We start from the raw sequence: 72,089 nt of genomic DNA, 5'->3' as shown, positions 1-72,089 counted from the left end.
GTATCCAAACATGCATGTCCTGTCCTTTTTTTCTGTAGCGAGTTGAATGGAGTTAGATTAAAAATCTCAGGCATTTCACAGGCAGTTTGCTATGAATGGGAAATTACAGTTCAGAATGAGTTTTCATTTTACTTAATTGAATGTTTGCAGCTAGAAATACTGAGATGGGTAGTTATGATATCTGTGAAATAATACAATCTCTCCTCTCTTCTCTTCTCCTCTGGTTAGTGTTCCTTGAATAAATGTTTATTTGAAATGATGAATCATTTTTAACCAAGAACATTGCAAATGTTCCAGACACTGAAGAAGAAAAAGACAAATAAAACCTGTAAGTTAAAAGTTAATAGATGCTTTATGTTGCTAATGGAATGCTGAATTACTTTGGATATTTTAAAATATTTCCTATTCATTACTTGTCATAACTACCACTAAAACAAAATAAAAGATAATTACAAATAAAGACGAGAAAAACACAGTAAAATTTTACTTTAGTGTTTATTAATGTTAAAATAATTACTTATATATCCCAAATATCCAAGTGTAAGAATAAATTATAAAATAAAAATCATGTTTTGATGAAATATCTACTTTAATTTTGATGCGTAAACTCACCCAAACTTTTATGTGTGTTTCCAAATGTTTTCTCTCTTTATTATGATTTCTCTGCTTGGTATCCATTTTCATTTGTCTTATTTTAATTTACTTAAATGATTTTCAAATTACACTCTTAGACTGAAGTACTTACTTTCTACCCAGAAATTATTTGAATCCCATGGTTGACATATTTTTCCATCTGTATATTCTCATATTAAACAATAAGGCTAATTATTTACGTGAGATATCCAAGTAAACAATAAAGTTTTACATAAAATTATATTTTCAAGTGCACAAACAGTAATTTGGTTATAAATCCATTCACATTTCCATTTGTGAGCTTTGTACTTATAGAAAAATAATAATTTCAAATTGATAATGTGTTTTGGAAATTTCATCCCCAACCCTTTTATGGACATTCTTATGTATCTCTCTCCTCATCCATAAGTCATACCTTGAAAATGGAAGCCAACAAATACATATTGGTTATTTGATTTAGTAACATAAAGTATTCGGATTAAATCTCATTAAAGCAAGACTGTGATAAACCTTATCTCACTCAAAGAAAGACTATAGAAGTAAAAGAAAAATGAGATGTTGTCTTAGTGAGGGTTTTGATGGCTTTAATGAAATACCATGACAATAAAGGAAGTTTGGGAGGAAAACATTTACTTGTCTTAGATTTTCTGATCAAAGTCCATCACTGGAGGAAGTCAGAATAAGTATTCAAGCAGGGCTAGACCCCACAGGCAGCAGCTGATGCAGAGGCCATAAAAAGGTGCTACTTACTGGCTTGCCCATCAGGGCTTGCTTAGCCTGCTTTCTTTTAGAACCTATGACCACCAGCCCAGAGATGGCACCACCTACAATGGGCTGAGGTCATGCCCACTGTTGACTAATTGAGAAAATGCCTTACATCTGGATCGTGTGGAAGCATTTCCTCAACTGAGGCACCTTTTTCTCTGATGACCTTATCTTATGTCAGTTTCACACACAGAACCAGCAGTACAGATGCTTTTTCAAGCTAAAAGTTGTTATTGTAAGCAGAATGGTAGTCCATGGCTTCTCTTATTACTTTCAATATTTTTTTTTTACATTTTATACACTTACAGGAAAATTTGAAACATTTTTGCCCTCCATTTCCCTTCTCATACCTTTCTCTCTCCCACTGGAACTTGTCTTCTCAACGAGTCTTCCTTATTCTTTCATGTTTGCTTTTGGACAACTGACAGTTACCTGCTTCTGAGAAAGGGAGTATCATTTTCTTCAGTGGTATAGCCACTGATAGGTTGCCTTTACTACATTAAATAACCTCTAACTATCTTTCAGGCAAGAATCTCTAATTCAACTCAGTAACACACAAAAAAGTTATGCTTATGCAGTATTATTTTAAAAACCCAAGATTTTTATAGAATTTAGGCAGTTTATTTACTTGGAAGAAAGCAACACTCTGTAATACATGGTTTATTTTGCAAGGTTTCTCTATTCACTATTCATTACACAGGAATGCATTATTGCTTATTTATTATATATCGTATATACACTATATAATATTAGTATTACTTTATTTCCTATATTACATTGGTCATTCAGACTTAATCAGTTTGAAACCTAGAAAGAACCATGAGAATGTAAACCAAATATGTAATCATGCAGGTGATTTATTTTACACAGATGATGGGGTAGATGAAATGCCAAATAGGAGCACTAAGCCAAACATGGTATTGACAGTAGCAATAAGCAACTGCCAATTCAGCAGTCTAGAAAGGTAGCATTTCATTGGAAGGAAAGGTAAAGTGCAGCAGGTCTATCTGTCAGCACCTGGAGCTACATTTGAGAATGTTTTGTTACACTTCCAGTCTCCATTCACAATTACTTATTGGTTGAGCTTCAGAAAGACAGCCTGCAGCGATCAAGAATTCTTTGGTACAAAACAGATTAAAATGTCCTTATGAATATAAATAAAGGCTATAGACAAGCATGACTGAATTTGGAAGACACAGGATAGGTTATTCCTTATGAAGAACCAAGATTTATGGTAAACCGTGTTGCAAATGCATAAAAACTGGTGGATTGACTACATATGAAACACATGCCACAGTAAAGGGTCAGGGAAGCCAAATTTCTGAGAATGAGCATGAAGACAGTATTCTATAAAGGAAGAGTTCTAATTTATCTTTAAATTTGTGTATTATATACTAACAACAACATAGATTGAAAACATATCACATACCTCTAGACTTAAGTGCAAGAAGGTTATCTCATAACAAAATTGCAGTGACAAATTCATAAATCATGTTTGATAGTTTGTGTTTCCTGACTTTGAAACCTGCTTTGCAAATTTGTTGGTAACAAGTGTCATATACTCTTTTATTCTCAGTCTCATACTTTCTATGGCTGTGCTGAAAGTAAGGCTTCTCATATAAACATCAAATGTATTCATAATGCATACATCTATATAACTAAAACAAGCATATTAAATGAATATAAATTTTAAAGAATAAAATTTGTAGACAGTATCATTCCAAAATAAGTACCATTTTTGATTTCAGAAAATTATTGAAATTAATGATATATTTAATTTTTGTTAGTGTGGTAGTTCATGTAGGAATGTGAAAATTTTAGTGCCAGTGTTAGAAAGCAATAATAATTACTCTTTTAATCTAACATATCAGAGTATTCAAGTGGTCTTTTGGATAATGCTTCCTTTTTACTCTTTCAAGAGACTTTTTGTCAGATAGAATAAGTATGGTTTTGTTGCTTGTTTAGTTTTTTACTCTTCCTATAATTGTATTGCATAGCACATTACTCTTCAAATAGTAAATCCTATGATCATTTTCAATATTCACAGTAGAGAAATAAGAAAGGATGTTTGCATAATATGTCAAGAATCCCATGCAAATTTTCTAGGAAAACTGACTAGTCTTTTTCTCTGTGTTTGAAGCTAACTGAAAAGAATGTAATGAAAAAATATAAGTGACATCAATTGCAAATCTTCACCTCTGCATCTGCTCTTCCAAATCCAATGTTCCAGTCTCACACCAGCTCTGTAGCAGGCCACCTATTGGGTCCTTCCTTCCTATCTTGCTCCTAACTCCAGTGGATTCTACAGATCACTTGCTACAGAACTGGGGATGAGACTGAGGGGTTGAATTTGGAGGAGAGGCAGAAGATGGGAAGATCTGCAGTTTGCCTATGTGCTTAGCTGACTGGTGTGGTCTGAGGCTTCTCAAGGATTGCCTGCTAAGTTTGGGGGCTTGAATAAAGCAATGAGTGTGTGAGCAGGGGAAGTTAGGAAGAGTAGATCCACTGGACATAGGCACAAAGCAAGTGGGAGAGGCCTCAACAGGTATTCTGCTGCAGAGCTAGGGATTAGACTCGGGAATTTGATTTGGAGGAGAGGAGCAATAGATGACAATCTGCAGTTAGCTCACTTGCTTCCCTAGTCAGAGTGGCCTGCATGCTCCCTGGGAGTTCCTGTTGGAGTTGGGGTTCTTGGGGCAAAACAATGAGTTAGGGGATGGGAGTGAGGAAGGGATAATCTGTAGAAATTCAATGTGTTTAAAAGTCCAGTCTCTTATTAGACTCCGGACAATCTCTTAACTATAATATCATATAAAATCAAAATGAAAGAGCAGATCAAATACTTGCAACATAAAATGTCACAGGATATACATTACAGTTTCAAAAGAGAGGAAAGGGAGCATAGTGAGGAAATACTGGACTAAAATAATACCAAAATCCCAGCTAGATGAACTCTGCACCAACTCCTTTCAGCTTTTTTTGACTGTAGCACACTTCTTTCTTTTGGGCTATGTAGTGGTTTTAAGTAAAATAGTCCCTATAGGCTCACAGGAAGTGGCACTATTAGGAGGTGTGGCCTCGTTGGAGTAGGTATAGCTTTGTGGAAGGAGGTATGTGTTACAGGAGATGGGCTTTGAGGTTTCAGACGCTCAACCTATGCCTAGTGACTCACTATTCCTTCTGGAGGTCTCAGAATCCAGGTCTAGTACTCACAGCACCCCTCTAACACCATGGCAGTCTGTACTGTGCTGTGCTTCCTGCCATGACAATAATGGACTAAACTTCTGAACTATAAGCCATCCCTAATTAAATGTCATCCTTTATAAGAGTTGCCATGGTAATAATGTCTCTTCACAGGAATAGAAACACTAACAAGGACAGTAGTTGGTACCAGGGACTGGGGTATTGCTGTGGTAGATCTGACCATTGCTTTTGTTTGGAGGAACATGGACTTTGGGACTTGGGATTAGAAAGGCAGCTTTAAATGAAGCCTAATGAGGCATACAAGTAGGAACTTGGAAGACAGTGGTGCTGAGGGTTATTTGAACTGCAGGGGCCTGGCTCAAAATGTGTCAGAGAAGAAAATTTGTATGTGGTCCAGAGACCATTCTTGTAATATTGTGGCTAAGAATATGTCTGCTTTTTGCTATTGTCCAAGGAGATCTGCCCAGGGATATATTGAAGATTTTTGTATTAATAGCTTAGGTAAATGTTGGGAGCCAAATCTCAGGGCTTGGCATGAGATCCTAGGCCATGTTTGGCAGGCCACATACTTAACCTTTACATAAACAACCTGACCCAGTCCTCCACTCACAGATTCAGTCACCTAAGCAACCCTTCCTGGACCTCTTACTCATAAACTCTTTACCCTGCCAAACATCCTCTTTGTGGCTTCCTAATATCCTGCCTACACTAACAGCTGGCTCACAAACAACCTATTCTACCCCTCCCTATATCCTTCTCTGACTACTATACAAGCTAGCCTAAGAAAAGCAAAGTTTGCCACTTGATCAGAATCCTGTCTTGTGGTCGTTCTTTCTGTGTCTCTTGTCCCCATTCCCTAACCCTGACTCTCTTGCCCCAGGTTGATGTCCTGCAGGTCAGGACAACTGGTGCCCAACATGGGTCTGGATGGAGTTGGGGATCTGGGAACTTCAGTGCTCATTAGAGGGACGGGCCGTCCATGCAGTGAGGAATCCATGACAAGGTCAATTATGATCCTCAGTTGGAGGAAGACCCAGCAGCCTGCCCAATGCTTGGGACTTCCGGTTCATGAGCACCACCTACGTGGAAATGTTGAGTAATGGGACAAGCATTTAGCAAGGAAGATTTATTTCTTTCTGGGGTCAAAGAATCCCTCAAGACACAGGGAACTTGGGTTAAGAAAAAAAAAACAATTAAGAAAATTCTTCCTTTTCATTTGGTATCTCTGTCCCTGGTTTCTCCAAGAAGGGACCATAAGTGAGAAAAAATGGGCTCGAGTTGGAAACTGCCTCCAAGATTATTATAAGACTTTTGGGCTTAAAAAAATCCCTGTACATGTGTTTAGTTACTGGAATCTCATCAACGATATCCTGCCTGATCTTCAAGAGTTGGTTAAGGAGGGTAAAAAGATCCTTAAGCGCCTGTCTCGAGCTAACTCTGAGGCAAAAAATAAACCCTCTACTCCCCAGCTGTCTCATGATACCTCCCCTCCCCCACTTGTCTGAGTCATAGATTCCAAAGGTATCCGGCTTCATGCCCTGAAATCAAAATCCAGATGACTCCCGAGGAGACTTCTGCCCCACCACAGACACATGTGATCTTTCCCCTCCTTTCTTTCAATGAAGGCCCACTGGACCCCCTGACGCCACCACCCTAGAAGAAGAGGCTGCTTGCTACCATAATCCTGACTGGCTGCCTCTAACCGCTAATGAACCCCCACTGAGTCAAAAAAAACCCATCCCATAAATACCCACCCCCTTTCTCTCCCCCAACCTATGATCCCACACTTCGTGACCTAATATTTCACAGTAATATTGCTGCCCAATGCTCCCAAACCATATATAATCCAGACCATTTAAAGGCTCCCATTTCAAGCAGACAGCAACAAATCCAACTCCTTACTAAACTAAGAGACTTAGGCCCTCAACTTTTCAACCTTACTTCCTTCTCCCTGGATTCCCACAAACCCATTAATAAAACAAAACAAAAGACAAAGCCCTCAAAATCACTCTTAGCGCTTCCACTTTCAGTTCATAGGGGTAATCAAATCCTTCGTCCATCAACAGATGCCTCCTCTCAGGAGGAGGACTCAGGAGATGATACTGTTACTATAAATCTTTCTGCCAAAAGCTGCCTGAGTCCCACCCCCAGTGTGAGCTTTATGTCAGCTGCCTGCCAGAATTAGGCCCAAATGAATACACAGAAACTTGTATTAGGTACAAAGCTGCTTGGCCAATGACTAGGATTCCTCATCTGTTAGCTCAGTCTTAATTACCATAAATCTATATATTTTATAAGACTTATCGGATGCCTTATTGGTGTCCCTCCTGTTCGGTGGATCACATCTAGCCTCTGGAGCAGGAGCAGAGGGGAAAAGAGGGCCCTCTATGTCACTTCCTGCCTAGATCAGCACTTCTCTACTACATTTCCCAGAATCCTCTTTGATTCCTAGTCCTGTCTAACTTCCTGTCTCATTGGCCAAACAGTATTTTATTTAGCAATCAATAAGATAAACATACACAGTACATTCCCCATCATGATACCCCTGACACTCCTGCCCCCTCAGGAGGAGAAACCCCTCCTACACAACCCTCTGATAACCTCCCTGTGTGATATACCCCTTTAGACTTAAAAATTCTTGAAAAACTTAAATCAGCAGTCTCCAATTATGGTCCCACAGCCCCTTTCACTCTCGCCCTTCTTCAAAATATTACAGAGGCATTGCTCACTCCTAATAGATGGCATCAACTAGCCACACTAAACGGAGGCGACTTTGTTTTATGGAAATCTGAGTTCGGTGAGCTGGCTAAAGACATGGCTAGAAAAATGCTAGGTGCTGAGTCCCATACTTGGACAGCTAACAAGATCCTTGGCAACCCACCTTTTGACACCCTTGAAGCACAGATCACCTTCTCCACAGGCCTCCTCGAGCAAATCAGACAGGGATGTTTAGAAACCTGGCACAAACTCCCCCGGAAGGGCATCACCACAGGATTCCTTACAAAGATCATCCAAGATGCTGATGAGCCCTATAGCTCTTTCATCAGCCATCTCACGGAGACCACTGAACGCCTCTGTGGTCCTGAGCCAGATAACCCTTTTATTAAACAAGTCCCATTGAAAAATGCCAATCCTGCTTGTCAAGATATTCTTAAACATCACCGCAAGGAATCCCTTTCCACATATGTGCGCCTTTGCGCAGGAGCGAGCACCAGTCATTTGATCGGCTTGACAATTGGCACAGCTTTACAAAAGGCTGCAATAGGCGGCCTACAAAAAAACCTGCTTCAATTGCAAACAGCCTGGACATTTCTCTAGAGAACGCCCCTACCCCAGGCCTAGTGCTACTCCTCAGCCCCCAAGTCTCTCCACTCCTTCACCCCAGCAACTTCTGCCTCCGCGCCCTCTCCCAAATACCCTCTGTCCCACTGTATGCATGGCTGCCATTGGAATAATGAATCCGTTCCAAGACGGATGTTCAGGGATGCCCATTACCACCTCTGGGTCCGGGAAAATTTTTTCGGGGACAGCCTCGGATCCCCTATCCGGCCACCCCCCAGTGCCCAGGGGCCAACGCCACCCTCCAACCCCAATCCTTTTCTCACCCCATAAAACCTTCCCACGTCTCAGACCTATGGAGGGGATCAAAAACCAGCCCAAGAGTGGACCTCGGTCCCTCCTCTGACACAATATTGACTTCTGAGTCAAAAATCCATATTATGCCCACTGGCATTTTCGGACCCCTACCACTCAATACTTTTGGGCTAATTCTAGGGACAGTTTCCACCACACAAAAGGGCCTCCAAATCTTCCCTGGTGTTGTTGACCTGGATTCCCACACTGAAATTAAAATCCTTATGCAGGCCTCCCAAGGAGTCCAAACTATATTTAAGGGACACAAAATTGTTCAATTAGTTCTTTTTCCCCTGACTCACCTAAGCTCCAACAACAAACAGCTAGCTAGGTCCTACTCAGATTTTGGGAAAACAGACGTCTTCTGGGTCCCAGAGATCACAGCATCACACCCTACACTCACCATACGCCTGGACGGCAAGCCCTTTACCAGGCTCCTCGATTCAGGGGCTGATGCTTCAGTTATCGCCTCCCAACACTGACCTATGGCCTGGCCCCTCACTGACTCCCTTACTCATCTTCAGAGTATAGCACAAATCTCCAATCCTAAACAAAGCTCCAAGATCCTTACTTGGCAGGATGATGAGGGCAATACTGGACAGGTACAGCCCTTTATAGTCAAAGGCCTGCCCCTTAACCTATGGGGACGTGACATCCTCTCTCAAATAAAGGTCTTTATAGGTTCACCTAATAAAGTCATAGCCAAATAAATGTTATCTCAAGGATTCCTACCTGGCCAAGGGCTGGGTAAAGCCTCCCAGGGTCGCCTCGACCCCATCCAGACCCAAATTAAAAACAACAGACATGGTCTCGGACACCATTTTACATGATGGCCACTGTTCCCCCTGTACCCCAAGACCTGGTCCCTCTCCTCCATGCAAAAAAAAAATCTCTTAGAGCTCATCAGGACCTGTCTTGGTCGACCAGTGGCCTCTCACCCAAGAGAAACTTGCCGCAGCCACCCAGCTAGTACAGAAGCTATTAACCTCTGGCAAGATTACCGCCTCCACCTCCCTCTGGAACAAGCCCATCTTTGTAATTAAAAGGAAATCAGGAAAATGGAGGCTCCTCCAAGACCTTCATGCTGTCAACAAAGCCATGTTACCCATGGGTGCCCTTCAACCCGGCCTGCCCTCCCCTGCTGCCATTCCACAAATTACCATAAAGTCATCATTGACATAAAAGATTGCTTCTTTACCATCCCACTCCACCCTGATGACTGTGCATATTTTGCTTTTAGCCTCCCACAAATTAATTTCCAAGGGCCTATGACACGGTTTCGATGCCATGTCCTCCCACAAGGGATGGCAAACAGCCCTACCCTAGCTCAAAATTACGTTCCACAGGCCATCCAGCCTATACGCTCAAAATGGCCACAAGCCTACATCCTCCACTATATGGATGATGTCCTCTTGGCTTGCCCCTCTAGAGAAGAAAGCCTCCTGTGTCTCAAGGACCTAAAAACCTCCCTCACTAAGTTCAACCTTGTCCTTGCCCCTAAAAAAATTCAAGCACAAGACCCTTACCTATTCTTGGGATATGAATTTAGAAACCAACAGATCTTCACCCCCAAGATACAAATACACCTCTCCTCCCTTAAGACACTTCATGGCCTTCAACAATTTTTGGGCAACCTCCAATTCCTCCGCCCCTACCTCCAGCTCCCTCGAGATAGTCTAAAACACCTCACAGACCTGTTAAATGGTGACCTTCATCCCCTCTCCCCACGTACCTTAACCCCCTTAGCTCTACAAGCAGTCACAGCCATTGACAAAGCCATCTCCTATCAAGAAACCTTTTAGATTGACACTGCCTTGACTTGCCATTTCATTGTCTGTGCCACCCCCATCAATCCTATAGGAATATTTTGGCAAAAAGACCCCACCAATGTCTTAAAAGGGCACCTCCTACTTTGGGTGACACTGCCCCTCTCCTCAGGCAAGGTAATTTTGCCTTATCCAGAGCGTGTTGCCCTGCTCATCACCAAGGGCCACAAACAGTCCAAACAATATTTTGCCAAACACTCCGAGCTCCTCATTGTGCCTTACATCATGGAACAGGTAAACTCCCTCTTATACACTTCCGATGACTGGGCCATATCCTGCCTCTCCTTCACTGGACAGATTGATAATCATTACCCTGATGATCCCCTCATTCAATTTGTTCGCATTCACCCTGTTGTTTTCCCAAGACAAACCTCCCTCACACCCCTCCCTACACCACATACCATCTTTTCTGATCCTCCGGGATGGCAGGCCTGGTGATCGATGATCACACTCATTCCTTCTACACACCCTCCACCACTTAAATGCTCACACTCTTCGACTCACTTTTAAGATTACCTGAGAACAAGCTCGAGAAATTGTTAAAGCCTATTCTGGCTGCACTACCCTTCTGCCTGTACCTCATGTGGGGGTAAACCCCTGAGGGCTCTCCCCTAATGCCCTCTGGCAGATGGATGTAACTCATTTACCCACCTTCTCTAAACTAAAATATGCACATGTCTCTATTGACACCTTTAATGGCTTTGTCTTTGCAACTCCTCAGACAGGAGAAACTGCCAAGAATGTTATAGCCCTTCTCCTTGCCACTATATCCACCTTAGGCAAGCCCACTAAAATAAAAACTGACAATGGGCCTGGATACACCAGCTCCAAGTTTAAACAATTTTGCCTTACCTTTGACATAATACATGTAACAGGTATCCCTTATAATCCTCAGGGACAGCGTATAATCAAAAGAGCACATCAAACACTGAAAAATACACTCCTCAAATTAAAAAACTCCTCTCTACCTCACAAACCCAACACTTATACTCAACCACGCTCTTTTTGTCCTTAATTTCCTGACACTTGATCATGATGGCCATTCGGCCTCAGAGCACTTTTGGCACCCCACCAGATCTTCCTCTCATGCCATGGCGAGATGGAAGGATCTCCTTACAGGTACCTGAAACGGACCAGGTCCTGCCCTCATTTGGGGATGTGGTTCAGCTTGCATTTATGGCCAACAAAATGAATCCTCTAGATGGCTTCCAGCAAGACTTGTAAAACAAGTCTCTTCTCCTCCCCCAAATAATCCAACGTTCAGACAGGAGACCATCCTCCATCTGAGACCTCTCCTTCTTGCCTTCCAAGTCCTGATAACCCATTCTACACTCTCCTGAAAATGACCGTGATGACACCGACTCAACGAGTGGCTTGGCTGGCTTTGCTCGTATGGGAAAATAACCTCCTGTTACTTCTTTTTGCTTTCTTCTACCCATTCCTACTACTTCCCCATGGTTAACCACCCTCGTCCCCTCCTTGGACCCCTGATAGGGCTCCAATTATTATTTTCCTTCAGCCCTTGAGTTTTTAATTGACTTGTGGCCTTTGTCAAGCAACAAGTGGACTCTGCCACTAAGCCTGTCCTGGTCAATACTAACCCACTTCCCCACGGCCAGCTTTGGATGTACAGACCTGGATGGTACTACAAGGAGACCTTGTCTTCTGAGGAATATGCCTTCGCATAATGGGGTCGATGTCCTAAAACTTCCCCACCCCCAAAAAAGGCATCCCGATGGTCCTGCCTTTCAGATGGCTCCGAGAAGCTATCCCCGAGGTCAGAGAAAAATTTCCTTTATAAAATCACCATAGATTTTCCAACTGGGGGCCAGGCCTCAACCCACCTCTGCTGAAAAATTAGGCCACTTCTTTTTATACAAGGAAGGGGGAATATGTTGGGAGCCAAATCTCAGGGCTGGGCATGAGATCCTAGGCCATGTTTGGCAGGCCACATACTTAACCTTTACATAAACAACCTGATCCAGTCCTCCACCCACAGGCTCAGTCAACCTAGGCAACCCTTCCTGGACCTCTTACTCATAAACTCTTTACCCTGCCAAACATCCTCTTTGTGGCTTCCTAATATCCTGCCTACACTAACACCTGGCTCACAAACAACCTATTCTACCCTTCCCCATATTCTGCTCTGATAACTATATAAGCTAGCCTGAGAAAAGTAAAGTTTGCCACTTGATCAGAAACCTGTCTTGTGGTTGTTCTTTCTGTGTCTTTTCTCCCCATTCCCTTACCCTGACTCTCTTGCCCCAGGTTGACATCCTGCAGGTCGGGACAGGTAAAGTACATTTTTAAACTATTTAGCATTCACTTTGTTGGGTGGCTATTAGTGGCCAGTCTTTTGAGGATCTATCATGAACAAAAGCAAGCTGAGAAAGGAAGAATACAAAACATACAGTTGGTGGAGAAAAGAAGTGCCAATAAAGTTTAAACAGATTTTTAAAAGCCTGATGCAAACTGGAATAAAGGGAGTGGTGACCTCCAAACAAGACTGCACCCAGCTAAGTTCTATCTAGGGGAAAGGTATTAAAGAAAAGCTTAGGGCCAGGTGCAGTACTATATACCATTAATTCCAGCATTCAGAAGACAGAGGGTGGCAGATCTCTGAGTTCAAGGCCAGCTTAGCCCAGTGTTGGAAGGCCTTGATGGTCAGAGGCTGCAGTCTATCATGGGCTGGCAGATCTCTCCAAAGTTTAGCAACATGAGGTACCCCCTGCCCAGTGATACTTCCTGCTATCTACATGTCCATGCCTGGAGAATGTCTCTAGGCACATAGGACTTATCTTATCTGAAAGCAGTCTCTAAGACTGGATGCCTGGTTTATTTCCAACATGACCCTTTGTACAGTTTTCTGATAGAATTCTTCTTTCTGCCTAACATTTGGTAACTAGGACTTGTACTAGGAAGATTGTTATAGGACCTTACTGCCATATATGAAGCTTTATGCTAGGAGCATGTCACTTAATGCATATTAGGATTTGTCCCCAGACTCCCAATACTATATATTTAATATACTCTGAAATAAAATTGAGCTGATTCACTGACGTCATCTCCTGGAGGGCTGCCTCCACTATATCCATAGCCAGCCATGGGAATCCTATTCTCTGCTTTGTCAGCCTCCTCATGCACACACCAGGGGCTGATCTCAAGGAGAAAGGAGAACCAAAACAAAGCTAGGTGCAGGACAGCCAAGCCTAGGCAGTGAAGGGAACCACTGAAAGCAGAAAGCTGGTAAAATGTAATTGATCCAGTCCCAGCATGCAGGAGAACTTGGCAGCTTCTCTCACATGGATCTAGATTTATAGTCAAGGATAGAAGAATGTAGTTTTGGAAGTTCCATCTATGGCTAAGGAAAGCTGCCTAGGCCAGGCATATGCCTGGGGTGTCACTGAATGGAGCCTAGAGAGGCCTTTCTATTAAGCTGTGAAGGTGAACCATGGATTGCCCTAGAGACCCTAAGATGTTGGACAAACGCCAGAATCATAGGATATTTGATGAAGAAAGCTATTAACAGGGAATGGAACCACCCTGGAATAAAAAAAAAATGTGTGCTGCAGTCAACAAAGTTGAAAGGGTTTGGAGATCTGAAGAGCATCTGACAACAGATGTGGAGATGCAGAGTTTGGAGTTTGCCAAGCCAGATTTTTATCTTGTTTCAACCTAATATTTCCTCACTCTCCTCTCTTTCCTCCCTGTTGAAATCTCCAGTTTCTTGGGGTCCCTAAGACAATCCAGATTTCACCTTCACAGCTTCACACAATGTCCTCTCTAAGCCTCCACCCAGTGACACCCTTGAAATATGTCTGGCTTCAGTGTTTTCCCTTAGTCATGGAGGGAGATTCCATAACTCCTTTCTTTTTGTGTGTGTTGAGATGAATACACATTGCAGACTTACTTATTGCATTAAGAAGTACGTTAGGCACATTTAGTATTTCTTTTTCTTTGTTTAAATTCATCTATTTATTTTATACCCCACCAATGGCCTACCCTACATCCTTCATTCCCAGTCCCTCTTCTCCATATACCCTCCCAACCCCCAATCCCCTCCTCTTCTGTCTCCCATCCAGGAAAAGGAAGGTATACCCATGAGTATCAATAAACCATGCCTTATCAAGTGGCAGTAAGACTAAGCACCTCTCCATGTATTAAGACCAGGCAAGGTGACCCAGTATGAGAAGTAGGGTCCGAAAGCAAATAAAAGAGTCAGAGACAGCCCCTGCTTCCACTGTTAGGAGTCCCATAACATGACCAAGTCACACAACTGTAACATATATGCAGAGTGTCTAGGTCATTCTCACTCAGCCTCCCTGGTTGTCGGTTCAGTCTCTGTGAGCCCATATGAGTCCAGGTGCTATAACCCCTTTCTTATATTCTCATATAATTATAATATAATTATAATTATAATCAAAAGAAGGTATATTTATCATCATTAAAACCCTAAAAGTAACTCAATAAATCCAATTTCTTGGGAAAGTCTGTTATCTTCATGTGTATACTGACTTGACAAATGTATATCAAATTATCAGAGCAAATTTCAAGGGTTATGGCAACTTTTAAGTAATAGTTATAGAATATCTGAAATTGTCTATGTAAAATTCTGATTTATTATCAAGTAATATTTATTACCCATGCAATGAGCTGGACAATATCAGATGTTTTATCCATTAACTTCTGGTGATAATCCTGGAGGGAAGTCATAGTGTACATAAATTGTAACTAAAACATTGATGCTTTAAAAAACAGACTAACTTAATTAAACATTTTTCACATAAAGACAATATTAATCCTAGAATATTTAATTCAATCTTTGTATTTTTATAAACAATTATTTTTTTAAAGAATTACTGAACATATACCATTGTTAGTCATTTACTTTAACAGCAATTCTCTTGGAACATATGACCTCTGGTGTTAGGATTAATATTTTCTTTGTTTCTAATGAATCAAATAGTTTAAAGTTACATTAGACTAAGATACATAATTTAATAATATGATATTTTAGTTTTATGTTCTTTAACACATACTATTAAAGTCACAGAATAATGGGTACACACAGTATTATTACCACAGTTGATAGATTAGTCCTTCACATGCTTAAAGAAGATAAATTGCATAACTGTATTTCCTTAGTCATGAAAAATGTCTTTCTTCATGCAAGTATTTGGTTTAATTGAAGATAAATATTTACACATATATTTTGCTATATGCATGTTGTGTTTTATTCATAAATTCACTTTATATATGTTCATGGTTACTGCAAAAATGAAAAAACAAATTGAATATTACATTGAAGTGGTAAATATGCATATTGGTCTTGTTCATAAAATTAAATTTAGGATTTAGTACTAACGTCATTTTTGCTCTGTCTCAGCAAACATAGTTTTGTTTCTATAACAATAAAGTATTTCCCTTCAATAATCTAAACTTATAGGGCAAAGTATTCACAGATAAATTTATCACTACTTCATATTAATATTAGAGTTCCTATGAAGGTCAGGGACTAATAGAATAAGATGACCAAGTTGGATAAATGATTACCTATATTATTTGGATGAAACTTTGGTTACTAGGTTGATGGTAGACAATGTATTCAAAATCCTGTATACTATCAATAGCTACATACCAAGGGACAAAATTCTCTTAGAAGGATTTGCTAGTCTACTTTATATTGTGAAATGTCTAGGTTCTCAGCATAATTCCTTAAGGATTGGTTTAAGTTTCCATGAATAATGTATGGATTTCCTTATAGATTTCTGTATATAAGAATTAAGAATGAAAGCAAACAGAAGGAAAAATTCCCAATTTTTATACTTTAGAAAGAAAATATTTAGTGTTTTACAAACCAAAGAAACATACTGTGTGTTGCAAATATTGCATTTTACTTCCTTAGCCTCAAAGTGCTCAAACACATAATTCTGTCTGTTTTTTAATAAAACATTATCTCCGTCCCTCCTCTGTTCCTAAATCTGTACTTGCTTAGTTTTGTCACGAAAGTCATTTGCGAACTCATGCATTAAAGTTGGGAAAATCTTTACAGAGATTATTTAGGTCAAACTGTATAAAACTTTTGTGCATATTAAAACTGTTTAGCTATGCTGTATAAGTCACTTAAATCAAGCAGATATAAATATTCATTTAGTGTTCTCAGAGTAGTTTCCATTTAGTTAGCCACACCATATTGAGCAAAAGATTTTACTTGTAGTATTTTCCTTCTTTGTGTTTTTTAATTCTGGTGCAATCCCTCTGTCCTGAGAGCTCAACCATAGCTATGGGGCCAGATACATAATTCCCCACTGAGTTCTCTGTTGTGTAAATTTCACAGATGGAAATGGGAAATGCACACCTGTCATAATGCCATACGTGTGGTAGTTTCAGATCTGTTTTTTAAAAATCCTTTCCTGCAATGAAAAAGTCATAAGGGAAATTGAAAAGACAAGGAATGAAGCTTCTACCCACTAATTTACACAGAAAAATGTTAAGTACATTAGCATGAAAGTTTATAACACACTGTAGGAAGTTTTATTATACAATTCATATTTACAAGTGCTGCCTTAATTGACATTAAAACGATCACCATCACAGGTTCAAAACACCTTTTGTTATCTACAAAACATTAACTTTACTTTCATCTTTAATGTCTTTTACGTGAAATTCAGCAGACCAGAGATCCTTTCAGACCTTGCTTATTTTATATATTTCCAATATTCACGTCTTTTTTTTTCTGAGACAGGGTTTCTCTGTGTAGCCTTGGAGCCTATCCTGGCAATCACTCTGTAGACCAGGTTGGCCTTGAGCTCACAGAGATCTACCTGCCTCTGCCTTCTGACTGCTGGGATAAAGGCGTACGCCACCAATGCCCGGCCACATCCATTTTGAAGAAGCAAAATTTTCAGAAAAAAGCTATTGAATACACATTGCTTAATATCAGAACACTATAAAAATCATCTGGAGACATGTTCCTTGATCAAATCAATATGCCTTCTTTTGGCTTTTGCAAGAATGCTCGCAGGGATCTTGGGGTCACAGGTGGAATAATGATGAGAGAGGTGTTTTTTCTCTGTGGCTCCTTCAGTCACCACTCACCAAGTACCACAGGACATCCTGTTCCAGCTCTGGCCTTATCTTGAGGGATCAGCAGAAATGACATGCTCCATAGGGGTCAGCTGACCCCTGTGGAAAAGGAGGAATGGAGTTGGCTAAGTTTTCACTCTAGGTGAGACTTAAGCAGGAGCCAAGTGTCTTGTATGAGAAGGGTTGAGATGAGACTGTGGAGGGTATAGAAGCAGGAAAAACAAAAAAAGAACATTTGAGAATGAAGGACCAAGTGAGGAGAGAGAATGACAGAAACAGATATAGACATGCAGAGGGTTTAGGGAGGAAAGGAAAGATGAAAGACAAAACAAAAGCAGATGGGATCGGAGGACCTAGTTTACTGAAACTGTAAATGTAATCCAAGAAATATATTAACACTTCTAATGTAACATAAGAAACAAAGGTTGTGGATTCTTTTACTTCCCCTCTCAGCAGGATTCCTGTCTGTTGTGGTGCAAATGTGAGTCCTGGTCTTTGTGTTTGGCCCAGTCTCTTCCTGTTTTATTTAACAGTACAGTCTGTGTGAAGGTAAGGTTCCAAGTTTGTTCCAGCTAGGTATAACAGTTTCAGCAGTATTCGAGTTGTAGCAGATATTTTATTGACTGGGCAGGATCCAGGTTGACACAGGATTAAATGTGTGTCTCAAGTTTGGAAGCAAAATTGTCCAGTTCATCCTCTGGCACAGATTCCCATTTTTTAAAGGTCTAATCTGGGTACAGGTGGTTTTTAACAGCCTGGCACATAATGGTGTTCTAGGTAATTGTTTGGATCATAGCCCAGTCCATTCTCTTGTCTTGGTTGGGTAGTGTTCTTCATCTGGGGGGTGGAGTTTAGTCCTGGTAGGGTCCAGTCAAAATGAAGGTAACAATCTCTGCTGGATCTATATCTCTGCAGGGTCCAAATCTCCACATTGTCTGGGTCGTTTTTTGGGCAGGCATTATTGCAGGGTCCCTTTAAAGATCTCCTTCTCTGCAGGGTATTTTTCCAGTCCCACAACTGGGTCTAGGTCTTGGCAGGTTCCCTGTTCAGATATAGGTCATATTACCAGTCCTGCCTATGTCCTGGCCAGGTCCCAATCCTGTTCTCCAGATCTATGCCTTAGTTGGTTAAGTCTGGAGCCTATTATGGGTGATGGTTTCAGGTCTCCAAAATATTATGGAGTGGTCTGATTTCTACAAGTTCTGGTGGTGATGAAGATCTTTATCTGTACTAGGTAGAGTACTAAGGTAGTGTAGCTTCAGATCTGGTGCAAATGTGTACCAATTTTATTTTTTCCCTGACTCCACAGGGTCTGTATTTCCTCAAAGCTTGAGTTTCTGCAGAGTGTTGGTTTCCACAGGTCCCAGGTTCAGCAGCATCTTTTTGCAGATCCCTTCTTAACAGGGTCTTAGTTTGGGTTCAAATCCAAGTCTGTGTCTGTGTCTTATTCCTAGCATGACTGGTGTGCTGCTCCAGGTATGTGTACCCATATTGGACTGGTTAGTGGATCTGTCTTTGTGCCAACATGACTCCTGCCACAGGGTGAATTCTTACTGTAGTGTGGGCATTATCCTGGTCTCTGGCTGGTCCTGGTTCTGTTGTACTGTGGTTCTGGTCATGGTCTAGCCAGGGTACTAGGAAGATTATGGCTACAGGTCTGGTCCACTTGAGAATACTAGTTGTAGTTGGACCATGTCTCCACAGGGTTTTTTCTTATGGTTCATTTTTCCACAGAGTGCAGATCTCTGCAGATTCTAGGTTTTTAGCAGAGTACTTATGTGTGTGTCAGGGTGAAGGTCCTCTTTTGTCAGGATCTTAGGATTTGTGTCTGGGTATGGGTCTTTGGTTTCAGCAATCTGGACTTCTAAAGCAATACCTGGCATGCCCAATATCCTGTTTTAGGTAGGTTCTTTGAGCTTTGCCTGGTTCAGGGCTTGTATTTGCTGTGTCATAGTCCTTGTCTGTAGGAGGGTCCTTTTTGGTGTGGGCATTTTCCTGGCTTTTGCTTGATTCGGTTCCAGGGTTCTGGTACTAGGAAGAGCATGGCTCTAGGTCTGTTCCAGGTATACATATCAGATTAATCTGGATTCTGTAGCCACAGGAGCCATACTTTCATGTGTTCCATGTTTCCACCCAGTTCACGTTGCCATAGGGTGCCTGTTTTGAGGTCTTTGATTCTTCAGAGCTTGAGGTCTTCCGTTCGGAACACTGTCTTATTGGGCTGCACAGGAAGTTAGTCTGGATCCATGTTTTCAGCAGTTTCCTGGGCCAGATGTGGATGACATTCTTGGCCTGGCCAGTATCCTGTTCCAGTTAGATGCCCTGGTCTTGGCTCCATATTTACAGTGTCATGGTCCACGTCTATGGAGGGTCTTTGTTCATGATTCGAACATTATCCTAGTCTTCACATGGTCTTGGTTCCGGTGTTTTTCGGGTTCAGGTCTAGGTAAGTTCTTAGGCAGTAGCTCTAGGTCTGGCCCAGGTGCGAATACCAGTTTCAGCTGGATCCCTGCCTCAACAGGGTCTAGATTTCCACAGAGTCCTTTGTTGAGGTGTATGTTTCTGGAGATTCTGGGTCTATGCATGTGCTGGATTTTAGCATGTTACTTCTGGGGGTCCCCTCTCCATAGAATCTTAGTGAGTATAAATTTTGGCTGGATCTGTGCACACTTCCCAGCGTCCTTGTTTCCACAAGGTCCCTGTCTCTGTGTAGTCAGTGTTACTGTGGTGGCTGCATTTCTGCATGTTCTAGGATTCAGAAGGGTCCAGGTCACCTTTTCAGCAGGGTCCAGGTCCGTCTTGCCTGAGTCTGGGGCCATTTCTGGACACGGAGTTGGTATTGGTTTCATAGAATCCACATCTCACTAAGATCCACATTTCTACAGGTTCCAAGTATCCGTGGGTGTGAGGCAGGATTCTTGTCTGAGTCTGGGTACGTGTCTGGGTCCAGCTCCAAGTGTGGTTCTCAGTCTTGGCCAGTCTAGACATAAGGGGTTGGATTCTGGTTTAGGTCTTAGACTGTTCCTGGTCCTGGTTTCAAAATGCTATGGGTTCAAGTCCCAGTCTGGTGCAGGTGTCAATAGTGCTCTTGGCAGTGACTGACCCTAGGCAGGGTTTGTGTCTAGGACGGATCTGGGGCTCTTAAGAGAACTTGTCTCCATAGCATCCAGATGCAATTCATGGGCCAGGGGGTGTAGGCAGGCTCTAGGTCCTGGTATAATTACCATTTCCTGTCTTGTCTTTGGGAAAGGAACTTGCTATGTTACCTTGAACTCAAAATACTCCTTCTGAAATCTGATCTGAGTGCCAAGATATTCTACCCCTTTATTTTAAAAGTATTGTCTTTTCAAATATATGTTGTTTCTTAGTGTCCCTGGAAGTTTAGCACCTATACAAGGAGTTCTGCTACTAATCTTCATGATCACTAGTAGTTCTCCTGCAGGTTTTACAGCAGTCATGGAAAAACAGTCCACACAGAGACAAGAACGAAACTCTGTTCAGCCAGATTTTATTGTAGAGGACACTGAACCATGACTTCTAGATTCTGGTCCAGATCATTTTACTTTAGTCATATTTAGACACAGCATAATTTTGGGAAAAAAGTGTTCAGATAACAATGAACTCAGTCTAAGTGCACTATAATTTAATGCTTGTATATTGAGATTCCCTACAGAGTACATCTGGCTTCTTTCACAAGAATGGGTACTGTTGACTCAGAAATAATACTCAGGATTTAGGGTTGGGTCCAGGGAGCTTGATTGAGGTAAATGTAATGCCTGTGTGTGTCAGGATTGTCCTGTCCCTTAGATAACATGGAATTCACTTTGGCTGCTGTAAAGCACAAGTGACAGCACTCCTAGGAGTGGATTTTATGGTCTAAAAGCAATATTCGAGATTTAGGGGAAAAGGTCTGGAATGGGTAAAAGCATAAATACTGAGATATAGCAGATATAGTTTGTCTCAGCAGACATCAAAGAATCATTAGGTTGTAAAAATTATATCATTCCAAGCATTCCAGAAAGAGCAGCTACTCACCTCATTTCGTGGAGACATAAGCTCTGTGCTTAATTTTCCTGGCTTCTCTAGTTCTTGTGTGTATGCAGAAAGCATTTTCCCCCTTTATATATCCCCATTTCAAATCTTAGAGAAAATAAGGAGGCCAGAATAGAGGCTGTAGTAGAATGCATTGCCTCTATGACTACCCTAATTAATATTGGTAAGTTTAAGAGGAGTATAAGAATAACTAACAGAGGACCAAAGGAAGGGGAAGATAATCTTAGCCACTAGTGCCATTCAAAGATCACTTCAGAGATTTTGTTTATCTTTTTGTACAAATCATTAATTTGATCATCAATACAATCTCCCAAGTGACCTTTGAATGGCCCTTGTAGCTAAGATCATCTTCCCCTTGGTTGATTTCTGCTAATATCTTTGCTGTTATGGTAGTAGTTTAACTAATCATACAGGCCATTTTAGATACTTCTATTTGAATTCCAGTAACTAATCCTGGATTAGGCTACAAAAAAGCTGAAGTGGCTGCAACCATTACAGGATGTAATAGATGTAAAGAATTGTCACTATTTTCAGGTAGAGCTTTCCAAATTCTATCATTCAGTTGCAGGGATATACTGAGTAAAATGGACTATTCAATATAAACCTTTATAACCTGCAGGAAGAGCAGCAGAAAAACACCTAAACTTCAAAGACAGGCATTACCTCAGAGTAAATGGTTGGGAAAAGACTTTCTAATCAAATGTACCTAAGAAGCAAGATGGTATTGCTATCCTAATATCTATCAAAGTAGACTTCAAACTAAAGGTTAAAAAAAAAAGAGATGGATAAGGACATTTCATATTTATTACAGGACACATCCACCAAGTTGAATCCTCAATTGTAAACAACTATGCCTCAAATACAAATACACCTACATTTGTAAAAGAAGCATTATTAAGCTTAAATTGCACATCAAATCCCATACATTGATAGTGAGAGAATTCACCATCCCACTTTCAACAAAGCATAGGTCTGAAAGACAAAAAATTAACAGAGAAATAATGGAACTAACAGATGTTATGATTCAAATGTGCTTAACAGAATTCTATAGAACATTCTACCTCAACACAAAAGAACATTATAGGTTTAAAGAGAAATCTGGCACTAGGGAAATATCCAGAGATCTACAAGGATGACCCCAACTAACAATCTAAGCAATAGTGGAGAGGCTACCTTAAATGCCCTTCCCTGATAATGACATTGATGACTACCTTATATTCCATCCTAGAGCCTTCATCCAGTCACTGATGGAAGAAGAATCTGACACCCACAGCTGAACACTGAGCTGAACTCTGGAATCCAGCTGCAGAGAGGGAGGAATGATGAACAAAGGGGTCAAGACCAGGCTGGGGAAACCCACAGAAACAACTGACCTAAACAAGGGGAGCTCATGGACCCTTGACTGATAGCTGGGAAACCATGTTAGAACTAACCCAGGGCCCCTGAATGTGGATGTCAGTTAGGAGGCCTGGATAGTCTATGGGACCTCTGGTAGTGGATCAGAATTTATCCCTTGTGTACAGGTGGACTTTGGGAGCCCATTACATATTGAGGGATAGTCTTTAAGCCTAGACACATGGGGGAGAGCCTAAGTCCTGCTCCAAAAGATGAGACAGATTTTGATGACTCCCCCATGGAAGGCCTCACCCTCCCTGGGGAGAAGGAAGGGAATGGAATGGAGGGTCGATGTGGGGCATGGGAGGGAGAGGGAACTGGGATTGATGTGTAAAACAAGATTGTTTAATTTAATTTTTAAAAAGTGAAAAAAGAAAATGCCTTATCAGCACCTCATTGAAAGTTCTCTAAAATTGAGTACATCCTCAATCACAAAGCAACTCTCAGCAGATACAAAATACCTATTGGAATAAACGCCTCTATCTGATCAGATCACCATGACTTAAAATAAGAATTCAACATCAATGTAAATTACAGAAAGCCTACAAACTAAGAAATGGAACAGTGCTAAACTAAATCACCTCTGGGTCAAGGAAGAAATAAATAAAGAATATAAATATGTAGGGAGACACCATAACCACTCCTCCTAAGGGCTAGCTACAGGTGTGCTTAACCATGCCTGTCAGGGCGTGGTCAAGAGGTATTCAGGATGATGAGGGGGGTTCTTAAGGTGCTGCAGGCATGTGGGAGCCCCTTCTCTCTGGCCTCCCTAGCTTGCTGCCTCTGGGCACGCTCTGGTTTTTGCTTGTGTGGTATTGTCTGAATAAAGGTATTTTGGATCTTCAAGCCTTCTCCGTTGGATACACCTGGTGAACAACGGAAATCCACAGCCCATTCTGGCTCTTTGCGAGCCTGCTTGGGCCTCTGCTTTTGGACAGGAAAGGCCACATGGCATTCTGGTGATCTCACCATCCAGAGAATATCCTTCTGGAATTCTGATACGGAGGGAAGACACTATATTAGAATGGATATTTCTGCCACATAAACAGAATAAATGTTAAAGACATATATAGAAAAGATTTCTGATTTGTTTTAAAGGGCAAATTAAGATGACTGAAAAAGATCCAGCAGAAATTATAGTACCTTTAACTAATGATGAAATTTCCTCCGTACGGAAGGATAATGAATATTGGCAGATAGCTCTTATCCACTTTTTGGGAACAATTAGTAACAACTATCCCGAAACCGACAAAATTAAATTCATAAAAAAGACAGTCTAGATTCTTCCACACATTGTAAGACAAACTCCCATTTCTGGAGTTCTTACGTTCTACACTGATGCTAACAAATCAGGTAAGGCTGGTAATAAAGCAGGTGAGGTAAGTAAAGTAGTTCAAAGTCTGTACACATCTGTACAGAAGGCAGAATTATATGCAATTCTCATGGTGCTTATGGGTTTCACAGAACCTCTTAACATAGTTACTGATTCCCAATATGCAGAGAGAGTCGTCTTACACATAGAGACCATATAATTTGTCCCTGATAATATAGAATTAACCTTGTTGTTCTTACAATTACAGGAAATAATCAGAAACAGAAGCAATTCTCTATACATTACGATATCAGATACTATACAGGTCTCCCAGGCCTATGAGCACAAGGCAATTATGAGATTGATCATTTATTAATTGACACTGTGCTAGAAGCCTCAGGATTTCATAAGAAACATCATGTAAATAGCAAAGGTTTAAAGAAGGAATTCTCCATCACTTGGTAACAAGCCAAGGAGACAGTGAGAAACTGTCCTACTTGTTCCTTTTATTACCAAACTCCGCTGCCAGCAGGCTGTAATCCTAACGGCATTCGGAGGAATGAGATCTAGCAGATTCACTTTACATAATTTGGAAATTTGAAATATGTGCATCATGCTATTGACACATTCTCAGGTTTCCAATGGGCTGCTGCTCTCAACTCTGCAAAAGCTGATTCTGTTATTACACACTTGCTAGAGGTGATGGCAGTTATAGGTATACCTACACAGATAAAAACTGACAATGCTCCAGCATGTGTCTCCACAAAATTGGAACAGTTCTTCAAATATTATAATGCAAAACATGTCACCAGTATACCACACAATACTACAGGACAAGCAGTCGTTAAAAGATCTAATAGGACACTTATGGAGATGATCCATAGACAAGCTGGTAAGTCAAAACCCCCAAACATGGGTTACATAATGCTTTATTGACAATAAGCTTTCTTAATGCCAATGACAAAGGACAAACAGCTGCAGGTAGACACTGGACTACAGAAAAAAAGCTGCTAAACTGATTCCCATTTTCCTAGGAATCGCCATACTGATTTCCAATGTGACTGTACAAGTTGGCGCTCCCACCAGCAGCGAACGATTTTCCCCTTTTGCCATATCCTCTCCAGCATAAGCTGTCACTGGTGTTTTTGATTTTAGCCATACTTACAGGAGTGGAAACAAAAAAAAACAATTCAAAGAATTAGTGTAACAAAGAATTGGTTCTTCCAGAATATCAACAAGATAGACAACCCTTTAGTCAAACTAATGAAAAGGCAGAGAGAGAACATGCAAATTAACAAAATCAGAAATGAAAGGGGAGACGTAATGACATACACTGAGGAAATCCAGAGAATCTTCATGTCATGCTTTGAAAACCTGTATTCCACAAAATTTGAAAATTTAAAGGAAATGGACAATTTTCTGGACAGATACCATTTACCAAAATTGAATCAAGAACACATAAGCAACTTAAACAGACCTATTACCCCCTAAGGAAATAGAAGCAGAAATCAAAAGTCTCCCAACCAAAAAAAAGCCCAGGGCCACATGGCTTCAGTGCAGAATTCTAACAGAAATTCAAAGTAGAGCTAATACCAATACTCCTCAAATTGTTCCACACAATAGAAATAGAAGGTTCTTTACTAAACTCTTTTTATGAGGCTACAATTACCTTGGTACCCAAGCCACACAAAGACACAAAAAATAAAGAGAACTACAAACCAATATCCCTTATGAACATTGATGCAAAAATTCTCAATAAAATACTAACAAACCAAATCCAAGAACATATCAGACAAATCATCCACCATGATAAAGTAGGCTTCATCTCCAGGATGCAGGGTTGGTTCAACATATGAAAATCTACCAATGTAATCCACCATATAAAGCAACTAAAGAAGAAAAACCACATGATCATCTCAGTAGACGCTGAACAAGTCTTTGACAGAATCCAGCATTGATTCATGATAAAGGTCCTGGAGAGATCAGGGAATAACAGGAACATTCATGAATATAATAAAAACAATATACAATAAACTGGCTTACTTTTCTAGAGCCATAAAAATGATTTTAAGCCCTATACTATCTGTGATATGACTAAAACATGTTTGTAGACAGAAAGATAGGTTTTTGATAGAGCAAAGCATTGGAATAAATGGATGAAATGTTGAAAATTTCATTACAAAAATGTATCAACTTCTGAAAACAGAAGTAGATAATAGTGAGAATTGTAATAGGGGGTTTTACTAGTAGGGTTTAAAGAATATTTATTTCATGTATTTCCATCATTCCTTGTGGCAACTGTATGTTTGCCTCTATCTATAGCACCCCATCTCAGACTTATTCTACTATGATGGACAATGAAGGGGGGAGGGAGGTGAAACTTTGTTTGGGATGTATAAACAACAATAATAATTTAAAAATCACAATAAATAACAAAATGTAGAGTCAACTCAAACCTCTAAAAATTTAGGTATAGCGCTATCAACATTTCCTTAATTTGTTTTATTTGTTGTTAATATTTTAACTAGACATTTAAATGGAACTCTAGCAATATTGCTATTACTCAAATTAATGTGCATTCAGTTTGTGATTGTTTATTTTAAGTAAAACTGTCCCAATTGTTGGTCAACTTCTGGTATGCATAAACATTCAAAACTTTCCAAAAAATTTACTCATCTTGGAAATGTAAATATTTTAAGAAATGATAACAATGATTTAGTCTTAGGTGTTTCTGGAACCAGGGGTAAGATCAGCATCTTCATTGTTCTCTCTTGTGCCCCAGTCCCCTTTGAGATCACTTATTTTTTTTATTAGTTCAAATAAGAAACAAGCCTGCTTCACCTGTCAATCCCTTCTCCCTTCTCCCTTCCCCCTCCCCCACCCCACTCCCCATCTGCTCTCCATGGAGGGTAAGGCCCTTCATGGGTGATCCTCAAAGTCTGTTATATCATCCTGGGCAGGGCCTAGACCCTCACCCATGTGTCCAGGCTGAGAGAGCATCCGTCCACTTGGAATGGGCCCCCAAAGTTCTTTCTTATGCCAGGGATAAATACTGATCTAGTACTAGAGGCCCCATAGAGTGCTGAGGCCTATTCACTGACATCCATGTTTAGGTGTCTGGATCAGACCCGTGCTGGCCTCCCAAACATGAGCCTGGGTTCCATGCACTCCCACTTGTTCAGGTCTGCTGTTTTTGTGGGTTACACCAACCTGATCTTGACCCCTTTGATCATCACTCCTCCCTCTCTGCAACTGGGTTCCAGAGTACAGTTCAGTGTTTAGCTGTGGGTACCTTCCTCTGCTTCCAGCAGCCACTGGATGGAGGCACTGGGATGGCATGTACGGTAGTCATCAGTCTCATTATAGGGGGAAGGCATTTGGAGTAGTCTCTCCACTGTTGCTTAGATTGCCAGTTGGTGTCATGCTTGTAGATCTCTGGAAATCTCCCTGGTGCCAGATCTCTCCTCGAACCTAAAATGGCTCCCTCTATTATAGTATCTCTCATTCTGCTATCCTCTATGCTTCCCCTGATTCAACCTTCCTGCCCCCCATTTCCTCCTCTCCCCCTCTCTTTCTCCCTGCTCCCTCTACCCTAACCCCATTCTCCTAATTAGCTCAGGAGATCCTGTACCTGTCCCCTTCTCCAAGGGGACATGTATTCTTCTCTTAGCGTCCTCCTTGTTTCCTAGTTTCTTTGGTGATGTGGATTGTTCTACAGCCACCAGAGACAGTGGTTTGGAAAATAAGGTACTTGTTTTCTTTTTCACTGCTTCCCAGGTCATTTATATCATTACTACTCTATTGGTCACCATTTACTTTGGGTTGGCCTCTGCAATCTGTGTCACTGCTAATGCTTCATATGTTTCTTGATCTTCTTTTTCTTTTCATTCCTTGAATTTTTCCCCAACATCTCCTAAATGCCAGTTTGGATTATGTTCAGAGATCTTAGGTTGAAACCTCTTATTTATTTTCCTGAAATGGAAAATAATCCAGCAGACTATGAATCAAAGCTAAATACATCAAATTCCAATTCCTCACCCACATTTGTCTACATGGTTTCTCATCATTGCTGTAATATCTGCCCAGTTCTACAGATGGAGGCATTAATGCACACATACACAAAATAGCCAGTGTGACTGAAAGCCATTTTGTTAAGTGATTTTCAGGTCAGACAACAAAATAAAACAAAAGTCTGCTTTAATATTATTATGAGTGTGACCTTGGCCATCATAAGCAGCTTCCAGTTCATGAACAACTTTGGTGTTATGATATGCAATGAGAATATCTAAAAGATGGAATGCTTTCTAAAGAAGTTTGCCCCTGTCAGAGCAGTGTAAGAGCTTCCAATTGAACTACTTAAAAATACCTGAGAAGGTAGGAGTGGCAATGAGGCATTGTGCCTGTAGCTTGCCTTGCTCATCATGCAGGAGTAGCAGATGTTCAACAGCTTGCACACTGGGCAGAGCACTGTGGTTTCAGACAGAGTCTCCTACCAGAGTCTCAGAAGATTCCTTCATCCATGAAGCTACAGCTATTATAGTCACCCTCAAAATTCTCTGTTTTAATTCAATTTTAGCCTTATTCATAAGTATAGGACATTCTATTAAAGTGTAATTTTCCATTTATTAATATTCTGTAGGAATAGGAATATAATTTTATCTTCTTAAATATGTTTGCCATTTACATTATAATGAGGTAATTTTCAGTTTCTTTCACAAGTCAGTTAATATTAGTGTCACTAAATGGTTTCTTTGTACTCCTATTTTTCATAATAATTTGCACTTTATTAATTTAACTTTTATGAATGTTTTTGTGTCTGGCTTTAAATTTATATCTATTGCTGTTTTTAATGCCTAAGCCCTATACTTTGTGTTCCTTTGTGTGAAGAAGGGGTAGCCATCTTGATTGACTACTACACTATGACTTCACAAATGCCTCAGAAATCTGTTGTCATGGTAATCTTCATGTTGTCTCAGTAAGGCCTAGGTTAGGATGGTCCAATTCATTATCCTTCCTAGGTCACATGATATTTAGACTTCTATATAGCTTTTTTATTGTAAAGTAACATTCTTGGGACTTAAAAGTTCTAGAACATTACAGATTTGAGGTAATTTTTAATTTCTTCTGAAACCATTTCCTTCTTTATTTCACTGTAATTGTGATGATCTTTGTCAGCTGCTCTTTGTGTGCTTTCCATTCTGTTATTGCTCTTTCAAACCATTCTTTCATATTGTGTTAATCTCAGAGTAATTTATACATACTTATGAAAACAAATACACCAGTTTGTGTTAAATTTTAATATCCTAATCATGGCCCATCCTACAACTAGATAATGATTAACTTGGTTTTCTTCTTCATTGTGAAGTGACAACTTTCTTCAAATTTAAGTTTGTGCTGTGCATCTTCATGGGAACAGGGCATCAGTGATATCTGAGACTACTCTAGTAAGTTCTTTTTCATATAGTTTGTCTTTTGGAATTTTAAAGAAGATTTACTTTGTGTCTTGAAAATTCCAATAGATTATGGTCAAATTTTGATTTATTTATCTACAATTTTTCATGGTACATTTATTTGACATGTCTTCTGATATAAAAATATATAAACTTAGTTCAATCTACCTGCAATGCATTTGTTTTAAATTTACTTCTTTATGAAATCTCATTTGACTGTCAATAATTTGAAAGTGTAACTTTATTTCTATAATGAATTCATCTTTTATATCCTATTGCTTCTTTCTGTCTTTTATATTTTGGTTCTTAAAATGCACAACCATTAGTTGGATAGTACTGTAAGAATGTTGATGAGTCATTAGCCATTAACACTATAAAGTCAAGACCATTGTCATTCTGGTCATATACTTAGTCTCAAAACTCAAGTCTGATGATTATATACTCCTAGGTTTACATTTTCCATATTCTTGTGTTTCTGTGGAACTGTAAACCTGAAAATTATACTTTAATTTCATTGTAACTTGATTTTCCCTTGCTGATAAACACTATGATCAAATTTTGCTTGGAGGAGGTAGTAGTGCATCACTGAGGAAATTCATGGAAGGAGATCAAGGCAGGCACCTAGAGTAGAATTCATGGAGAAAGACTACTTACTTGACTACTCTTAGCCTCATATTCTGCTTGCTTGATTGCCTGCTTTTTTACTCCCTACCTGCCTGCTTGCTCTGTCTGTCTGTCTGTCTGTCTGTCTGTCTGTCTGTCTGTCTGTCTGTCTATCTATCTATCTATCTATCTATTTATCTATTTATCTATCTATCTATCTAATCCATCTATCATCAATCTATCTTTTGAGTATTTTGTGTGGTGATACCTTGTTTTAACAAATAAAGCATTCTGAAGATCAGAGGGTAGAGCTTGCCATTAGTTAACAAACAGACAGAAAGTGACATGGCTCAGCAGAGACAGGAAGTGAGATTGCGTGGGAAGCAGGAAGTAAAATGGCTGGGTGGAATGAGGAATATTGGCAAGTGGAAACAGGAACTTTTCTCTTTTCAGCTGGGAAGTTGGTGAGATAAGTTGTGTCTGTAACTTGTCTGTAACATTTTCACTATCCATTCTTCAGTTGAGGGGCATGTAGGTTGCTTCAAGGTTCAGGCTATTAAAAACAATGCTGCTTTGTTAAAAACAATGAACATATGCCCTTGTTGTATGGACATGCATTATTTGTGTGCATTATTTGCCCAAGAGAGGAATTGCTAGATCTTGAGGTGTACTGATTCCCATTTTTCTGAGGAATTGCCATACTGATTTCTAAAGTGGTCTTACAAGTTTGCACTCCCACCAGCAATAGAGGAGTGTTCCTTTTTCTCCACATCCTCTCCAGCATAGATTGTCATTGGTGTTTTTGATTTTAGCCATTCTGACAGGTGTGAGGTGGCATCTCAGAACTGTTTTGAGTTGCATTTCTTGGATGGCCAAAGATTTTGAGCACTTTCTTAAGTGTCTTTCAGCCATTTCAGATTCCTCAGTTGAGAATTCTCTATTTAGTTCTGCACCCCACTTTTTAATTTCATTGTTTGGTGTTTTGGTGTCTAGCTTCTTGAGTTCATTGTATATTTTGGAAATCAGTTCTCTGTCAGATGTGTGATTGGTGAAGTTCTTTTCCCACTCTGTGGGCTGGTGTTTTATCTGACTGACTGTATCATTTGCCTTACAGAAGCTTCTCCATTTCAGGAGGTCTAATTTATTAATTGCAGATCTCAATGTCTGTGTTACTGGTCTAATGTTCAGGAAGCAATCTCCTGTGCCAATTGGTTCACGTGTTTCTGCCACTTTCTGTTCTGGAAGACTCAGTGTGGCTGGATTTATGTTAAGATCTTTGAACCATTTGCACTTAAGTTTTGTGCATGTTGACAGATATGGATCTATCTGCAATCTTCTGCATGTCCGAATCTAGTTGTGTCAACACCATCTGTTGAAGATGCTATCTTTCTTCCATTATATAGATTTAGCTTCTTTGTCAAAAAATAAGGTGCTCAATGGTGTTTGGTTTACTATCAGGGTTTTCAATTTGATTCCAATTGGTCTATCTGTCTAATTTTGTGCCAATGCCAAGCTGTTTTCAGAACCGGTCTATAATAGAGCTTGATTTCAGGGATGGTGATGCCTCCAGAAGATCTTTTATTGTACAGAGTTGTTTTGTCTATCCTGGATTTTTTGTTTTTCCATCTAAAGTGGAGTATTTTTCTTTCAAGGTCTGTGAAGAACTATGTTGGGATTTTGATGGGGAATTCCTTGAATCTGTAGATTACTTTTGACAAGATTGTCCTTTTTACTATGTTGATTCTACTTTTCCAAGAGCATGGGAGATCTTTCCCTTTTATGGTATCTTCTTTAATTTCCTTCATTAAAGACTCAAAGTTCATAATGTAAAGGTCTTTCATTTTTTTTGGTTAGTGTTAACCCAAGATATTTTATGTTGCTTGTGGATATTGTGAAGGGTGATAGTTCTCTGATTTCTTTCTCATTGGATTTATCATCTGTATATGGTAGGGCTACTGATTTTTTTAGTTAATTTTGTATCCTGCTATTGTGCTGAAGGTGTTTATCAGCTCTAGGAGTTCTCTCGTAGAGTTTTTCGGGTCACTTATATAGACTATCCTATCATCGGAAAATAGTGAAAGTTTGACTTCTTCCTTTTCAATTTGTATCCCTTGGATCTCATTTTCCAGTCTTATTGCACTAGCTAGAACTTCAAGTACAATATTGAAGACATATGGAGAGAGTGGACAGCCTTGTCTTGTTCCCCATTTTAGAGGAATCGCTTTGAGTTTCTCTCCATTTAGTTTGATGTTGGCTGTTGGTTTGGTGTATATTGCTTTTATCATGTTTAGATATGTTCCTGTAATTCCTGTTCTCTCCAAGATCTTTATCATGAAGGAATGTTGGATTTTGTCACAAGCTTTTTCAGCATCTAATGAGAAGACCATGTGGTTTTTCTTTTTCAGTTTGTTTATATGGTGGATTACATTGATGGATTTTCATATGTTGAACCATCCTTGCATCCCTGAGATGAAGCCTACTTGATCGGGATGGATGATTTCTCTCATGTGTTCTTGGATTCGATTCTCCAGTATATTGTTGAGTATTTTTGCATCAAGGTTCATGAGGGATATTGGTCTGTAGTTCTCCTTTTTAGTTGTATCTTTGTGTGGCTTGGGTATCAAAGTGAATGTAGCCTCATAAAAAAAGTTTGGCAATGTCCCTTCTGCTTCTATTGTGTGGAAGAATTTGAGGACTACTGGTATTTGCACTTGTTTTAATTTCTGATAGAATTCTGCACTGAGCCATATGGCCGTGGGCATTTTTTGGTTGGGAGGCTTTTGATGACTGCTTTTATTCCATTATGGGGTATAATTAAATTTAAACTGCTTATCTGTTCTTGTTTTAATTTTGGTAAATAATATCTATCCAGGAAATTGTCCATTTCCTTCAGATTTTTGATTTTGTGGAGTACAGGTTTTCAAAGTATGACCATGATAATTCTCTGAATTTCCTCAGTGTCCATTGTTATATCCCCATTTTATTTCTGATTTTGTTAGTAAGCATTCTCTCTCTCTCTCTTCCTTTTGGTTAGTTTGGATATAGTTTTGTCTATCTTGCTGATCTTCTCAATGAACCAACTCTTTGTTTCAGTGATTCTTTGTAATGTTTTCTTAGTTTCTACTTTATTGATTTCAGCCCTCAGTTTGATTACTTCCTGGCGTATACTCCTCTATGGTGAGGTTGCTTCTTTTTGCTCTAAAGCTTTCAGTTGTTCTGTAAATTCTCCAGTTTGGCTTTTCTCCAGTTTCTTCATGTGGGCACTTAGTGCTATGAACTTTCCTCTTAGCACTGCTTTCAGATTGTCTCATTAAATTCTAGGATGTGTTTAATTTCTTTTTTTAGTTCTTCCTCAATCCAGGAATGATGCAATTGGGTGTTATCCAATTTCCAGGAGTTTTTAGGTTTTCTGCAATTTGTATTGCTGTTGAATTCTAGCTTTAAAGCATGGTGATATGATAAGATACAAGGATCTATTTCAATTCTTTGGTATCTGTGCAGGTGTGCTTTGTTGGCAACTATGTGGTCAATGTTAGAGAAGGTGCCATGTGGTGCTGAGAAGAAGGTATGTTCTTTTGTGTTTGGATGGAATGATTATAGATACCTGTTAAACCCAGCTGGGTTATAACTTCTGTTTGATCATTTGTTACTTTGTTGGGTTTCTGTCTGGTGTTCCTTTCTACTGGTGAAATCAGGGTGTTGAAGTCTCCTACTATAAATGTGTGTGGTATTATGTGTGGTTTGAGCGTTAGTAATGTTTCTTTTACAAATGTGGGTGGCTTCGTATTTTGGGCATAGATGTTCAGGATTGAGACTTCATCTTAATGGACTTTTTCTGAGATGAGTATGAAATGCCCTTCTTCATCTATTTTGATTGATTTTAGTTTGAAGTGTAATTTGTTAGCGATTAGGATTGCTATGCCAGTTTATTTCTTGGGCCCATTTGATTGGATAATCTTTTCCTAAGCCTTTACTCTAAGGTAACGCCTGTCTATGAAGTTGAGGTGAGTTTCTTGTATATAGCAAAAGATTGGATTTTGTCTTCATATCCATTCTGTTAGCCTGTATCTTTTTATGGGCAGGTTCAGACCATTGGCATTGAGAGATATTACTGTCCATTGATTGTTGGTTCTTATTTGTTTTGGATTTATTTTTGGTGGTGTTATTGTGTGTGTATTTTGTCTTCCTGTTTCTTTTCCTGTTTGGTAAAGTTGGATTACTTATTATCTACATTTTTGTGAGTGTAGTTATTTTCGTTGGGTTGGAGTTTGCACTCTAGGACTTTCTGTAGTGCTGGATTTGTAGATATGTATTATTTTAATCTGGTTTTGTCATGTAATATCTTGTTTTCTCCATCTATACTGATTGGAAGTTTTGTTGGGTACAGTAGTCTGGGTTGGCATCCATGTTCCCTTACTGTTTGTAGGGCATCTATCCAGGACCTACTGGTTTTCAAAGTTTCCATTGAGAAGTCAGGTGTGAATCTGATAGGTCTGTCTTTATATGTTATCTGGCCTTTTTCCTTTGCTGCTCTTAATATTTTCTCTTTATTCTGTAGGCTTGTTGTTTTGATTATTATGTGTCGAGGGGACTTCTTTTTGTGGTTCAGTATGAATGGTGTTCTGTAAGCTTCTTGTACTTTCATAGGCATATCCTTCTGTAGGTTGGGTAAGTTTTCTTCTATGATTTTGTTGAATATGTTTTCTGTACATTTGAGCTGTATTTCTTCACCTTCTTCTATACCTATTATTCTTACATCCAGCCTTTTAATGGTGTCCCATATTTCCTGGATATTTTGTGTTAGGGATTTGTTGGACTTGAGATTTTCTTTGGCTGATGACTGTATATCCTCTAGCGAGTCTTCAACAACTTAGATTCTCTCTTCCATCTCTTAAATTCTATTGCCTATACTCACATCTTTAGTTTCTGATCATTTATCCAGCCTTTCTATTTCCGGCATCCCCTCATTCTGTGTTTTCTTTTTCTTTTAATTTTTTTATTAGTTCGAATTATGAACAAGCTTGTTTCATGTGTCAATCTGTTCTCCCTTTCCCTCCCCTCACCCCCATCCCTCCTCCCCAACCCCCGACCTACCCCCAACCCCATACACCCTCTACTCCCCAGGCATGGTAGGTCCATCAAAGGGGGCTCCAAAAAGCATCTTGGGTCAATGTATTCCCCCTTGTTCAGGCCAGCTGTTTCTGTGGGATTCTCCAACCTGGTACAGACCCCTACAATCTTCATTCCTCCCTCTCTTCAACTAATTCCCAGAGTTCAGTTCAGTGTATATCTGTGGATGTCTGTCTCTGCTTCCATCAGCCACTGGATGAAGGTGCTAAGATGGCATAAAAAGTAGACATCTATCTCATTTAAGGGAAGGGCAGTTAGGCTATCCTATCCACCATTGCCTGGGTTGTCAGTTCGTGTCATCCTTGTAGGTCTCTGGAAATCTCCCTAGTGCCAGATCTTTCCTAGGACCTATAATGGATCCCTCTAATATGCTATCTCTCATCCTGTTCTCTCTCCACTATTCTTCCCCAACTCAATATTTCTGCTCCCCCATTTCCTCTCATCCACACCTCTTCTCCTGCTCTTGTTCTGGCAACTGTCTCTCCCCTACCCTCATGCTCTCAATTAGGTCAGGAGTTCCTGCCCCTTCCCATTCTTGAGGTGCATTCATTTATCTTTTAGAGTCCTTCATGTTTCCTACTTTCTTTGGTGAAGAGGAATATAGGCTGGTAATCCTTTGCTCTCTGTCTAAAAGAATTTTTTTCTTTTTTTTTATTTACTTATTAGTTCAAATTAGGAAGAAGCTTGCTTCACATGTAAATCCCCTTCTCCCTCTCCCTCCCCTCCCCCAACCATCCCCCAACCACCCACTTGGCCCTACCCCATCCACCCTCCACTCCCCAGGCATGGTAGGGCCCTTGATGATGGCTCTCTGTGTTTTCTTTTCTGTGTCTATTTCAGATTTTATGCCTTGAACTGTTTCAGGTGCTTCCTTCACTTGTTTGATTGTTTTTTCTTGGCTTTCTTTAGATTCTTTAAGAGATTTGTTTAATTCTTGAATATTTTTGGTTTGTCTTTTCCTCCATTTCATGTAATTTTTTGATTGTTTTTTCTTCTATTTCTTTAAGGGATTTTCTTGTTTTCTCTTTAAAGGTCTCTATCATTTTCCTAAGATTATTTGTGAGGTCCATTTCTTCTTCATCCTCTGTGTTAGGCTTTTCAGATCTTGCTGGTGTGAAGTCCCTGGATTCCGGTGGTGTCATATTGGTTTGTCAGTTGTTGAGTATGTTCTTACTCTGTCTTCTTCCCATCCCTTCTTCCAGTGAGTGCAGGTGGGGTCTCTCCCTCTCTCTGGTGGCTCAGGTGCCTGTTGCAGGAAAAAGGGCAGAGTGTGGACAGGGATGAGTTGTGTCCAGACCCATTTATGTTCTTTTTAAAAGTCTGTTCAAATAAAATTTGTGCTGTTCAAATATTTGTGGATAGGTTTCACTGCTCTAGAAGTGGTGGGGCTTGGGAGAATGGAGCCAGTAAGTGAGAAGAACTAAAGTGTTATGCAATAGCCAACTTTATTAAGAACTTCAGACAATTTACACTCTGAGAAAGAAACTTCAAACTTTGTACAATCATAAGGACCAGCTACATGTGACTAAAACATGTTTTTGCATAGAGGGATGACTAAATAAAAGCAGCAAGCAATATTGAGTAATCTGAAGTAAACTCACTTCCATCCAATACACCTTGGAGCTGTACAAAAATACTTTCCAGAAACTATTCTGTCTTTTGAAGAACCTTAGATCATCAGACTCTTGTCTTGTTTTCTTGGTGTGTTCTCATAAGCACTCAGAACATTTCTCACATGACCCAATTTGAGGAATATGTTCTGACAGATATGTGATCTTATATATGATATTAGTAAAAGTTAACTGTGAAGAACATGTATTAGGGTTTTGGTGGAAGTGTTTTAGCTATATGTTATATCCATGTGTCTTATGATGTTTTACTCCAGAGGTTGTCTGTTTAGCTCTTTCCCCAGACAGCTTTTTTTACTGGTGAGGGTGGGGTTTTGAAACTACCCACTGTTACTGGAGTGCATTTGGTTTATTGCTTTAAATATAATATTGCTTCTTTTAATAATATTGTTTTTGTTGCATGTTTATTATTTTAATATTCAGTACTTGGAATTTTTTCTTTAAAGAGGATGAAATTCCCTTCCTTAACATTTTTTGTAGGTTTTGGTTTGAAGTCCATCTTGATGGATATAATAACTATACCTGCTTGTTTTTAGATACCATTTGTTTTTCCATTTTTTTAACTCTACCTTGATATCTGTTGTTGATTGTGAGGTATGTTTTTAAAGGCAGTAAATAGGTAGAATCTTTTTTCTTCCTGATCACATCAATTTGTCTCTTTACTGGGAAATTTGGACCACTGATATTAGAATTTATTACTGAACAGTATATGTTAATATTTTATTATTATTATTATTATTATTATTATTATTATTATTATTTGTTGCTTTTGAATACTATTGCACCCTTTTAGTGTCACTATTATGGAATTGTTTATTTGTTCCTTTTGTCATCTTAGGAAAATTTAAACTTACCATGAGTCCTAGGCATTCCTTCCAATATCTTCTCTGTGGTTGGCTTAATGGCTATACATTTCTTAAATTAGTTTTTAATCTTGGCATTGCTTTCCTTTCTCTTTTAATTATGAATGATTGTTTTGCTGGTATAGTAGTCTGTCCTGGCATCTGTAGTTTTCCAAATCATGTAGTAGAACTGTAGTCCAATCCCTTTTGTTTTTCACATTTTCCATTGGAAAATCTGCTATTATTTTGATGGACCTCCATTTGTAAGGGACTTGATTATTCTTTCTTGCTGCTTTCTTTATCATACTTTGTTTTGTACACTTAGTGTTTTGAATATTATACAACATGATGAATTTCTTCTTTGATCCTGACAATTTTATGCTATGTTTGTCTCTTCAAAATTGAATGACATTATTTTCCTTACAGTGGGGTGTTTTTTTCCTATGATTTTGTGGAAAATGTACTCTGTGCCTTTGACATGGATATCTTCTGCTTCTAAATCTATTATTTGTAGATTTGGTATTTGTATTGTGTCCCAGAGATCTTGCAGATGTTGTTGTTTGTTTATCTATTCTTTTATTTGATATTAAGTGTCACTGAGTGATCTAATCCTTCTACCCTGTGTTCAATAGCTGATATTCTATATTCCTTTAGACATAATCAGTTAGATGAGGCTTTTCTTTGAATAATTTGTTTGAATCCTTGCATCTTTTATTATAAGTCTTATGTCATTTTTGCTTATTTTCAGAGACTTTCTCTTTGTTAAATTCTACTTTTGTGTATTGAATTATCTATAGTATTTCATTTCTCCATGTTTTCTCAATCACTATTATGGCCCTTATCCATGTCCTCTGGACTTCCTTGACATTGCCTTGAGAACTTTAAGTTTTTATGTATACTTAGTGTTTTGATTATTTATGTTTTTGTATTTGCAATGAAACCTGGACATCTGGAGTTATGTTACTGGTGGTATTTCTTGGCATGGAACTCATAGCTCCTTTTAGTTGAGTGGGTACTTGTCAAAAATAAGATTTTGTATATGTGTGGGTTAATATCAGGGTTTTCAATTCTATTCCATTCTTCTATCTGTCTACTTTTGTACCCATACCAAGTTGTTTTCAGGACTATGGCTCTATAATAGAGAATGAAGTCAGGGATGGTGATGCATTCAGAAGCTACTTTATTGTACAGGGTTCTTTGGACTACCCTGTGTCTTTTGTTTTTCCATATAATGTTGATTATTGTTCTTTCAAGTTCTGTGAAGAATTGTGTTGAGGCTTTGATGGGATTTCATTGAATCTGTAGATTGCTTTTGGCAATATTGACATTTTTACTATGTTGATCCTACCTATACAAGAGCATGGGAGATCATTCCATTTTCTGCTATCTTCTTTAATTTCTTTGTTTAAGGACTCAAATTTCTTGCTATACAGGCCTTTCACTTGTTTGGTTGGTGTTACCCCAAGATATTTTATGTTGTTTGTGGATAATGTAAAGGGTGATGTTTCTCTGATTTCTTTCTCAGCCATTTATTGTCTGTATATAGTAGGGCTACGGATTTTTTTGAGTTAATTTTATTTCCTGCCACTTTGCTGAAGGTTGTTTATCAGCTGTAGGAGTTCTCTGGTAGAGTTTTTCAGGTCACTTATGTAAACAATCATAGTATTTGCAAATAGTGAACTGTTGACTTCTTCTTTTTCAATTTGTGTACCCTTGATCTCCATTTGTTGTATTATTGCTTTAACTAGAATTTCAAGAACAATATTGAACAGATATCGAGAGAGTGGGTAGCCTTGTCTTGTTCCTGATTTTAGAGTAATTGGATTGAGTTTCTTTCCATTTAGTTTGATGTTGGCTCTTGGTTTGCTGTTGGTTTGGCAATGTTTCTTCTGCTTCTATTGTGTGCAACAATTTGAGAGTACTAGTATTAGCTCTTATTTGAATTTCTGGTAGAATTCTCCACTGAACCCATTTTTCGTGGGCTTTTTTGGGTTAGTAGACTTTTGATGACTGCTTCCATTTCATTAAGGTTTATAGGTTTATTTAAATTGCTTATCTGTTCTTGATTTAATTTTGGTAAGTGATATCCATCCATAAAATTGTCCATTTTCTTTAGATTTTTGAGTTTTCTGTGTGCAGTTTTTCAAAGTATGACCTAATGATTCTCTGAATTTCCTCAGTGTCCTTTGTTATGTCCCCCTTTGCATTTCTGATTTTGTTAATTAGCATTCTCTCTCTGCCTTTTGGGAAAATTGGATAAGGGTTTGTCTATCTTGTTGACTTTCTTGAGTAATCACCTCTTGATTTCATTGATTCTTTGCAGTGTTTTCCTAGTTTCTACTTTATTGACTTCAGCACTCAATTTGATTACTTCTAGGCATCTCCTCCTCTGGGGTGAGCTTGTTTCTTTTTGTTGTAGAGCTTACAGTTGTACTGTTAATTCTCTATTGTGATTACTCTCCAGTTTCTTCATGTTGGCACTTAGTGGTTTGAACTTTCCTCTTAGCACTGCTTTCAAAGTTTCCCATAGATTTGAGTAGGTTGTGTCTACATTCTCATTGAATTCTAGGAAGTCTTTAATTTCTTTTTTATTTCTTCCTTGACCCAGGAATGGTGCAATTGCCCATTATTCAATTTCCATGAGTTTTCATGTTTTCTGCAATTTGTGTTGTAGTTGAATTCTAACTTTTAACCATGGTGATCCTATAGGATATACACAGTTATTCCAATTTTTTCATATCTGTAGAGGTTTGCTATGTTGCCCAGTATGTGGTCGATTTTAGAGAAGGTTCCATGTGATGCTGAGAAAAAGGTATATACTTTTGTGTTGGGATGAATTGTTTTATAGATGTCTGTTAATCCCAATTGGGATACAACTTCTGTTAGTTCTTTAGTTTCTTTGTTAAGTTTCTGTCTGGTGGACCTGTTTAGTGATGAGAGTAGGGTGTTGAAGTCTCCCATTATAAGTGTGTGACACTTTATGTTTGATTTGAGTTTTAGTAATTTTTTTTTATTTTTATGAATGTGGGTGCCTTCAGATTTGGCGCATAGATGTTCAGATTTGAGACTTCATCTTGAAGGACATTTCCTGTTATGAATATGAAATTCTCTTCTTCATTTCTTTTGATTGATTTTGGTTTGAAGTCTAATTTGTTAGATATTAGGATTGCTCCACCAGCTTGTTTCTTGGGGTTACAAATTTTAGAAAAGGCATTTACACATTTTTAAGAAATATATTTATACACAACACACACACACACACACACATGCACACAGAGGAATGTGATTATCAACAGAATAATAATAGTGAAATTACTTACAAACCAATTTGCTTTTTACAAGAAAGTATTTATCATATTAAACCAATGTCAAATATAACCAACATATTTTTAAATTTAAAATTTTAAAATATTGTCCACATTTTCTGAGGGAAATGGTGTGGGCATCTCCTTTCTTCATGAAAATCACATCAAGAAAAAGAAAATGCTATTGTGTCCTTCCAAGTTCAAAGGTTTAATGAAACTAAACTTTTGAGTATTCTAATGAACGTGGAACCAAATCGGCTCTTCATTACACAATTTAAATAGCTGCTACCATAAAATACTTTTAAGTGTGCATATTAATTTCTTTGGTATATAATATCATAAATTTTTATTCTATGAGGATCTTTGGGTTCTGAAAGTCAGACTTACCCTCTTTTAGGAGGTCACCTTTTATGGAGGTAATATTATGTGGAGAAATCTTAATATATAAATTTTTTCTATATTATGAACTTCAGTTGAGAGAAAGGCCTCATTATTTGCTCTATAATCCCATGTAAACAATGACATTCTATTGTCCACTTAAGTTTTGCTATTTGTTTGAGGAATGGACTGCAATGATAGGATAAAATCTTTTTAAAGATGCAATTAATAAACAATTAACTTTTTATCTTTCAGCATTGGACTGCATATTGAGATTTATCAGCAGTTCTCTGAAGTTTCCATGTTTAGCTATTTGGGAGCCTCTTGAAATAGTCCTGTGCTCTCAGATTCAACATCTAACAGACATTGCCAACTAGCCTAGGAGAAGAGATATGGTCAACATATCAAGCATCTTTAAGGGCAGTTAATTCCAGTAGTTTACCACACTACCCAGGTATAGCTAAACCTGTGCTTACCATTGTCAAACAGTCAAGTGTTGCAGATAGCATCCCTTTTATATTATTGAAATTAAGAAAAAAGTGACTTGAGTCTATTGGAAATGCTCTGACTGATGTAGCCTGTAAATATATTTGAAGATGAGTACATTTGAAGAGGGTCCTGAGCCAGTAACAGTCGAGATTGTAAGCTCTGTCTTACTTACTGAGGACACAGATGGGAACATCATTCTTTGCCTTCAGAATGAACCTGAAGAAATGGAAAACCCTACTGACCCTCCAAATAAGAGGCCTTGTTTGTCCTCAGAAGGTGATGAGACTTATTACATGCAACCTGTTGCATTCCCACTACCAGAAATGGAACAGAGATTTGAGTTGGACACAACCACAGCCACAGAGGAGGCAGATGAAGAGATTACTGAAGGAACTATGATGCAGTTACATATTTTACAGGATGACAATCCAGATGAAGGAGTTCCCCTGGCTAATAAGGAAGAGTCAATCATTAACAAAGCATGGTTCACATGTAAAAGAGTTAAAGAGAATCTAGTCAAACAAGGACATACATGGAAGCAGGGGATGTGGTCCAAGGAAGAAACAGATATTTTGATGAGCAACATTGAACGTTACATGCAGGAACATGGAGTAGAGAATGCTGCAGAAATTATTTTTAAGATGTCAAAAGGTAAACGCAAAGATTTCTACAGATCTATATCATTGGGTCTGAATCGGCCTTTGTTTTCAGTTTATAGAAGAGTGGTACGAATGTACGATGACAGAAACCATGTGGGAAAGTACACGCCTGAAGAAATTGAGAAGCTCAAGGAGCTCTGGCAGCAGCATGGCAATGACTGGATAAAAATAGGTGCCGCCATGGGAAGAAGTCCATCTTCTGTGAAAGACCGATGCCGACTGATGAAACATCCTTGCAATGCGGGAAAATGGAGTGAAGAAGAAGAACAGATTCTTGCAGATGTGGTTCATGAATTGACATCCACTGCTGTGGGCGATAAAGTCACACAGGGTGTGTGTTGGGCATCTGTGGCTCAACGAGTAGGTACTCGCTCAGCAAAGCAGTGTCGTGCCAAATGGCTCAACTACCTGAACTGGAAACAGACTGGAGGCATTGCATGGAGCAGGAAAGATGAAATCACTCTCATCCACAGAGTAGCAGAACTTGATGTAGCTGATGAAAGTGAAATTCAATGGGATACCTTAGCTAAAGGATGGGAAAGTGTTCGGTCACCACAATGGCTGCGAAGTAAATGGTGGACCATGAAAAGGCAAATTACAAACCATAAGGACATTACATTCCCAGTTTTAATACAATGTCTTCAACAATTATATGAGAACCAAAATGCCAGCCTCATGTTTTGGGAGAATCAATCAGAATCTGAAGTGTCTGATAGCAACCCTGATAACAGTGTTCAACAAGTCCCCTTCGTAGTCGCGGGTGAAGAAGATGATAATGCATCAATCTGTGCAGTCCCGGTGACAGGATTACAAATTACACTCGAGGTCGTACCTGCCTCCTCATCAGACTACCAGACAACTATCGTTAACGCTGAAACAATAACTCTGCCCAGTGACTCACAATAGATACTTGAGATTATTCCTACTTTCCATTTATGTTTCATCCCCTCACCTTGCACCGACTCCCTTCAAATAAACTCAACTCAAGACCTTGTCTTAACTCTGACCACTAGTCCCACAGTAAGCCTGACAGCTCCTGCACCTTCTTCTCCTATCCCATTACATTTCATCTTTTATTCCCTGAACATCTATTAAACACTCCAATAAATGGCATATGGAGTGTTACATTCCAAGGATCACTAAAGTTGTTGAGGAAACTAAAATTGCTTTTTTCATCTCCCAAGCAGAATTGACAGCCAATATTGTTCTGATATTAATGGACTTGCAAATGAATTCAAGCAAACAATTTCCCTGACAGAATTCTTCAGCTAACTCTTCAGTTATCATTTAATGATGTCCATGTTTCTTAATTCAGAGACTGAAACAGCAGAGAGCGAATGAACTGTGCTGTGATTACCGCAGAAAATTCTGTGAGACTCACCATAAGAACAAGAATTTTCCTCTGATTTTTCCAGTGCTTGAATTACTGAGAATTGATTCTCTCACCATAGTAGAGCAAGTGCAATATACAAATGATGGCAAAACCATGCTTTCTGCCCCTTCATTACCTGGTATAATCAAGGCATGGGGTTTTAACAGGCACTGTACCTGTCTTGCCTTTCACAACACTAATAAGTCCTATAATCTAGAAACAGCAAAGATCAAACACCATTGCTACCTCTTTGGGCAACCCTGTTTCTATAGACTTAAATGATATTGTACTTACTTAACTATTACTACCTTACTGTTAGAAACAAGAAAAATGTCAGAGAAGTGTTATTGTATTTGAAGAGGAACATAAGCAATTACTAAGAGATTTTACATTCTAGTCTCCTGACTCACATAGCTACAGTGGGTTAGTTATAAACATAAAGACTATATTTTTTTTTACTATTTCAGTACATCTGAGACCCAGTTTTATGACAGTGTGTAAATGAATGAATGATGATAAGTATAATTGCAGATATTTGTGTGTTGAATGTCACAAAGAGGGAATTTTTTCACCTCATCTTCTGGAAAGTTTTCAGGTCACCAAAGATTAACTGCAGTAATACTCATGTCTATAGATCAGTCATGGTATTTGATCAAGAATCCATGAGGTTTAAGTACTTTTCAAACTAGTCCTAACTGTTCAGTGCTTATTGGCTATAAATATAGGGAAGAGATTTTGGACTTGACTTGGTGGTAGTGGCTCTGTTTAGCTCTGCAAGCAGATGCAGCTGACTTGTCAGAAAAAACTAGAAAGTAAGTAACGAAAATTTATAATTTTGTTTTTCTTAAATGGAGTATGAATTTGTAACCAAACCCACTAGTATCGAAGAGGATTTCACCTCTTATCTAATATCATTTATCAGTTATAGTTAGTATGCTGTATTGAAATTAAATGGGAAAAGATACACATTGCGGTTAACTGACAACCTGAAATTTTATTACATGCTGTTCTTCCTATGCCACATACACAGAAATATATTTAAGAAAGTTTATTTTTATCTTGGCTGAGAGAGAGTTTGTACTGTACCCTCATCAGACAATGTGCTTCACGAATGGTAATTTTAAAGACAAAATTTCCATCTGTAATAAAAGAAACAGACCAATGATCATTCCCAATAGTTATGCCTAAAAAGACTTCTAGGTTCTTCCTGACAATCTTCCCGCTATCAAAGTCCACTGAAAGTATAGTTATGTAATTTCACTAACTAATTCACATCAAGAAGAACAAAAAGCATAAGAAATGTTGGTTTATTAAGGAACTGTTTGTGAGTGTTCAGGTCAAGAATAAAACTATCTGCCTTACAATGCAAAAGGTTAAGATACTTATTTTCTGTGTTTGCTGAAAATTTCTTTTTGCATAAAATGTATTTAGAACAATGTTCTGGAATTCTTGCAGAGTAAGTCAAACATGGTGATCTTTCACAAGTCAAACAAAACGCTAAGTCAGTACTGGATTGTCATAGAGATACCTATAACTTATTGAGTCAGTATTTGAGGGCAGTGTCTGTAAAGGAAGATGAAGCAAATGGAGAAGTCTCCTCCCCTATACTCCACAAGCAATGCATTGATTCTAAAACCATTGCTATATACTATAGGATAACTTAGAGTGGGGCATGCCCTGATCTCAACAAATGTATTGCTTTATAGTATAAAAAGATAATAATTTTAACCATGTGTATCCCTGGAACTTTTCTCCTAACTTTTATCTTCTCTGAAGCAAATGAAAATTCCTTTATTATATCCTTATATTTATATTTTTCTTCTCCCCAGTCTCTCTCTCTCTCTCTCTCTCTCTCTCTCTCTCTCTCTCTCTCTCTCTCTCTCTCTCTCTTTCTATCTTCATTGTTTTAGCTGGCATGTTTGTTTAATTGTGTTTCATCTGGGTTTCTTGGGATCCCGACTCCCTATCTATTTCTCATCTTTATGTGGCTTATTCTTTTTATATTACCTTTTCTCTTTAAAGACTTTATTTTTAAACTATTTTTTTATCATGGTCTATTCACACACACACACACACACACAGACAGACAGACACACACACTGTTGGTTATAGAATGAATACAGATTAATGTGGCTGCAACAGACCTGAAATGCTTCTTAATTGATTTAAACAATGTCTGTATTGATAGGTAATGAACCAAAAGAAGGAGCAGTTGGTAAAAACTTTTGGTATCAGGTTTCAGAGTAATGCTGCAAAATCCAAGGTGATAAGACTGAGCAATGTCCAGATATGTTAAAGCAGCGAGACTGCTACATTAATACATAGGACCTGAGCTGACTGGGTAAATTCCCCGTCCTTGATTCACACACCAGTTTTCAGATTCTAGACTCTGGGAAAGCCATGGCATTTCAATGTTACATATCCATTACTTAACGGGGTCCAGGATTGAGAGTTACACCCTTTCCTAAATCCAGTGTGTCCAATGTGTTCCTGGGACAAGATTCCTTGATACACTTTCAATATGCCCAAATACTTCCACAGTTCCAAGTCTCAACCATCATATAATCATAGGAATGAGTCGTTAATCAGTATGCTAAAAAGGTAGGGAATGAAAGATGTTGTAGTTTCTGGGGTTCAGTCATAATTTCTTGTCAAAGTGGAGTCAAACCTGTTTGTAAAATAGAGACTCAGAAGGCACTGCGCAGACTGAAAAAGCACTATTTTATATAATATGGAGTAACTTAGAGTGGGGAGTTTTATGATCTCAGAAAAAGTACTGTCTATTTCAAGTATTAGCCTGTGACCTATTCTGATATCCATAACTAGAGACCTGTTGTGAATAAGAGCAAAATGTTCTTGTGAAGTTGATGCAATCTAGAGGTTCAGGGATAGGAATCAGTTCTCTGCTAATTTGATAATTTAAAGGTAGGAAAGAAGTGTTGCTGGAAACTCTTAGCAGCCTTGGCAATGACATTGCATTATACTGGCGAAATTGGGGTCACTTTATATGCTTCCTAGTCTAACTAATAAAAATATTTTATAAAGGACTCCCAAGGACAGAGAAGAGACTCACACAGAATTTGATGAGAATTTATTGGTGACTTCAAAAAATCATCCCAGAGCAGACAAGGTGTAAATCTTACAGATATGAATTTATAGGAGGAGAGTGAATGAGAAAAGCTGGCATGGAGGTCAGGAACACAATGGCAGGCATCCAAAAGTTGGCAGTGAGGGAAACATTAGAAAAAGAGCACGGATGCTCAGCGTTATGAAGCATAAAGGTTTTGTCCAACATCTAAATAAAAAAGCACTGGGAGAAAATGAATTGTTATCATTCCCAGTAAGAACTCAGAAATGTAACGGAGCCAGGCAAACCTTTTGGTGACTCACAAACTTCACTGAGGGCCGGGAAACTGGGGAGGTAAAGTATAATATTGTCTTAAGGTGAACTCACCTTCCCAGGATTGGTCTCCTAGTCTGGTCCAGGATTTTCTCCATGTAGTAAACCTTAATGGGGAATACAAGTACCTGTCTCTACATAGAGGTAGAGTCAATTATTTACAAGATTAACAAGTGTAACACGTGTTCAACAATGTGTTATATTTCACAAAATATGCTAAAACTCTGAGCCTTTAAGAGGGAAATAATATAACCTCACACTAACTCTGTATGCCATAGGATGGTGTATTGTGAAGTGGCTCTTTTGTTCATTAAGAGGATTTACTTCTTCTTTCCTGAGCTCAATCCTGGTAAGATTCAGTGTACCTGCCCCCAAGGTTCTACCTGGATCATGGGGTAAAATTAAATAGAAAATTCCCTGCTGCTTTGGGAGACAACATTCAGAAGAGTAGCATATAAAATGTGTCCTATACCCATATGTGTAATGTCAATATCTTAAGGCTCTGAATTGCACAGAGCATGAGGCTTATGTTTTTATCAAACAAACAAAAAGCCTAACAAAAATAATGATTTTAAGTGCTCTTATGCTAGTCTGTTTCTTTATACAATTTAAATCTAACTGTAGTTTCTATTAGATTTTAATCTAAAGCTTTTACAACCTACATTCAGTACAACTGTAGTATCAGACCTTGTTAAATCAATACAACTATAGTGTAAAAATTTGAAATGTAAGCTAGAAATTTGGATCAGTGATTGATAACATTGGCTATTCTTCCAGAGGACACAGGCACAATTCACAGAAACATCATCGTAGCTCACAACTGTCTCTCACTCCAGTTATAGGAGATCTGACAACCTCTTCTGACTTCACCAGGCACCAGGCATAGACATACATGCAAGCAAAATACCCATACTCATATTTTTTAAAAACAGAATGTGTTCAATTTGACTCATTGTTTTAGCTGGCATGTTTGTTTAATTGTGTTTCATCTGGGTTTCTTGGGATCCCGACTCCCTATCTATTTCTCATCTTTATGTGGCTTATTCTTTTTATATTACCTTTTCTCTTTAAAGACTTTATTTTTAAACTATTTTTTTATCATGGTCTATTCTCTTTTTTTATTTCTTAAACCTATGCACATTTTAAACACACTGTAACCAGTTTAGAGGTTTAGTCCATCTGAACCTGCTTTACTGCATGTCTCTTGAGTTGTTCTTCTGCATGAGAAAAGTCCTTTTATTTCTTGACTTTGGAGACAGGTTTTTTTTTGTGTTACATGCCTGGCTGTCCTGCAACTTGCTTTGTAGACCAGGCTAGGTTTGAACTCACAGAGATCCACCTGCCTCTGCCTCATGAGTACTGGGATTAAAGCTGTACACCACCACTGCAGGCATAAGCAATGTCTTAACAGCTACACTAATGGTGGGTACTCTGCTGTGGCTTTGGCATCTGGCTCTGTCCCCTCCTTGGGTCTGTGAGAGCCAAGCCTAAGCCTGTATGTCCAGTCCATAGGTTTGTTGGGAACTGCATTCCATCTCCCCAGCTCCAGGAATAGGGTGCCTTGAACTGTGTCAGACATTTTTATTTAGTTTGCTATTTTTATGTAGTATGAAAAGGCTGTTCAAGTGCTCTGCTATATGGCAAAATTTTTAAGGAAACCATATCCATTTTTTTCTTTTCTTTTTGTGAAGTTTTCTTAGGCCTAATATGGAAATCCAGGTACCATATTGGGTGTCAAAATGTACCAGGCTTTTTCTTTTGGGCCACCAAAAATCTACAAAATCATGACACAGAGATTTATCATTAACTGAATGCTTGGCCTAGTTTAGGCATGTTTTTGGCTAGCTCTTTTAGCTTAAATTAAAATATTTCTCTTTATCTATCTTTGGCCTCAAGGCTTATTACCTTTCTTACTTCTGTATACCTTACTATGACTGCTTATCTGGCTGGCTAGCATCTGCCTGGCTTCTTGCCCCAGGTGTGTCTTTAATTTTCTCCTCCTTCTCTCCAGCCTAGCCTTCTCCTATTTGTTCTCTCTGCCCACCATCCCCACCTGCCCTTACTCTGCCCAAATATTGGCCATTTAGTTCTTTATTAGTCAAATCAGGTGTCTTAGTTAGGCAAGGTAAAACAGATTTTCATAATTAAACATATGCAACGTAAATAAAAGTTAACACATGTTTACACAGTTAAAGTAATATTCTGAAGCATAAACAAATATAACACATCTTTTCCCAGTTAAAGTAGTATTCCTTAACACTTCTTGCCCTCAGCAATGTATCCTAATGTCCTTTTTGTACTTGCATTCCAAGATCATTCATAATGGCAACATGGCATTGATGAGGCTCCACAGAAACAGACTGCAGTTTATAAACATCCCCTCTTTCTTTTGTTACTGTTTCTCTGGCAAGAATGTGAAGTCTGTTGACACTTGTCATGTTTATACGAGGTAAATCTCAATGTGCAGTCAGGTGCAGTCCCCTCCAGCCTGCTTGGAACCAGCTGATTTTTTAGAGACATCCACTATCATCTTAATTATCTGCTTGTATTCTCTACTCTACTTTCATGGCCTGGAATTAATAAACATTTGATGACCTTGGAGTCTCTCCACATGGCTGCCCTAGCCATATCTAGGGTTACACTTTGTGTACCTCAGCTTCTCCAAACATGAATTTGGTACCATGTTCTTTCCAAATATGGCAGCTTTCAGTCAGGTCACACAAAAATTCACAGTACTTCAAACAAAGGAATAGAAACAATTGCATGTTATTACTTGTTAGCATATAAATAATTTGTCTTTTGTAAGTTTTCTACCCTCTCCTGGCCAGCTATGTCTCTGGCAAATAAATTTATTTCTCTTTACTATTATTTCAAGACTGATTGTCACTCTTAGGAATAAGTGTTTTATGAGTTTAACTTTAAGATTTTAAGTTTAACTTTTGTATTTTTGAAATGATTTGCTAAGCTAACCTTATATTTGCCTGATTTTAGGATACTGAATTTTTGCGTTTCTGTGTTTTAGAACTGATTGAGTTTTCTTTATGGTTGTAGTCACAAAAGCTGTTTTCAAATTTAAAAATGAATACACAGTTTTGGGGCTACCATACAATGCCTGTCTGCCTTTCCTGTTAAGAATATACCATATAACCCCAAATCATTTAATGTATTTCCTAAATTTTCTCTTGAAGATGCAATTTGTATAGTATAGCATTCTTTAATTGGTTGATAAATTCACTTGCATCATAGAGATGAATGAAAAGAATTAATGGTTAAGTGACTAGAAGGGCCCCACTCATTGGCAATGAACTAGAGGCAATTAACTAATGCTAACAGTGGGAGAAATAGTCTTCCCCAGGATAAGCCCCCTAATTGTTTACCTAATACCAAGTGGTTAGCCATGATATGATATACATATAACTAACACTAAACAGACTACATTTATTATTATTATTTTCTTTGCTTCTACTTCTTATTACGATTTTGTCTGAAAGCTGACAATACGTATGCCACTGACTGAGGGATGTGTGTCTCAAAATTTTCAGTAACAAATAAACTACTGTGCCAATATCTAGGCTCCACCTCTCCCGAAGTCTCAGAGCCTTGATATAGTTCATCCATATGATTGTTTCATTGATGAAACCTGGATGATCATTAACCTAATTGCTACCAGAATCCTCATTTTCATCTGGAACCCCATCAGACTCATGTTGATTGCACATATTCATATCAGTGATCTTGGCTTCTAAACCCCCACCATACCCCCACCAAACCCCCAACATTTCAAGTTCTGATTTCATTATTATAGGTATTCTGTAGCAAATTCTGCAAAATTTCTCCAAAGTGATCCTCCAATATAGTTCAAAATAGTCTTTTGAATTTTACAGGAATAGAAGCCACAAGACCCCAGTTATTGACAGCATATTTCTGCTGGCCTTTTGATTCTATCACAAGTAATTACAAATGAAAAAGATTTACTTTTGGCTCATAGGTTTGAGTTCTTTTTTTATTTATTAGTTCAAGTTAGGGAACAAGCTTGTTTCACATGTAAGTCCCTTCTCCCTCTCCCTCCCCTCACCCCCTTCTCTCCTCCCCCACCCACACAACCTACCCCACACCCCATCCACCCAGGCAGGGTAAGGCCCTCAACCAGAGCTCTGCAGTATCCACCAAATCTTCCTCTGCTGGGCCTGGTTTAAGTTCTTAATCGATGGTCAAGCAGATCCATTCTTCACCTTATGGACAGGATGAGAAAAAGAGTAGAATTGAAGTCCCATTCTTTTACATAAAAGAAATCCCCACAAAACTAAGAGCTTGTGCACTAAACTTCCTTTATGTATTCTAATACCTCCCAGTGATGCCAGGTGGGGGACTCGGCATTTAATAGACGGCTTTTGATGAATGTTCCAAATCTAGACTACAGCATCACCTTCTAAGAGAAAAGCTATATTTGGCCTCAGCATTAGTAGTTCTATTCTATTCCATAAGAGGTGACTACAGGCTGGGTGGTGGTGGTGGTTTGCACCTTTAAACCCACCACTTCGGAGGCAGAAGCATGGAATCTGTGTGAGTTTGAGACCAGCCTGGTCTACAAGAGCTAGTTCCAGGACAGTCTCCAAAGCCACAGGGAAACCCTGCCTTGAAAACACCCCCACCCCCATCCCCCACCTCCCACCCCCACCACCACCCCTCAGCCCCCCCCAAAGTTAACTACAATAATGTGAAACTAGGAGAGGACATTAAGAGCCAGGAACCCTGAAATTATCTTAAAAGGCAGTTCCCATTAACTTGAAGATTTTTTGCTAATCTCTACCTTCCAAAGATTCTAGCACATCAACAATGGCTAATATCCAACCCTTTAAAATATGGATTTTTGGGGGGATATTTTCAGATGCAAATTATTGCAGAATCCTTACTCATTTCATTTTCTTTTCCAAATACTAATTTTGTCTTTCTAATTTCATTTTTAAAGTCACTATTAACAGTGAAATGAATAATACAAATTTTCGTGATGATCACCATTGATCACAAAATATTCCTTTATATTTTAACTGTTGCTAGAGATGATACACGTTCTGAAAATATGGTTTATAACAGTTACCTTTCTATGGGGCTTAATGAAGATTCAAAAAACATCATAAGCTCTCCAGTTGCCTCTCTTCATATGCAGGTATATCGTGGGTGAGAACAATGGATACAAGCTGCATTGTGAAAACATTTGACAAGGGCAATTGAAGACAACTGTTTTTGAAGAAAAAAAGTGCCTGTATGAAATGTCTAGTAGCATCTTAGTACTCTTTTAAAAGTTGAATACACTGCATTGCTTCACTTGTGACCTCAATTTTGATTGTCAAGTGAGGGGCATCTGGGTGTCTACCAACAGAAGAGTCAGAATCGTAAGACAAAAATGTACTGTAAAAACAGGTAAGTTGCTACTCATTACAAGTCATTTGAAGATTGTATCAGATTAGTTGGTCTTCAATAAGGTACTGGTTAAATATTTTGATGAATGATTGACAACACAATTGGACGAGTAGAAAGGAAATGTTAATATCAAGATAATCTTTAAACAACTTAAAATCACTGCAAATATAGGCACTCTTTCTCATGGTTTGAATGAAAATGCCCCCATAGGCTCATATGAATGTATGCTTGGTCCCCAGTTGGAGAGAATGTTTGGGAAGGATTACAGCATTAGGTGTTGAGGTTTCAAAGGCCTTTGACATTCATAGTTAGCCCTCTCTTTCTGATGATTGTGTCTCCGGTCATAAACTCTCAGCAACTGCTTCAGTGTCATGACTGCCTGCTCACATGTTCCATGACATGTGAGTCAAGGATTCACCCTCTTAAACTGTAAGCCCCCAACAAACACTTTCTTCTGTACATTGCTTTGTTCATGGACTTTGTCACAATAATTGAAAAGTAAATAAGATACTCCCTTAAATGTTATTAGCATATCTGATCCCCAGAGAGATGTAGGTTAAATATAGCTGTAGAAACATTCATAGGTGATTATTTGAGGGAAAAATAAATTGTCTATTTAATAGTCAAGTTAGACTATTTGAATCTACAGAGGATAGTTTTTCTTTAAATCAGAAACAAGCTTGTTTTCCTTGCCAATCCCAGTTCCCTCTCCTTCCCCTGCTTCCCTACTCCCCACCAGCCTGCCCCCATCCCATCCCTTTTCTGCTCCCCAAGGAGGATGAGGCCTTCCATGGGGGAATCCCCAAAGTCTGTCATATCATTTGGAGCAGGGCCTAGGCCCTCCCCCATGTGTCTAGGCTGAGAGAGTATCCCTCTATGTGGAATGGACTCCTAAAGTCCATTTGTATATTAGGGATACAAACAGATCCACTGACAGAAGACCAACAGATTTCCCAGGCCTCCTAGCTGACACCCACATTTGCTCCTATGCTAAATTCCCAGCTATCAGTCTGAGGTTCATTAACTCCTCCTTGTTCAAGTCAGATGTTTCTCTGGGTTTCTACAGCTTGGTATTGACGCCTTTGCTCATCACTCCTGCCTCTCTACAACTGGATATCAGGAGTTCGGCTCAATGTTTAGCTGTGAGTACCAGCTTCTGCTTCCATCAGCTACTGGATGAAGGCTCTAGGATGTGATGTTAGGTAGTCATCAATTTCATTAATAGGGAAGAGCATTAAAGGTAATCTCTCCAATATTGCTTAGATTTTTAGTTGGGGTCATCCTTGTAGATCTCTGGACATTTCCCGAGTGCCAGATTTCTATTTAAATCTATAATGCCTCCCTCTATTATGGTCTCTCTTTTCTTGCTTTCCTCCATTTTTTCCCAGACTCAATCTTACTTCACGCTCATGTTCTCCTCTCCCTTCTTCTTCTCTCCTACTCTTTATCCTAACTCCCTCTCCTATCCCGCATGCTCCAACGTAGCTCAGGAGATCTTGTCCCTTTCCCCTTCTCCAAGGTACCATGTAGGTCTCTCTGAGGGTCCTCCTTGTTTCCTAACTTCTCTGGAATTGTGGATTTTAGGCTGGTAATCCTTTGCTCTATAGATGTCTAAAATCCATATATGAGTGAATACATGCAATGTTTGTAATTTTGTGACTGGGTTACCCCACACAGAATGGTTTCTTCTAGTTCCATCCATTTGCCTACAAATTTCAAGATTCCATAGTTTCTTTCTGCTGAGTAGTACTCCATTGTGTAAGTGTACCACATTTTCTTTATCCATTCTTCAGTTGAGGGACATCTAAGTTGCTTCCAGGTTCTGGCTATTACAAATAATGCTGCTATGAACATAGTTGAACAGAAGTCCTTTTAGTATGAATGTGTATCTTTTGGGAATATGCCTAAGAGTGGAATTGCTGGATCTTGTGGTAGACTGATTCCTGATTTCCTGAGGATCTGCAATACTGATTTCCAAAGTGGCTGTATGACTTTGCACTGCCACCAGCTGTAGAAGAGTGTCCCCTTTCTCCACATCTTCTCCAGCATAAACTATTTTGGGTGTTTTTAATTTTAGCCATTTGACAGGAGCAAGATGGTATCTCACAATTTTTTTTGATTTGCAATTCCCTCATGGCTAAGGATGTTGAACACTTTCTTAAGTGTCTTTCAACCATTTTACATTTCTCTATTGAGAATTCTGTCTTTAGTTCTGTACCCCACTTTTTAATTGGATTATTTGGTGGATTGGTGACTAGCTTCTTGAGTTCTTTGTATATTTTGGAAATCAGCCCTCTGTCAGATGTGGGGTTCGTGAAGGTCTTTTCCCATTCTGTGGAGTGCTATTTAGTCTTATTGACTGTCTCCTTTGACTGACAGAATCTTCTCAGTTTCAGGAAGTCCAATTTATTAATTGTTAATCTCAGTGTTTGTGCTACTTGTGTTATATACAGGAAGTGTTTTCCTATAACAATTCATTCAAGGGTACCTCCCACTTTCTCTTCTAAGTGGTTCAATGTGGCTGGATTTATGTTGAGGTCTTTAATCCATTGGGACTCGAGTTTTGTGCATGGCAAAAGATATGTATCTATCTGCAGTTTTCTACATGCCAGCAACCAGTTATGCCAGCACTATTTGTTGAAGATGAATTCTTTTTTCCGTTGTATAATTATAGCTTCTTTTTCAAAATCAGGAGTGTGAGTTAATACCCTCATTTTCAAATTTGATTCCATTGGTCTATTTTTGTGCTAATAACAAGCTCTTTTCATGACTACATCTCTATAATAGAGCTTGAAATCAGTGATTGTGATGCCTCCAGAAGTTCCTTCACTTTACAGTGTTGTTTTAGTATCCTTGGTCTTTTTTTCCACATAAAGTTGAGTATTATTTTTTCAAGATCTTTGAAGAATTGTGCAGGGATTTTGATGAGGATTGAATTGAATTTGTAGATTGCTTTGGCAAGATTGCCATTTTTACTATGTTGATCCTACCTATCCAAGAGCATGGGAGATCATTCCATTTTCTGGTATCTACTTTCTTTAATTTCTTTCTTTACAGACTCAAAGTTCTTGTTATACAGGTCTCTTATTTATTTGGTTACTGTTAAACAAAATTATTATATGTTGTTCATGGCTACTGTAACGACTGGTGTTTCTCTGATTTCATTCTTAGACCCTTTATCATCTGTATGTAGTAGGGATATTCATTTTTTTAGTTAATTTTGTATCCTGCCACTTTCCTGAAGGTGTTTATCAGCTATAGGAGTTACCTGGTACAGTTTTTCAGGTCATTTAAGTAAAGAATCATATCATCTGCTCATAGAGAAAGTTTGACTTCTTCTTTTAAAGTTTGTATCCCCTTGATCTCCTTTTGTTGTCTTATTGGTCTAGCTAGAACATCAAGAATTATATTGAAGAGATATTGAAAGAGTGGACATCCTAGTCTTCTTCCTGATTTTAGAGGAATCATGTTGAGTTTCTCTCCACTTAGTTTTATGTTGGCTGTTGGTTTTCTGTATATTGCTTTTATTATGTATAGTTATGTTGCTATTATCCCTCTTCTGTCTAGAAGCTTTATCATGAAAGAGTGTTGGATTTTGTCAAAGGCTTTTTCAGCAGCTGGTGAGATGATCATGTAGTTTTCCTTTTTCAGTTTGTTTATATGTTGGAATACATTGATTGATTTTTGTATGTTGGACCATCCCCACATCCCTGGGATTAAGGATTCTTGATGAGTTTGGATATTTCTTCTGATGTGTTCTTGGATTGTATTTACCAGTATTTTATTGAGTATTTTTGCATCAATGTCCATGCTGGATATTGATCTTTAGTTCTCTTTCTTATTTTTGCCTTTGTGGAGCTTGTGTACCAGGGTAATTGTAGCCTCATAAAAAGACTTTGGCAATGATCCCTTTGCTTCTATTGTGTGGTACTCTTTGAGGAGAATTGGTATTAGCTGTTCCTTGAATTTCTGCTAGAATTCTGCACTGAAATAATCTGGCCCTGAGCTTTTGTTGGTTGGAAGAATAGGATGATTGCTTCTAATTCTTCATTGTTCATATGTCTTTTAAAATTGCTTATCTGTTCTTTATTTAAATTTGGTAAATGATATCTTTGGAGAAAAAATGTCCATTTCCTTTAAGGTTTCGAATTTTGTGGATTACAGGTTTTCATAGTATGACATGATGATTTTCTGGATTTCCTCAGTATCCATTGCTATATACCCATTTTCATTTCTGATTTTGTTAATTTGCATGTTCTCTCTCTGCCTTTTGGTCAGTTTGGATAAAGGTTTGTCTATCTTGTTGATTTTCGCAAAGGACCAACTCTTTGTTACACTGATTCTTTGTAATGTTTTCCTGGTTTCTACTTTAATGATTTCAGTTCTCAATTTGATTATTTCCTGGCATCTACTCCTTCTTGGTAAGTTTGCTTCTTTTTGTTCTAGAGCTTTCAGTTATGCTGTATATTCTCTAGTGTGCCTATTCTCCAGTTTCTTCATGTGGGCACTTAGTGATATAAACATTCTTCTTAGCACTGTTTTCAAATTGTCCTATAAGTTTGTGTATTTTGTCTTCATTCTTATTGAATTCTAGGAAGTCTTTAATACCTGTTCTTATTTCTTCCTTGACCCAGGAATGGTGCAATTGAGCATTGTTCAATTTCCATGAGTTTTTTGGGTTTCTGTAATTTGTGTTGTACTTGAATTCTAACTTTAAAGCATGTAGGATTGATAAGATATGGGGGATTATTGCAGTTTTTCTGTACTTGTTGAGGTTTGCTATATTGCTAAGTTTTTGGTGGATTTTAGAGAAGGTTCCATGTGACACTGAGAAGAAGGTATATTCTTTTTTGTTTGGATGGAAGTTCTATGAAAGTTTGTTAAACCCCATTGGGTTATTACTTCTGTTAGTTCCTTTGTTTCTTTGTTAAGTTTCTGTCTGGTGTTCCTGTCTATTGGGGAGAGTGGGGTGTCGAACTCTCCCACCGCAAGTGTGTGAAGTTTTATGTTTGATTTAAGTTTTATTGATGTTTATTTTACAAATGTGTATTTGGTCATTGATCGTCATAACTGAGACTTCATCTTCATGGATTTCTCCTGTGATGAATATGAAATTACGTTTTTATATCTTTTTATTGATTTTAGTTTAAAGTCTATTTTGTTAGATATTAAGATTGTTACAATCCCTTGCCTCTTGTGTCTATTTGATTGGAAAATCTTTTCCCAATCCTTAACTCTGAGGTACCATCTGTCTTTGAGTTGAGGTGTGTTTCTTGTATGCTGCAGAAAGATGGATTCTGTCTTCTTATTCATTCTGTTAGCCTGTGTCTTTTTATAGGCATGTTAAAAATATTGGAGAATATTAATGACTATTGATTGTTAATTACTGTTTCTTTTTTGATTTGGTGGTAGTGGTGGTATTGTGGGTGGATTCTCCAACCCCTTTTTTCTTTTTGCTGTTGGTAAAGTGGGCTTATCTATTGCCTAAATTTTTGTGGGTGCACTTAGCTTCCTTGAGTCAGAGATTTCCTTCCAGAACTTCCTGTAGGTTGAGATTAGTGGATATGTATTGATTATTATTATTATTGTTGTTATTGTTATTATCATTTGCAAAATTATAATTTCACATGTCAATCCCTTCTCCCTCTGGTTCCTTCCCCCAAATCCCCACCAGGCCCCTCCCCCTCTACTCCACATAATGGGTAGGAGCCTGCACAGGGTGCTCCCTAAATTCCACAAGGTCATGCTGGGCCGGGCCTAGTCCCTTCCCCATGTGCCCAGGACAACAAAGCATCCCTTCACGTGGGATGGGCTCTCAAAGTCCCCTCTTATACCAGGGAAAAATACTGATCCAATTCCAGAGCTCCCATAGGGTGCCGAGGCCTCCTCATTGACATCCACTTTCAGGGATCTGGATCAGTCTTATACTGGCCTCCAAGACAGCAGCAGTCTGGGTCCATGTACTCCCCCTTGTTCAGGCTAGCTGATTCTGTGGGTTTCACCAGCCTGGGACCGACCCCTTTGATCATCATTCCTCCCTCTCTGCAACAAGGGTCCAGAACTCAGTTCAGTGTGTATCTGTGGATGTTTGCCTGTGCTACCATCAGCCACTGGATGAGGGCTCTAGGATGGCATATAAAGTAGTCATCAGTCTCATTATAGGGGAAGGACATTTAGGGTAGCCTCTCCACCATTCCATAGATTGTCAGTTTGTGTCATCCTTGTAGATCTCTGGAAATCTCCGTAGTGCAAGATCTCTCCTTGTTCCTATAATGGCTCCTTCTGTTATGATATCTCTCAGCCTGCTCTCCTCTATTCTTCCCCCAACTCAACCTTTCTGCTCCTCCATTTCCTCCTCTCCCCTATTTTACTCCTCCCCACATTCTGCCAGCTCCCTCTCCCCTACACTCATGCTCCAAATTAGCTTAGGAGATCCTGGCCCTTCCCATTTCTGGGGACCACGCATTTTTCTCTTACAGTCCTTCTTGCTTCCTAGTTCCTTTGGTGAATAGGATTGTAGGCTGGTATTCCTTTGTTCTATGTCTAAAATTTATATATGAGTGAGCACATACCATGTTTGTTTTTGGTGACTGGGTTACCTCACTCAGGATGGTTTCTTCGTGTTCCATCCATTTGCCTTCGGATTTCAAGATTCCATTGCTTTTTTTTCTGCTGAGTAGTACTCCATTGTGTAAATGTACCACATTTTCTCTATCCATTCTTCAGTTGAAGGGCATCTAGGTTGCTTCCAGGTTCTGGCTATTACAAACAATGCTGCTATGAACATGATTGAACATAAGTCCTTGTTGTATGAACTGCATAATTTGTGTGTATGTCCAGGAGAGGAATTGGTGCATCTTGAGGTAGACTGATTCCTATTTTCCTGAGCAACCGCCATACTGATTTCCAGAGGGGTCTTACAAGTTTGAACTCCCACCAGCAATGGAGAAGTGTTCCTTTTTCTGCACATCCTCTCCAGCATAGATTGTCATTGGTGTTTTTGAATTTAGCCATTCTGACAGGTGTGAGGTGGTATCTCAGAGTTGTTTTGAGTTGCATTTCTCTGATGGCTAAGGATTTTGAGCACTTTCTTGAAAGTCTTTCAACCATTACAGATTCTTCTGTTGAGAATTCTATAGTTCTGTGAACAAATTTTTCATTTCATTGATTGGTGTTTTGGTGTCTAGCTTCTTGAGTTCATTGTATATTTTGGAAATCAGTTCTCTGTCAGATGTGGGGTTGGTGAAGTTTTTTCCCATTCTGAGGGCTATCATTTTGTCTTACTGACTGTGTCCTTTGCCTTACAGAAGCTTCCCAGTTTCAAGAGTTCCCATTTATTAATTGTAGATATCAATGTCTGTGCTACCGGTGTCATGTTCAGGAAATGGTCTCTTGTACCAATAAGTTCAAGGGTATCTCCCTCTTTCTCTTTTACAGTGTTCAGTGTGGCTGGATTTATGCTGAGATCTTTGATCCATTTGGACTTAACTTTTGTGCATGTTGACAGATATGGATCTATTTTCAGTCATCTGCAAGTCTGAATCCAGTTGTGCCAGCACCATTTGTTGAATTTGCTATCTTTTTCCATTTTATAGATTTATCATCTTTGTCGTAATTCCGGTGTTCATAGATGTGTGGGTTGATATCAGGATTTTCAATTCATTTCCAGTGGTGTATCTGTCTATTTTTTGGCCAATCCCAAGCTGTTTTCAGGACTATGTCTCTATAATAGAGCTTGAAGTCAGGGATGGTGATGCCTTCAGAGGTTCCTTTATTATACAGGGTTATTTTGGCTATCCTGGGTTTTTTGTTTTTCCATATAACGCTGAGTACTGTTCTTTCAAGGTCTGTGAAGAACTGTGTTGGGATTTTGATGGGGATTGAATCTCTAGAATGCTTTTGGCAAGATTGTCATTTTTACTAAGTTGATTCTACACATGCAGGAGCATGGGAGATGTTTCCATTTTCTGGTCTATTCTTTACTTTCTTTCTTTAAAGACTCAAAGTTCTTGCTGTACAGGTCTTTAAATCTTTGGTTTGTTACCCCAAGATATTTTATGTTGTTTTTGGATATTCTGAAAGGTGATTTTTCTCTGCATTCTTTCTCATTCAGTTTATCATCTGGGTATAGTAGGGCTACTGATTTTTTGGGTTAATTTTTTAACCTGGTACTTTGCTGAAGGTGTTTATCAGCTGTAAGATCTCCCTGGTAGAGTTTTTCAGGTCTCTTATGTTGACTATCCTATCATCTGCAAATAGGGAAAGTTTGACTTCTTCCTTTCCAATTTGCATCCCCTGGATCTCCATTTTTTGTCTTATTGCTCTAGCTAGAACTTCAATACTATGTTGAACTGATATGGAGAGAGTGGACAGCATTGTCTTGTTCCCCATTTTAGAGGAATCGCTTTGAGTTTATCTCCATTTAGTTTGATGTTGGCTGTTGGTTTGCTATATATTGTTTTTTTTCATATTTAGATATTTTCCTGTTATTCCTGTTTTCTCCAAGATCTTTATCATGAAGGGATGCTGGATTTTGTCAAAGTCTTTTTCAGCAACTAGTTAGATAATCACATGTTTTTTCTTTTTCAGTGGATTACATTGATGGATTTTCACATCTTGCATCCCTGGTATGAAGCCTACTTGATCATGGTGGATGATTTTTCTGATGTGTTTTTGGATTTGATTCACCAATATTTGGTTGAGTATTTTTGCATCGATGTTCATGAGGTATATTGGTTTGTAGTTCTCTTTTTTAGTTGTATCATTGTGTGGCTTGGGTATCAAAGTAATTGTAGCCTGGTAAAAAGATGTTGGCAAAGTCCTTCCTGCTTCTATTGTGTGTAACAATTTGAGGAGTACTGGTATTAACTCTTGTTTGAATTTATGGTAGAATTCTGCAGTGAAGCCATGTGGCCCTAGGCTATTTTTGGTTGGAAGGCTTTTGATGACTGCTTCTTTTTCATTAGGGGTTATAGGTCGATTTAAACTGATTATCTGTTCTTGGTTTAATTTTGGTAAATGTTATCTATCCAGAAAATTGTCCCTTTCCTTTAGATTTTGTGGAGTACAGTTTTCAAAGTATGACCTGATGATTCTCTGGATTTCCTCTGTGTCTGTTTTTATATCCCCTCTTTCATTTCTGATTTTGTTCATTATCGTGCTCTCTCTCTGCCTTTTTATTAGTTTAGATAGAGGTTTGTCTATCTTGTTGATCTTCTCAAAGAACCAACTCTTTGTTTCATTGATTGTTTGTAATGTTTTCCTAGTTTCTACTTTATTAATTTCAACCATCATTTTGATTATTTCCTGGTGTCTACTCTTCTGTGGTGAGTTTGCTTCTTTTGGTTTCAGTTGTTCTGTGAATTCTCTATTGTGCCTATTCTCCAGGTTCTTCATGTGGGCACTTAGTGCTATGAACTTTGCTCTTAGCACTGCTTATGTCCCATGAGTATAGTATGTTGTGTCCACATTCTTATTAAATTATAGGAAGTCTTTAAATGCACTTTTTATTTCTTCCTCGAGACAGGAATGATGCAATTGGGTGTTATTCAATTTCCATGAGTTTGTAGGTTTTCTGCAATTTGTATTGTTGTTGAATTCTAATTTTAAAGTGTGGTGGTCTGATAAGATACAGGGGATTATTTTAATTGTTTTGTATCTGTGGAGATTTGCAATGTTGCCAAGTATGTGGTCAATTTTAGAGGAGGTTCCATGTGGGGCTGAGAAGAAGGTATATTCCTTTGTGTTTGGATGGAATGTTCTATCGATGTCTGTTAATCCCATTTTGGTCATAACTTCTATCAGATCCTTTGTTTAATGGTTAAGGTCCTATCTGGTGTTCCTGTCTAGTGGTGAAAGAGGGGTGTTGAATTCTCGTATAATAAGTATGTGTGTGGTTTTTTTGTGTGTGTGGTTTGAGCTTTAGTAATGTTTCTTTTACAAATGTGGGTGCCTTCATATTTGGGGCATAGATGTTAAGGATTCAGACTTCATCTGGATAGTTTTTTCCTGTGATGAGTATGAAATGCCCTTGTTCATTGCTTTTGATTGATTCTATATTAAAGTCTAAATTGTTAGATATTAGGATTGCTACACCTGCTTATTTCTTGGGTCCATTTTATTGGAAAATATTTTCCCTACCCTTTACTCTGAGGTAAAGCCTGTCTGTGAACTTGAGGTATGTTTCTTCTATACAGAAGAAGGATGGATTCTGTCTTCGTATACATTCTCTTAACATGTATCATTTTATAGGCAGGTTTAGACCATTGACATTGAGGGATATTAATGTCCATTGATTGTTGGTTCTTGTTTGTTTTGGATTTATTTTTGGTGGTGTCATTGTTTGTGGATTTCACACTCCTGTTTCTTTTCCTGTTTGGTAAATTTGGATTGTCTATTATCTATGTTTTTATGAGTGTAGTTATCTTTGTTGGCTTGGAGTTTGCACTCTAGGACTTTCTGTAGTGCTGGATTTGTGGAAATGTATTGTTTATATCTGGTTTTGTCATGGAATATCTTGTTTTCTCCATCTATAGTTATTGAAAGTTTTCCTGGTACAGTAGTCTTGGTTGGCATCCATGTTCCCTTAGTATTTGTAGGACATCTATCCATCTGGATTTCAACATTTCCATTGAGAAGTCAGGTGTGACTCTGATAGGTCTGCCTTTATGTGTTACTTGAACTTTTTCCTTTGCTGCTCTTAATATTTTCTTTATATTCTGTAAGTTTGGTGTTTAGTTTTTTATGTGGCAAGGGTAGTTCTTTTTGTGGTCCTGTCTATTTTGTGTTCTGTAAGCTTCTTGTACTTTCATAGGCATATCCTATGAAAGGTCAGGAAAGTTTTCTTCTATGAATCTGTTGAATATGTTTTCTGTACCTTTGGGCTATATTCCTTCACCTTCCTCTATACCTATTATTCTTAGATTCAGCCTTTTAATGGTGTCCCATATTTCCTGGATATTTTGTGGTAGGGATTTGTTGGACATGAGATTTTCTTTGGCTGATGACTGTATATCCTCTAGTGAGTCTTCAACAACTGAGATTCTCTCTTCCATCTCTTAAATTCTATTGGTCATACTCACATCTTTAGTTTTGATTGTTTATCCAGCCTTTCTATTTACTATTTATCCAGCCTCATTCTGTGTTTTCTTTATTGTTTCTATTTCAGCTTTCATGCCTTGAACTGTTTCCAGTGCTTCCTTCACTTGTTTGGTTGTTTTTCTTTAGATACTTTAAGATAATTACTTGTTTCTTGAATTTTTGTTTGTTTGTTTTTTTCTTCTATTTATTTAAGAGATTTTCTTGTTTACTCTTTAAGGGTCTCAAATATCTTCATGAAGTAGATTTTTAAGTCTGTCTCTTCTTCTTCCTCTCTGTTGTGCTTTTCAGATCTTGCTGGTGTGTAGTCCCTACATTCTAGTGGTGTCATATTGGTCTTTCTGTTGAGTGTTTTCTTATTCTGTCTTCTTCCCATCTCTTCTTCCAGTGGATTCAAGTGGGGTGTCTCTGTCTTCTCTTGTCACCCTGTGGTGTGTGTGGGCCAAGACTTCAATGTCTGCAAATATGGATGGTCTTGCCTCTCCTGGTAGTCTCCTCACTCAGGAGATGTTGCGGCTGCAGAGGGGGAAGGAAGAGTGAGGTATTTCCAAACTCAGGGAGGTTCTTCCTGTCTGGGCAGATCCACTCTAGGCAGGCGGGTTCACTCTCTGCAGCCACATGCCCAGAGAGATGCTGGGGTGATGGGGAACTTAGGCTGGAGTAGATATGTATTGTTTCAATCTGATTTTGTCATGGAATATCTTATTTTCTCCATCTACAGTGATTGAAAGCTTTGCTGGGTATAGTAGTCTGGGTTAGCATCCCTGGTCTCTTAGTGTTGGTAGAATTTCTATCCAGGACCTTATGGCTTTCCGAGTTTCCATGGAGAAGTCAGGTGTAACCTCATACATTTGCCTTTTTATGCTACTTGACCTTTTTTCCTTAGCTGCTCTTAATATTCTTTCTTTATTCTGTATGTTTGTGGTTGTGATTATTATGTGGCAAGGGAGCTTTTTTGTGGTTCAATCTATTTGTGTTCTGTAAGCTTCTTGTACTCACATTAGCATGTCTTTCTTTAGGTTGGAAAGTTTTCTTCTATGATTTTGTTGAATATGTTTTCTGCACCTTTGAGGTGAGTTTCTTCACCTTCCTGCATACCTATTATTTTTAGGTTTGGTCTTTTCATGGTGTCCAATATTTCCTGGATATTTTGTGTTAGAGATTTGTCTTTGGTCGATGAATCTTTTTCTCCTAGTGTATCTTCAAGACCTGAGATTCTCTCTTCCACGTCTTGTATCCTTTGGGTTATGTTTTCATTTGTAGTTCCTCATTGTTTACCCAGCTTTTCTATTTCCAGCATTCCCCCAGACTGTTTATTTTTATTGTCTCTATTTCAGCCTTCAAACATTGCACTGTTTGAATTGTTTCTTGCATTTTTTGTTTGTTGTTTTCTTCCATTTCTTTAAGGGATTTTCTCATTACCTCTTTGAGGATCTCTCTCATCTTCATAAAGTTGTTTTGGGGGTTGTTCCCTTCTGCTTCGTATGTGTTGGGATGTTCACATCTTGCTGGTGTGGAATCCCTAGAGTCTGGTGGTGTCATATTGATCTTTCTGTTGTTGACTGTATTCTTTTACTATTATCTTCCCATCCCTACTTCCAGTGGATACCTGTAGCGTCTCTCCCTCTCCCGGTAGGTACAGGGCCAAGGTTCTCTTCTGTTGGGTGCAAGCAGGTTCAATACTCTGATGGCTCTCCTCTTCCCATGGTTGGAGGTGGGACTAGCACTGTGATGTTGACAGGCTCTGAATGGGCTATTTCACCAGAATGGGTTCCACTGTGTGTAGGCCTCAAGCCTCAGGAGGATCAGAACAGGGCATGGGAGGGCAGGCTGGAAACATCCCCAAGCTTGCCTCCTTCTATGGATAGAGGCAGGACTAGCACCTTGTCTCTGGCAGACTCTACATGGGCTGGTCCACCAGGACAGATTTCCCAGGCTGCAGTCCCCAAGACTCAGGAGTCTGCAAGTAGGGCACAGGAAGGCATGCTGTAAATAGGCCCAAGCTCACATCCTCCAGTATGTGGACTAGGGACTAGTACTGCTACTTCTGTAGACTCTGGATGGGCTGGTTCCCTGGGATTTGTTCCCGCATATGCAGTCCCAAGGCCTCAGGAGGATCTGAGCAGGTCACTGAAAGTCAGGCCAATAACAGACCCAAGATTACCTCCTCCCTTTGGTGGAGGTGGGACAGGGACACTAGCAGACTCTGGATGGCCTTGGCTGCTGGGATAGGTTCCCCTTTGCACAGTAACTGGGCCACAGAAGGCTCCCAAATCTACAGAGCCTTGTTCATATTTATGTTATGATCTGTAGACAAATTATCTGTAGACAGATGAAAATATCATTGCTTCATCCATAGGTAAATTCTACATTAACAACTCAAAAGTTCATATAGCCATGAGAGTCTGTTTAGTGCTAATTTAATATGATTCATTTAACTTTTTCTCTTGTACACTGCTATTGTTCTAAGAATCTGATTAACTGTTTTTCTATTGCTGTGATAAAACACCTGGTCCAAGGCAATATATAGAAGAAAGGATTTCTTTGGGGCTATGCTTAAAGAGGATTAGAATCCATAGTAGAAGAGTAGAGGTCTAGGGACTCTACACCAGCAAGACTTCAGCATCCCAACACGGAAGAAGCAGAAGACAGCAACCTAAAAACAACTTCATGCAGATGATAGAGACCCTAAAAGAGAAAATCAGAAAATAATTCAGAGAAATGGAAAAAAGAATGAACCAAAAGATGCAAGAAATCAAGGAAAGACAAAAAGCCATGAAAATACAAATAAACAGCTGAAGGAAACAGTTCAGGATCTGAAAACCAAAATAGAGACAATAAAGAAATCACAAACTGAGGGAATGCTGGAAGTTGAAAAGCTGAGTAAGCAATCAGGAACCACAGATGAAAGCATAACCAACAGAATATAAGAGATGGAAGACAGAAGCTCAGATGCTGAATATAAACTACAGGAAATAAATTCATCCAGCAAAGAAAATCTTAAGTCCAACAAATACTTAACACAAAATACCCAGGAAATATGGGACACCAGGAAAAGACCAAACCTAAGGATAATAGATATAGAAGAAGGTGAAGAAACCCAACTCAAAGGTGCAAAAAACATATTCAACAAAATCATAGAAGAAAACTTTCCAAACTAAAGAAAGACATGCCAATGAAAGTACAAGAAGCCTAAAGAATGCCAAATAGAGTGGACCAAAAAAGTAAGTCCCCTTGTCACATAATAATTAAAACAACGAACATAGAGAATAAAGAAAGAATACTAAGAGCAGCAAGGGAAAGGGGCCAAGTAACATATAAAGGCAAACCAATCAGAATTACACAGGGCTTCTCCATGGAAACTCTGAAAGCCAGAAGGACCTGGATATATATTTTACCAACTCTGAGACAACATGGATGCCAGCCCAGACAACTACACCCAGCAAAGCTTTCAATCACTATAAATGGAGAAAACAAGATATTCCATGAGAAAACCAGATTTAAACAATATGTAACCACTAATCCGGCCCTACAGAAAGTACTGGATGGAAAACACCAACCTAAGGTTTTTTTTTGTTTTTTTTTTTTTGGGGGGGGGTCAAGTTAGGGAACAAGCTTGTTTCACATGTAAGTCCTTTCTCCCTCTCACTCCCCTCACCCCCATTCCTCTTCCCCCACCCCAACCTACCCCACCCCATCCACCCACCACTCCCCAGGCAGGGTAGGGCCCTCAACGGGGACTCTGCAAAGTCCACCGAATCTTCCTGTGCTGGGCCTCGGCCCTTCCCCATGTGTCCAGGGCCAGAGTGTATCCCTTCACATGGGATAGGCTCTCAAAATCCCTTCTTACATCAGGGAAAAATACTAATCCACTCCCAGAGTCTTCCTGGAGTGCAGAGGCCTCCTTATTGACATCCATGTTCAGGGGTCTGGATCAGTCTTGTACTGCCCTCCCAGACAGCATTTTGGTTCAATGTGCAGAGACAGACATCCACAGATATACACTGAGCTGAATTCTGGAATTTAGTTGAAAAGAGGGAGTAATGAAGATCAAAGGACCCTGTACCAGGTTGGAGAAACCCACAGAAACAATTGGCCTAAGGAAGTTTTTTATGATAAATCTTTCCACCAAAAGCCGCTGAGCCCCACCCTAACATGTGCACTTTAAGCCCAAGTTAGGGCCCAAATTAATACACAGAAATATGTATTAGGTTCAAATGCTGCCTGGCCAATGACTAGGATTCTCAACTGTTAGCTCAGTCTTAAGTATCATAAATCTATATATTTTATAAAACTTATGTTATTGGACACCTTCCATTGGTGTCCCTCCTTGCCAGTGGATCACATTGTGCCACTGGAGGAAGACCGGAGGGGAAAGGGTGCAATTCCTGTTTCTCCTTGCTTAAATATGAGTCTCCTTCTTATGTCATTTCCCCCTTGGATCACCACTTCTCTACTACATTTCCCAGAATCCTCTTTGACTCCTAGTCCTGTCTAACTTGCTGCTTCATTGGCTAAACAGTATTATATACAATAATCAATAAGATGAACATACACAGTACATTCCCCATCATCTCCTCTTTTCTGTCTAAATAAAAGGAAATATAACTTATCTTTCATAATACCTGAAGAAAACTATAACCATAACTATCTGTCTTCAACTCTATCAAAGACCACAGAAGGAAAATATATAAACTCTAGAATTGACAGAGACATCCACTACCTGGACAGTCACCCAAAGTTCTTCTGTAACATTTGGACATCCATCTTCAGCCTATAGGCCACATTGTGTCTGGCACACTTCTCCATTTCAACAGGAACCCTTCAGTACTGTCTTGTTTTGTAAGTTCAGCAGTCACTTTCTTGTGGTTCCTGCATATCCAGTTCATACAGCAACAAACAGTCTAGGCAAGAGCAGTTTCCTGCCCAAATGGCTAATCTTGCCATATTGAAAGCAAACTCCATAATGAGTTTCTTTGATGTCCATCCTCCTTTCTGATGTGGTGATCCTGGTGTGCCAGGAGCATTTGTGTCTCACTGCCAAGAAAAACCCTAAACCATTTAAATGCCATATTTCTGTAGGTCTTTGAAAGGTTTGAAGAATACCTATCCATCTCAAATACATCTCTGTATATATATAAGACCTAGCTAACCTAATTATAAGTTCTGACTATCATAGGCAATTATATAACCTTTATTTAATTATGTATATCATTTTAAAAGATCTGTATAAACCCAATACCTAAACTAGAGGGGACATACATATCACAAAATTGACCTTAAAGTGTATCAATAAATGAAAATCTATACCAATGCAAAATATTCATTTCTATATCCTATTTCCCCCTTAAAAAAAAGAGACTGACTATGCTCATTATCATTTATAACAAGCCCCATTTGAATGAAAACAAACATTTATAATCAATATTTGGAAATTTGGGCGTCGTTCCTTCTAAACTGCTTCTTGCTGATTGGGGGTGGTGTTCATACCATGGGGATCATGATAATCACAGAAATCTGACCAAGTCCTTGTTTTTGTAGTCTGTAAAGCTGTATCGTCTCAGCTTCAGGGGTTCTTGCTGGGAAGGAATCCACAGCTTTTCATTTTCTGTGGAAACACAAGCAGACATTATTTTTCCAAGTAGCCTGTCCTTCGACTTAAATTTTGAAGTCAAAGCATTTTTAAAATGTATAAGTTGGATTAATTTAGCAGCACTTATAACCAAATGTATTTTAGCAGCAGTACGTCTTTCCTCACAATCAAAAAATTTAAGGACAACAATATGGCATATAGTATCAAGATTCTCAGTGTATTTTTCATCTTTAGGTGGCTTTTCTACTATTCTACATTTAGTTCCTTTTGTTTCTTTTTCTTTTTTTCCGAGACAGGGTTTCTCTGTGGAAATTGGCCTGCCTCTGCTTCCTTCAGCAAATCCTACCGGCGTGCACCACCACAACTGGCTACTATATTTCCTCCTGTTATTTTTTTCTCTCACAAGCCTAAATATATTTTTAAATGCTGTGTAAACATTTAGAGGTTTTTCTTTATCTGGCTCTGTCTTTACTGTAAATCTTTACCTTTTTCTGGCTACCAGTCTTTTAAATGTTAAACAACACCGCCAAAATTAAACTGGCACCTTTCTTACCCACGGTCTTTGGTTTTTTCCACTTTTGCTTAGTCAGGTCATCTCTATTAAAGCAGCCACTCAAGTCTCTGCTTGTCTCTAGCAAAACAGAGATCACCCAAGAAAACACCGCTAACAAGAAGTCATGCTTGTCTCTGATCTTTTGCTGCTAAAATCACTTTTTAAGCTTTTGTAAAGTTTACATGGAACCTTGTAACACTACCTCCAACTGCCCAGGGTCTGCCACTGTTTGACTAGTCTCCAGAAGGCAGGAAGGCAGCTTGCAGTGGTGAGAGCTCAGAATCCTAAGCCTAGAAAACTCAAGGGCTGCAGGCTGTCTCATGAGTGCTGGAGTCCAAACTCCAAGAGCGCCTGGAAGGCACAAGCATATGGAAGCTGCTCCAACGCCTCTCAGACCTACAGGGCCAGCTGTGGCACAGGTTTCCCTCTTTCTCTGAGAACCCTGGGGCATGGGGTCATCACACTCACTGACACCAGAGGTTAACATCACTCACAAAAACATAAGCAACAGATAATCACACTTTACCAAAAGACAAAAGAAAAAGTAAGGTAAATCCACATGCAATACAACTACCAACAACAAATCAAAAACAAACAAGAATAAAAACTCAATGGACCTTAATTTCCGACAATATTAATGGTCTTAACTCACCTATAAAAAGACACAGGCTAACAGACTGGATACGAAGACAGAATCCATCCTTCTGCTGCATACAAGAAACACACCTCCAATTCAAAGACAGACATTACTTCAGAGTAAAGGGTTGGGATAAGATATTCCAATCATATGGACCCAATAAACAAGCTGGGGTAGCTATACTAGTATCTAACAAGTTAGACTTCAAACTAAAATCAACCAAAAGAGATGAAGAAGGTCATTTCATATTCATCACAGGAAAAATCCATCAGGAAGAAGTCCAAATTCTAAACATCAATGACCCAAATACAAAGGTACCAACATTCGTAAAAGAAACATTATTAAAACTCAAATCACAAAAAAGACCTCACACAGTTATAGTGGGAGACTTCAACTATATCAGCACTGGACAGGACTAACAGACAAAAACTTAACAAAGAGACAAAGGAACTAACGGAAGTTATGACCCAATTAGGATTAACAGACATCTATAGAACTTTCCATCCAAACACAAAAGAATATATACCTTCTTTTCAGCATCACATGGAACCTTCTCAAAAATCGACCACATATTCAGCAGCATAGCAAACCTCAACAGGTACAAAAAAATTGGAATAACCCCCTGTGTCTTATAAGACCACCGTGCTTTAAAGTTAGAAATAAAAAACAAAACAAATTTCAGAAAAACCTATCAACTCATCAAAATTGAACAACACACATTTGCAACATTCCTGGGTCGAGGAAGAAATTAAGAAAGAAATTAAAGACTTCCTAGAATTCAATGAAAATGAAGACACAACATACCCAAACTTATGGGACACTTTGAAAGCAGTACTAAGAGGAAAGTTCAGAGCTCTAAGTGCTCACATGAAGAAACTAGAGAATAGTCACACCAGAGAGTTGACATCACAACTGAAAGCTATAGAACAAATGGAAACAAATTCACGCAGAGGAATAGACAACAGGAAATAATCAAACTGAGGGCAGAAATCAATAAAGTCTAAACAAACAAAACAATTCAAAGAATCAATGTAACAAAGAGTTGGTTCTTCAAGAAAATCAACAAGATAGACAAACCTTTATCCAAACTAACCAAAAGGCAGAGAGAGAACATGCAAATTAACAAAATCAGAAATCAAAGGGGGACATAACAATGGACACTGAGGAAATTCAGAGAATCTTCAGGTCATAATTTGCAAACCTGTACTTGATAAAATTTGTAAATTTAAAGGAAATGGACAATTTTCTGGACAGATATCCCTTACCAAAATTGAATTAAGAACAGATAAGCAAACAGACCTATAACCACTAAGGAAATAGAAGCAGTCATCAAAAGTCTCCCAACCGAATAAAGCACGGGGCCAGATGGATTCAGTGCAGACTTCTACCAGGAATTCAAAGAAGAGTTAATACCAATATTCCTCAAATTGGTCCACACAATAGAAGAAGAAGGGATATTGCCAAACTCTATTTAACAGGCTACAATAATCTTGATACCCAAGCCACACAAAGACACAACTAAGAAAGAGAACTACAGACCAATATCCCTCATGAACATTGAAGCAAATTCTCAATTAAATACTGGCAAAATTGAATCCAAGAACACATCAGAGAAATCATCCACC

General features: G+C 38.8%; 1 protein-coding gene and 1 long non-coding RNA gene across 2 annotated transcripts in view; one reads left to right on the top strand and one right to left on the bottom strand.

Annotated features, from left to right (window-relative positions):
* LOC103159590 overlaps positions 1–4,769 on the bottom strand; it is a 10,571-nt gene extending 5,802 nt beyond the window's left edge. Inside the window, exons 1-3 of the long non-coding RNA XR_003488369.2 lie at positions 3,595–4,769; positions 1,749–1,836; positions 1–89 (exon numbers count right to left, since the gene is read on the bottom strand). The exon at positions 1–89 is cut by the window's left edge and continues 63 nt beyond it. This is a non-coding gene — a long non-coding RNA (uncharacterized LOC103159590). The remainder of the gene's footprint in view (positions 90–1,748; positions 1,837–3,594) is intronic.
* Positions 4,770–41,839: 37,070 nt separating this feature from the next.
* On the top strand, positions 41,840–43,297 carry LOC100757486 (cyclin-D-binding Myb-like transcription factor 1). Its single transcript, XM_035449718.1, has one exon. It carries the CDS (start codon positions 41,840–41,842, stop codon positions 43,295–43,297), a length of 1,458 nt encoding a protein of 485 aa, XP_035305609.1.
* Positions 43,298–72,089: the final 28,792 nt, after the last annotated feature.

The sequence above is a fragment of the Cricetulus griseus genome, chromosome X (assembly GCF_003668045.3).
Source record: "Cricetulus griseus strain 17A/GY chromosome X, alternate assembly CriGri-PICRH-1.0, whole genome shotgun sequence".
Lineage (NCBI taxonomy): Eukaryota > Metazoa > Chordata > Mammalia > Rodentia > Cricetidae > Cricetulus > Cricetulus griseus.
Note: the sequence above shows the minus strand (reverse complement) of the source record. Positions and strands in the feature narration are given on the sequence as shown.

What these genes read in the sequence shown, in the direction of transcription:
- LOC100757486 (XM_035449718.1), top strand. Translation starts at nt 41,840, where the DNA reads ATGAGTACATTTGAAGAGGGTCCTGAGCCAGTAACAGTCGAGATTGTA.